This window comes from Diceros bicornis, chromosome 1, assembly GCF_020826845.1.
Source record: "Diceros bicornis minor isolate mBicDic1 chromosome 1, mDicBic1.mat.cur, whole genome shotgun sequence".
NCBI lineage: Eukaryota > Metazoa > Chordata > Mammalia > Perissodactyla > Rhinocerotidae > Diceros > Diceros bicornis.
This window is the reverse complement of record NC_080740.1, coordinates 45277612-45344276: the sequence shown is the minus strand read 5'-3', so window position 1 is coordinate 45344276 and position 66665 is coordinate 45277612. Positions and strand designations below refer to the sequence as shown.

The window sequence follows — 66665 nt, the reverse complement described above, 5'->3', positions numbered from 1 at the left end:
TCCAGGCCTGCTCATGTCAGCTTGTCCTGAACATATGCAAAAAGCCTGCAGTGCTGACACAGTGCAAATTAACTTCATGGAGAAATGAGAATGAAGAGTTGTTTACAGCTGTGGTCCCATCGAATGCAGAATATTAAAAACAAGGTAATAGGCTCCATATAGAACCATTTGTTCCTAGATTAGGGTCTCAGATGGCTTTTTCATGGAAACTTGCCATTGATGTTCAGCCCAGGTCATTAACACTTAGAGGAGTAAAAAGGCTGGCCTTATATCGTCACGCTGGCTGTGACCCTGATTTAGTGTGGTTTCAGCCCAAAGGTCTCAGAGTAACCAGAATGAATAGCTCTGATTGATACAGGATAAAACAGCAGTTTAAATGATAATTGCTGGCCATTTCATTCCTTCCCTGACTCTGAAAAAGAGACAAGACAGGCAAAGCCATTTATTATTGTTTTTGTCACTAACCACAGTCATCCATTCCCTGCTTCCTGCAGAAGGCTGAGTCATACATGTTGTTTACTTTCAGTTCACTTTGGGAGAGAAAACAAAGTGAAGCCCACTGTTAGCAGTGCTTCTGTTGTGGATTCTTTTCTATTTTTCTGAACAAAATCATTCTGTAAAGTAGGAGTTCCCAACCTATTGACATTTTGGACTGGAAAATTCTTTGTTAGGGGGCTGTCCTCTGCATTGTAGGATGTTAAGCTGGCCTCGACCCCCCAGATGCCAGTAGCAACTTCCAACCACACCCCCCACCCCAAGTTGTGACAACTAACTGGTCATAGGACATTCAGATCCCCTGCCTCGCCCCTGTCCCACAGATAGACTGAGTTCTCTTGTTCCTTGTTTGTTTAGAAGCTATAAAAGCCATCAGTGGCTCCTGGTGACACCGTGAAAATATGATGGAGATGTTCATTTGCTCAATATGGATAAAGGTGGACGAGATCTTCTAGCTTTTTAAAGAGAATTGGATGATGCAGATTTTAATGTAATAGTAGTTTTTATAGATTGAAAATGAATTCAATCTAAAAACCATATCTGAGGGCTGAATTCAGCTTACAGCACATCAATTAAGAACATGGGCTTTATATAGGTTGTTAAAAATCCTCACACTAGCTCTTTAGGTTGCATCTTATTTTCCCCTAGAATGAACACTTCCAAGATGTAAAAACGAGTAATTCAGTCTGCCAGAATTTCCTTCAGATTTCCTTCCCATGGGGATGCCATTCCTTTCACGTATAGGAATAAACTTTGGGAGCTTCTCAGATGCACTATATATTTCAGTGAAAAAAAGGTTTTTTTCACTGAGACATTTGAAAATAAAATGAAAGGATACATGACAAACTTGGAGACTCAGAGAATATAAAGCTCTCCAGGGCCATCATGAACACGAGACACTGACAATGTCCATGAGCGTGTGCAGGCTCAGAGTCCAGGTTTATGGCCTGATGAGACTGTGGCCGGGCCCTGACCTGCCTGTTGTCATCTTGCTCTACATGGATCGGCAAGTGGGTTCAGGTGGGACAGAACTCCTTCCCTGAGTCCGTAATGGAAATGGCTGATTACTGCAGCTCTCTCCAGCTAAGCGTGGGTGAGACCTTGTAACCTTCCCAGCCCCGCTGTCCAGGCAGCTTCTGAAAATAGATGGAAGTTGACGTGCAAAATGAAGCCTGTTTGACATCCCTGCAAGAAATTGAGTTCTTGAGGAATGGAGTCATGACCTTGGATCTTTCAAGGGCATCAGAACCCCTTCATTTTCAAACCAGGAGACTTAACATGTCACTACACTTCCCACTATTAGAAAGGTTGAAAGTTATTTTATTTACCCTCAGCATTTTAAAGCAACCGTTATTCCTTTAGTCAGAAAAGTTAGGGAACCAGAATTGTTATTTGTTGACTCATCTTTCTACTGATTTCTGGAGGTGTTTTCTTTTTTTTTTTTACTTTACTTGGTCATCAGCTGCTCTTACTCTCCTGCCTTCCTCTTATAAGGATCCTTCATGAAATTGGTCCACCCAGCTAATCCAGGATAATCTCTTCAATTCAAGGTCAGCTGACTATCGATCTTAATTCCGTCTGCAGTCTTAATTTCCCTTTACCATGTACCCTAACGTATTCACAGGTACTAGGGATTAGGAAGTGGACAGACATCTTTGGAGAGTCATTATTCTGCCTACCACACCACCCAACACAATTTCCTTTTTGCCTGGATAATAACACAATAATAGCAGCAGCTAGCATTTATATAGTATTTATTATGCACTAGACACTATTTCTAAACACTTCACATGTAACAACTCATTTAATTCTCATGACAACCCAATTACTATCCCCATTTTAGAGTTGAGAAAATTGAGGCACAGAGGTAAAGTAATTTGCCTGAGTTCACAGTGCTGTATAAGTGATGGGGCAGGCTTCGTAACCATGATGCTTCATACCGCTTCAGAAAAGGGATCATGAATTCCCTGGGCAATTAAAAAGACCCAGCCAGCTTTCCTTTGCTAAAGTATTTATTACTTTGAGAGGAGAAAATGAGGGAAATACAGTCTGTGTCTCTAGTTTTCTATGAGACCGAATCCCTGTGCAGTCTTTCCTGGAGCTGGGCATTAACCCAGACCCAGGATCTTGAGAGCCTGGAGGGTCTTCAGCACATGGCTGGCAGAAATTGCTGGACGTTTTACTTTTTTTCTGGTTGTCATGGTGGTCCTTGCCACCTTTAATACTCTACCGTATACATTGGATAACTAGAAGCTCAGAATACGAGCTGGGCTTGGTGGGAACTTGGTGGTGCTTGGGTGTCAGAGGCTGACGGGGAAAGTTGATGCTTTTGTGATTCTGGAAGAGACCATCATGGAGTCTGACAAAAGATCATTCCTAAAGTTCTGACAAAGGGTCTCAAATTTGGATTTTTAATTATCTCTAAATGATGTTATACTTATTGTCCCAGAGGACTTCTGAAAAGATTATAAAAGGAAGAGGTTCAAACCACAACTTTAAACTCATTTCCCATAAACAGATCCTTTTCTAGTGCATTTTGTGTGCACTGAAATGGGGAGGGGGGATTTGTGAAACGTATTCATTTACAAAATAGAAACATTTAGACTATACTCTAATTTCTTTAACCTTGTATTGGAATTGCTTCTTTATTTTAATATGGTGGAAGCCTTAAAAAAATGAATGGCCTAGATTTTTCTTGGCCTCTGACAGGACTTTGTTCCAGATGGTCTGTACTAGGGGCAGGATATGCTATTTGATTAATAAGCATGGCAGGGGCCACTGGCTCAAGGCATCCTGGGCCTCATGCAATCATTAAAGAATTGTCAGGGGCCAGCCTGGTGGCGTAGTGGTTAAGTTTGCGCGCTCCACGCTTCGGCAGCCTGGGGTTTGCAGGTTCGAATCCTGGGCACGGACCGACACACCGCTCATCGAGCCATGCTGTGGTGGTGTCCCACATACAAAATAGAGGAAGATGGGCACAGATATTAGCTCAGAGCCAATATTCCTCAGCAGAAAAAAAAAAAAGTTGTCAGTTGGAAAGAGAAGGTGGTCCCATCTCCCCATTGCTTTCCAGAGAAGGTGGTCCAGCCACCTATCCCATTCTCCTAGATCAGATCCTGAATTTTCCAGAGTCTATTTCTAGGGTAGTGATTGGCAAATAGGGAGAAGAGGGGTAAAATCCCCAGCCGAGCAGGGATGGTCTTACATGATGATCATGGAGAGGGAGGGCATCTCTAGCAGGGTTGTTGTGGAGTTGGATGTTTTCCATTGCGTGTAACAGAAACTATGACTCAAAATGCCTTAAACCACAAGGAAATGTATTCTCTTCCATTACACGAAACAGGGTGAGCTCCAGACACAGTCCTCTGTGCTGCTGATTCTGTTTCTCTGCAATACTCTTTGCTGTGTCCTCCTCTTTATCCCTCATGTTATGGCCATGTGAGTTCCAAGAGCCTGTCCAGGGACCTCAGTGTCCAGAGGACAGGACTGAGTCTTTCTGTGTCTCTGTCTTAGGAGGGAAGAAACTTTTCTAGGACACTTCTGGCAGACATCCTCTCAGTCTCCTTGGCTAGAACCAGGTCACATGCTTACTCCTAAACTATCAGTCATGGACAAGAGGGTGTGATTACCATGACTTCCTCAGGCTAAGAAGAGTGAGAATCTGCCACTGGATCATGCGTGGGAGGGATGGATCATGGCTTAGAACCAGGGTTCTGTTAGGGAGAAAGAAGAGGGAGATGGATGCTTTGTTGTCCGAGAATAAACCTCTCCTTGAGGCCAATGGGACTTGGTAAATTCTAACATCCTCTCCCATTCTGAGGTATAAAGCTGCATACAGGGTGAGGTGTGGGTGGGAGGGCGGGAAGTGGGAGGCAGGCAGTTGTTTGCACTTAGGCAAAACTCAGAGAAACTCACAACAGTAACTGATTCTCCTCTAGAGGATCTGGTGATTGGGCAGAATTAGGGTGCTGAGGCACTCATGTTACCGGGCTACACTGCACATCCAAAAGAATACAAAGGGATTCAGAAACCTGCTGAGTAAGACTCTACCAGTGTGAAGAAAGATGCTACTCTCCACTACCACCTCCAACACACACACACACACACACACACACACACACACACACACACACACACTCACAGTTACATGTTCCTTTCCCTCTGCAGAAGTTTCCTAGAATTTATAACCTATAAGAAATAAGAGGGACCTACCTTCTCTCCACGCAAGTAGCCTGCACTCTGGAGAGAAAAGAGGAGCTCAGGACCCTTCTTACTGGAATAGAGATACCATGAGGAGGGGTGGGGGGCTGGTAAGGGGACTGGAATGTTAGGAGGGGCACACATCAGTCAGTGGTACACTAAGAGAAAGGACAAATTAGCCCGCTGGCAGAGGGAGAATCTTACACATCAAAAACAAGGAAGACTCCTTGAGAAGAAAGAGAGGCTAGGCTTTAGCCTGGGGTCATTGACTCAGAGTTCGAAGGCTTTAGGTTGAGAGAGAGCCTTGACTGGTTCTCTGAAAACAGTCTTGCTGTTGCTGGGAGGGGAAGAAGAGTGGGTAACTCCTCGGTAGTTCCGGGTGGGTGGGGCATACTCCTCTTCGCCCTTGCCCACCCCCCGCCCAAGAGAGCAGAGCAGTTGGTAGGGCAGAAGATAAAGGAGTGGCCGCAATGTCCTGCCCCTCCATCAACTTTTCCTGGTTTCCAGTGTGCGCAGGACTAACATGCTTACCACCGGTGGATGGAAAACTCAGTGGTCCCGTGTAGAGGTCCTGACGAGGTGAGGGCGGGCTGGTGCTCCACCTAGCAGGTCTAGTGACTGGAAACACTTCTGATGGGATTAAATTCCTTCCAAAGAAGGAATTTTTGAAAGTGGGTGAACAGGACAGGAGGCAGAATTCACTCATGAGACATTTCCCAAGTGCCTACTAAGAGTAGGTTTCTTAGGGACACAGTGCCCAGACCCTGCGCTCACAGCCCTTCTCGACGGGGCGGGGTGGGGGGGCCTCCCCTCTGTGGATCAGCCAGATGTCTCTGTAGAGCTGAGCAAAGCCCATCCCTGCAGACCTGCTGTTGGCTGGGGAAATCTGATGTGCAGACAAGCACTCCCTGTTGGGACTCTGCGACCAAAGCTCAGAAACCTTCAAGCCTGATGTGCAGAGCCTCAGAAATCCCCAGATGCCTGTGTGTCTGCCGCCCAAACCCCCGCTATCGCCTTAGTGATAAGATACACAGAGACAGGCAATAAAAGGTGGAGTTCATGACAACCGTTTGGTGACCAGACTGTCCTCTGGTCAGGGCTGCCTCCAGGCTGGGCTGAAGCAGGATGAGTCACAGAGAGGCGACAGCGGGCAGCTCGCCCGTAACGGGCGGCTGGCGAGTGGCAGATGTGCCCAGGGGTAGAAACTCCGGTGACTCATTTCCGCTCCTTGCCTGGATTCTGCCAGCCGTGTAGTCAGTGAGCGGCAGAGTTAGAGACAAAAAGTGCCAGCTAGTCATGGGAAGCCCCCGGTGCCTATTAGTGGCCAGCCTGTAAATGGTTTCTATCTTGAGAGTCCTCACACTGTGGCAGTGCAGCTTCTGGAAACCTGTTGTGACAGTGCAGGGGGCCTGGAACGTTCCTGTGACTGACTCTGGTGGCTGAGGCATGCTGAGGCATGTAGGTGACCAAGCAGTGTCCCCAAGGTCAGCTAAAGGGACGTCCTTTTTATCGTCCGCTTGTGGAAACTGATGAACTGGTGCTGAATGTGAATGCGGTGTCCTCTCGAAGGCTGAGTATCTCTAACCTGGTCCCGCTCCACGTAAGCGGCTCCACAGGCCTCTGAGGCTTCCTCTGAATGCTTAGCAGGCTCACCTGTGTACTTCCCGCTTGCTAATGCCACCATGCCCTAGTCAAGGACTTTTAAGTTGTAAATAACAGAAACCTATTCAACCTAACTTCAGCAAAATAGGCACATTTAATGTAGGGCAGAGAGGTCTTATGGGAGCAAGGGTGGGAAGTATGCACAAGCTTCAAGGGGGCTGGCACCGGGACCTGTGAGGTCTTCCACCGCCTTGGCAGCCTCTCTCTCTCCTCTTTTCCCGCCCCCCCCCCCCCAGCTCCCTGTTTATCTCTCATCGGTCCTCTTCTCTCTCTCCTCCCTGCCTCATTCTCTCTGTGCACTGGCTCTGATTCTCCTAATGCATGGCCTGCTGTGACTGGCAGTACTGTCTGGCATCTCTGTTCTAATTCCAAATTCCCAGGAGAGAGGATTAAAGTGGCCCAACTTGGGTCCAGTGAGCCAGAAGGGCACTGCAGTTTAGAAAGAACTTGCCTTGCTGAGGGAGCAGAGGCGGTTGGGGGAGGGGGGTAGGGGGGCTGGGAACAGATTGCTAAGCTGGCTCCTAGGTTTGGCTTCTTTTGACCAGCCCTACACCACTGCCATCCAAGCCCTGTGTCCAAGGAACATTCATGGCCAAGAACAGAAGCTCATTCAAACTAGCTTAGTTACAAAGAGGGTTTATTGAAAGCTTATGAGTCAGTCTCATAATACCCAAGGATAGGAAGGGAATTGGCAGGTCATGGTGATGGTGACTAGAAAACCCCTAAATCTCTCTTGAGTGTCACATAATCTCCTCTTACCTCTGCTTCTTTTGGTGGAACTGTCCCATTCTCCTGCTTCTGTTGACAGACTGACTGTTTCTACCTCCTCATGGCTTCCCTGCTCCTGTTATTGAAGGTGGCTTGGGACTGCTACAGAGCTCACTCTGGCCCATTTTTCACCATCATTTAACCGACTCAGCCTTTCAGTTCCCACTCCAAATTCCTATGCCAGGTGGATTTCTGTCTCTGTAATAACTAAAGGTGGCTGGCCAGACTTGGGAGAGGAGGGACAGATTCATAAAGAACCCAGGATGGTCCCTCCTAGAGGTGTGGGTAAGGCAGATTCTCAAAAAAAGGATTGGGCAAGTTAATGGCATGTCTGCTGTATCCGGACATGACATTCATTCACTCATTTGACAAATATTTATTGAGGGCCTATTTTAGGCTATAAACTATTCTGGATGCTAGAGACAGAACAATAAAGAAAAGAGATCAGACCCTGCCCTCATGGAGTTTACATTCTAGTGGGAGGAGATGACCATATGCAAATACGCAAACAAATATATAACATGTCAGGTGGTGGTAAACGATATAGAGACAAATGAAGTGGGGCAAAGAGGGTAGGGAGTACCTAGGAAGAAGGGGAAACTTCTATTTTTGTGGTGTAATAAAAATATATTTATTTGGTCTTTGTCTGGTTCCTGGCACAGAGCTCCTAAAACCTTTGGAATTTCCTGAGTGTCTTTTGTTATTCATAATGAGCCCTTTTTGACCATACCTGAATTTATGCCAATGAGGTGACTTTCGGAAGGCCCCTCGATAGTTTCATGATGGGGGCTGGTCACCAGAGGAACCAACCATGTGATCAGAGGGTTGGAACTTTTAGAGGGAAGAAGGACTGGAGATTGAATTCAGTCACCAATGGCCAATGATTTGATAAATCATGACTATGCAATGAAATTTTGATAAAACTCTTCAACACAAGGTCTGGGGAGCTTCTGGGTTGGTGAACACATCGATGTGGTGGGAGGGTGGCATGCCTGGAGAGGGCACAGAAGCTCTGGACCGTCCCTCTCCCCCCATACCCTGTCCTATGCATCTCTTCCATTTGGCTGTTCCTGAATTGTACCCTTTATGATAAAACTGTAATCATAAGTATAATAATTTCCTGAGTTCTGTGAGTCATTCTAGCAAATTATCGAATCTATGGGGGGGAGGGTTTGTGGGAACCCCCAAATTTGTAATTGATTGGGTACGAGTGTAGGTAGCTTGGGGACCTATTTGTGTCTGGCATCTAAGTGGGGTCAGTCCTGTGGGACTGAACCCTTAACCTGTTGGGTCTATGTTAACTCTAGGTAGGGTCAGAATTGAATTGAATTGTAGGACCCAGTTGGTGTCAGAGAACTGGAGAATTGTTTTTGGAAAATGATGTAATTTTATATAGGAGTTTTAGGGAAGAGACACCTGAAGAAATGAGGGAGCAAGTCATGTAGATGTCTGGAGATAGTGTTTTACGCAGAGGAAAGAACAAGTGCAAAGGTCCTGAGGTGAGAATGTGCTTGGAGTATTTAAGGGAGAACAAGGAGAACAGTGTGGCTGGAGCACAAGTGAGGAGCAGAATGGTAGATAAGGTGTGTGTGGACACAGCCCTGCACAGGTAGCCTCCAAGTACACAGCCAGGCAAGCTATCCCGTAGTCATGGGACAGAAAGCTCACAGATTTAAGACAGACAAATCACACAGTTTATTGAAGCAATTTAAACTAAAGCATAGAGTTAGAAGCAAGTGGGAAGAAATAGAGTGGATTAACACACTTAGGCTGGGGTACAAGCTTTAATGGAAGGGCCACACCACCTGAAGTCTGTGTTACACAGTGTTCCTTTGTCCTGTTTCTCTCTGTGCTGCATCAGCCTCCCTCCCACCGCCCATGGTGTGGTTACGAGGGCCAGAGGTGAGGTGAGGAAGAGGGGAGGAGCGTGGGGTCAGCGCTGCTCTATTGGAGAGCCTGGCCAAGAGCTGCAGCCTTAGCCTGATAAGCACTATGGGTTTATTTGCATGTCTAAGACAGAGGGCCGGTGGGGCTTTGCCTGAGTGTTACCAACTAGCGGCTGAGGTATGACTTCATGGATACTGAGTGCTTCATGTCTTCATGTATATTTAGGATATGATGAATATTCAGTGCTTCATGTGTCTCATGTATATTTAGCGTATCATGAATATTTAGTATTGACTTGGTTCTTTCGTTCGTTTTCTATCTAGGTTCACACGTATATGCTCTACTTGCTTTATCTGTCTAACATATCTCCCAGGTAAATAATTTAATTATCTATGCTTAACACATCTAATGATTTGCATCGATCTCATTTGCTTTCTTTTCTTCTCTAGCAGAATTGAATATTCTCAATGCGACAAATGCACATTGTATGAGGTCCGAGAGATGGATGTGTGTGTTTGGGTGAGAAGGAGGCATATTATTAAGGTCTTCTAAGCTATTGTAAGGACTTTATTTTTACTCTGAAAAGGGTGAAGGAGCTGTCTGTTTAGATGAGCCTAAAACTCCATCATACGCATGGAAGATTTTAAGAAAGGCAGGAGGTAGGAAAATTATGGAAGCAGGTGCCAGCAGATTCTTTGTAGAGGGTGTAGTATCAAAGGTGCTGAGAATGTGGGTTATGGGGGGGATAATAGATATTAATTTCACTTGTTTACCTACCAGCTATTTCAGTCTTGTCATGGTGGCCAGGGGAGAAGAACAAGCAGGCTGAGGCAGCCACCCCAGGAGGGGAAGGGAGTGGTGGGGCACAGAGTAGACAGGAGTCAGTCTAGAGAACGATACAGCCAGCTCTGGAAAGAATTTTAATAGGAGAAGTTTGCAAGATTGGAGGAGATAAAGTAGTACCTTTAACATTGAGATCCACTGTGGCTATTGACTAATCATTCAATCTTTTTTTTTTCTTTGGTGAGGAAGATCAGCCCTGAGCTAACATCCTTTGCCAATCCTCCTCCTTTTGCTGAGGAAGACTGGCCCTGAGCTAACATCTGTGCCCATCTTCCTCTGTTTTGTATATGGGATGCTGCCACAGCATGGCTTGATGAGTGGTGCATAGGTCCGCACCCGGGATCCGAACCTGCGAACCCTGGGCTGCCAAAGTGGAGCTCGAGAACTTAACCACTACACCATTGGGCCAGCCTCTAATCATTCAATCTTTCCAATAAACTTGACTTTATGTCCTATGCCAGTTATTGCTTATATATTTCTTTATGCCCATTTGAATGGTTTTTGAAAGATACAATATTATATACTTTAATTACACCATTTCTGTGATTTAGGTTAGCTGGGGCAGAATACTAATATATTTACTGCTTTGACAAAAGTGTTGCAGTGTTTGTTCATAAAGAAAAAGGTTATAGCAATTTTAATTGATAGATAACCCTAAAAAGTCAATTTAAGCTCTACTGAAAAAGTCATTTAAATATGTTTTTGTGGAATATAATTGCTTTTACTTTTAAAATTTTTGTTAAAAAGAATTTGGAGGTTATTCCTATCTCATGTTCCTGTAACACAGGATTCACAGTTGCATGTTGTTTATTTTTAAATTGCAGAATATGTTTCTTAAAAAAAACATATATTATAAAACTTATGAGGGGCCAGCCCGGTTGCATAGTGGTTAAGTTTGGCACACTCCGCTTTGGTGGCCTGGGGTTCGTGGGTTCAGATCCCAGGCGTGGACCTATGCCACACATCAAGCCAAGCTGTGGCAGCAACCCACATACAAAATAGAGGAAGATGGGCACAGATGTTAGCTTAGGGCCACTCTTCCTCACCAAAAAAAAACAAAAAAAAACCAACCCATGAAATTACTGTAGAGTACCGTTGCTATTTGAGAAAAGTAAAATTAATACATGCAAACATAAAAGTAATTTCATTTTTATTTATAATGAAACATTGCTTGACCAGCAAACGTAGTATATTATTGCCTTAATATACCTTGACACATTGGCTAGCCATATACCTGGAGTCCAACATAACTCCTTAAAAACAAAATAAATTCCAGAAGAATCAAACGTTGAGTGAAAGTATCATGGTTCTAGAAAAAAACGTGGATGATTTATTTATATTCTTGGAGTGCTTCTGTGCATAGCATCAAATTCAGACACTATAAAGGAAAAGATGGATAATTTGATTATGTTAAAAATTTTAAAGTTGCTTTGGGGAATAACATCATAAATAAAGTCAAATAAAAAAAAGAAACTGGGGGAAATATTTGCAAAATATACCTCAGGCAAAGGGCCAATTTTTATACTTAAATTGTTTTTTAAAAGCATTGAGCCAACAACCTCATAGAAAAGATGGATGAAGGATATAAACAACTAGTTAACAGAAAAGGAACACACGACTGATGGAAATATGAAAACATGGTCATATAGTGAATTTGAAAGGACAACAGATTATTTTTCACCTATTAGTACAACAAAGGTTAAATGTTGATGAGGATGTGGGGCAAAGTTCTTACACTGTTAGTGAGAAATATGTTAGAGGCAGATTTGGCGCTGGTTGTCAAAAATATAAGCGCACATAGTAATTTCCTCTTTAGGTATTTAGCCCACAACCATTCTCACTCAACTGCACAAAGACACTGTACAAAAATGTTCGCCACATCATTTTTTTTTTTTTTGTGAGGAAGATCGGCCCTGAGTTAATATCCGTTGCCAATCTTCCTTTTTTTGCTGAGGAAGATTGGCCCTAGGCTAACGTCCGTGCCCATCTTCCTCTACGTTTTATGGGACGCTGCCACAGCATGGCTTGACTAGTGGTGCATCAGTGCGCGCAGAGATCCGAACCTGCAAACCCCGGGCCGCCGAAGTGGAGCGCGCGCACTTAACTGCTGCGCCACCAGGCTGGCCCCTCACCATATCATTTTAAACAGCTGAAAACTACTAAAACGTCCATCAGTGTGGGCTAGTAACAGTAGAGCCATAATATGCTGCCTCGAAAAGGATGAAACTCGTCTTTATGTATTCACTTGATGTGGTGGGCACAACATACTGTTAACAAATGAGTTTGATGGATGTCGTGTATAGGGTATAGGAGTAGACTCTCATCTCTGTAAATAAATAAGTACATATTTATGTACAAATGTGTGTGTGTATGTGTGTGTTGTATGTTTGTGTCTGTCTGTGTGTGTGGATTTGTGCAGTATATTTGTATTTGGATAGAAACCCTGGAAAGCAAGCCTGCCACATTGTTAGCAGTGGTTACCTCTGATGAATGGGGGAGTGGGGAGAAGTGGCCTAGAGGAGGAAGGGAGTTTTATTTTTAATTAATATAATTCTGAACTGTTTGATTTTTTTAAATGGTGGACATGAATCACTTTAAAAATAAACTATCATTTCTCTTACCAAGAATATGTGAATATGTTACATGATAGCTGTCTGTTTCTGTCTTATCTCTATTTCTCTTGCTATGTCTTCACTATCTCTACTTAATTCATCTCTATTTAATTAATTATATATATATATTAGATTAAGAGAGATTGTTTATTAGCTGGTTATAGAATCTTTCACAATGATAACTGTTTTGAAATTTACTGTACAAAGTTTGTCCCTGGCTGTTTGTGAATAATATTTTACTTTAGCACAGCATCATATGCATACTCTTACAAGCTCAATGAGGAAAGTGCTCAAATGGAGTAGTAAACAAATAAATGTCTTTATAGGTTAAGTATTCTCTTATGGTACTTAATATCTAAGAGTTAAAAATAGAACGTATCAATTGTGAAGAAGTCTCTATAAAGTTATTTTAATAAAGATTTTTATCTCATTTTGAAATAATAAAGAGTTTCATCATTTTAAGAAACCTGACTGTGACGGGCAGTTAGGACTAAGGAGTGGACTCACCTGTATGACAGCTGCCATTTTGAAAAGGGTGGTTTAGGATCCTTGGAGACAGAGGACATGTAGTAGCTGAAATGTTTGGCAAGAAATGAGTTTAGTGAGGAGGAGTTAAGGTTAGTTAATGCCCAGACTGACAGAAAGGCTTCCTTTTTCTTCTCCTTTGTTGCCCCTGCTTAGCATTTAGGGACAGGCAGTAACCGATGCGACCAGGATCTGTAAACATGCTGAGGATAGCTCTTAAAGAAAAACTATTTTGTTCTATTTCCATCTCATGTACTCATATATTTTTGTATGCTAATAGAGGCAAGCCTGCATTTTTAAAATTTTGCATTTGCCTGGAATATCTTTGTGCCTCCTTTCACTTCTAGCTTTCTGAATCATTCATTTTAGATGTGTCTCTTATGCAGAATAGAGATTAGTTTCCCTATGAAATCCAATCTGATAACCTATTTCTTTTAATTAATAAAGTTTCACCCATTTTTATTTATGGCTATGAAAGGTATAGTTGTTTCAGTTCTGTCATATTATTTTATGTTACCTTTTCTTTTTGCTTATTTTAACATTGTAATTCTTGTGATATTTGGAAAGGTTTGTATTTTTGGATAAATATTTTATATAACTCTTTTGTACTATAGAAAGGTATGATTATAATTACTTCATACAAAGGCTACCTTTATATAATAACCCCAGTTACTATCATCAGTGGTAATATTAGCTTATGTTCTCTTCTTTCTCCGTATACTCTCCTTTCTTCAGCTTTAGTATTATCTTTTTTATGTCTCCTTTGTCACTTCCACTACTTGTTTGTCAAAATTAAATAACATTCTTTTGTGCTCACCTATTTTCTACCTCCTACCTTCTCCTCTCAATTTTTATTTTATTATTTTTAAAAAACATATTATGAAAACATTTTGCATACTTAAAGAAAAAACATTGTAAATGACTTGATCTTTTTGCCTAGCTGTCCAGAGGATTATTTCTATATCTTAAAATTCCCATAGGCTTATTAGATTATGAATCAGTGTTGGTTGTTTTGATACATGATATTCTTTTAGAATACGCAGATACAAGTCGTCATTTATTTCAGGAAAGTTTATTACTGATCACTAAAAATACTTCCTCTGTTTTATTTTCCTTTCTTGAGGATTCCAATTATGTATATGTTGGATATACTTTGACTTTTATATCTGTTAGATAAACTTTATCTTTTATAATTATTATTGTCTTTCTAATTCTTTGAAATTTTTTTTCCCTATTTCTATCTCATTTTATTAGCTTATTTCATTTCTATCTTTAATATTTCTTTTTGGGTTTCTTGCAGTTTCTATTTGCGCCTTTGCTCCTTCCGTTAAAAAAAAAATTCATTTCTCTAATGTTTTTTTTCTGTACTTCTTTCCTAAGTTCTGGCGGCACATGGTGTTTGGTCTCCTCTGCTCTGTGTTTTTATATTTTTATTTTAGAGTCTCCCATTATGGAAATAATTGTTTTATTATTTTCTTAAAATATCAGAGTAAAATTTATGACTATAAATATCATCTACTCTATATTTTTCTGAGTGTTTTTCTCTTAATCTGTTGCTAAGTTTTGATGCTTTAAAAAATTTTTTTTACAATGTTGTGCTAATTATGTTTTGCATGATTTATTGGGTTAGATTTTCCTGGACCGCCTATTTATAGGATATTTTGTTGGGGTGGGAGCAGGGCAAGATGAAATTCTAGACTTTGTAACTCAAGATTCTTTCCTTTGCTGCCTTAGAGACATTTTGCTTCAATGTGGTATCTCTGTGTGGGCACTCATGCCTCCTTTTCCTCTCTGAATCTGGTCACGTGATCTTAGCTCTATTCAATCTCAACCATCTCAGAGCAACACTCTCTTGCATTTTTCACTTTTTAGAGGATCCCTTTCATTATAAGTATATTTGTACTTATGCTTTGTGGGATCTGCTGCCAGCGTGGGTCCCTTCAACCCTTCCTGGCTGCTCTCTGTGGCTTCCAGGACAGTTTCTTTTGGGTCTCTGCTAGATTTCAGCTGTTTGAGGCAGCATTAATAATAATGGTAAGTTCGTAGTGTTCTTGGTATCCAAGTTATCCAAAAAAAATTTTTTATAGTCCTAGTTGCTCTGTACAGTTTCCAGGAAAAGAAGAGAAATTCTGAACCAAACTGTCACTTTGTTTGTACCAGAAATCCATATTCTCATATTTTAAACATTTTTATTTATATTATGTAATTCTTTCATTGCATGGGTCATATATGACTAAATGATTATTTTAGGGATTAATGTAAGCAAAACAGAAGAATAAAGGGAATACAAGTATTCCTTATTCTTCCTCCCAATCTTAAAAAATAAACCATTTTTCATTGGTTGGTATATATCCTTCTAGATATTTCTCTACGTAGGTATATAAAATTGATAGTATATATTTTGAAATTCATACCTTTAATCTTGTCCTTTGTTAATACTCAAGTTTTTTTCTGTTTTTAGTTCCTTTATCTCATCCTACCATTAACATTGTCCTTATTCTATAGCGGCAGAACTTGGTGATAAATTGTTATAAGAATTATTGGTCTTGAAATACAGCAATTCTTTCTATCTTCAAGGACAAAATATTCAGCAAAAGTTGAACGTTATAATAGTGGTGATTTTTCCATTTCTTCTACCTGAGCTTTCGTTTGAACTCTTCTCTTTTCCAAAATCTGAAAGCAAGATCTGAAGTTATGCTCCCTCTCTGATCTCCATTTCTTTTTTTCCATTTTCTTTTTTTTTGGTGAGGAAGATTTGCCCTGAGCTAACATCTGCTGGCATTCTTGCTCTTTTTTTTTTTTCCTTGAGGAAGATTAGCCCTGAGTTAAGCTAACATCCATGCCAATCTTCCTCTACTTTGTATGTGGGATGGCTCCACAGCATGGCTAATGAGTGGAGTAGGTCCATGCCCGGGATCCGAACCTGTGAACCAGGACAGCCAAAGCGGAGTGTGCAGAACCTTAACCACTTGGGCACAGGGCTGGTCCCTTTCCATTTTCTATTTTAATCCTAGCAGATTCTAAGATCCTGTCTTGCAAACACAGGACAAGACCTCTTTCTGGGAAGATTGTTCTGGAGCAGCACTCATTTTTTTTTCTGAGTGTCTTTTTATTTCTGATGTTCAGTTACTTTTTTTTTTTAATTGTGAGAATGATTTTAATTTAGATATTCATATTCACATTTCTGAGGTAAACTTTATGAAATGTTTTGAGTAGTCACTTAATATTTAAACAACTTCTCCTTCTGATTGTAACCATGAAAAAGGTTGCCTTATGATGTGTCATTTTTCCTCCTTGGTAGTCACATATAGTCCTATACGAAATAAGAAGATCAAAGAAAATTTTTATTTTTGGCAGTCTATGTCTTCATGCTGAGTCCCTAAATTAGACTCACTACACATTCATTTCCTTGTGCCAAATAAAGAAGGACAGACATCACTCTGTGGCCACTATGTTAGTCAGCCGACTGAAAGGTTGGTCCTTGACAATCTATCATTTGGACAGAATAGTCATTTGGCACAGTTTGGATTTTCAGAGTTTATTCATCCACAAGGACAACAAATAGCTGCATAAAGGGAACTCTTCACAAATGAAATTGCTTAGAAAAAAAAAGAATGGAAGGAAAAGAAAACCTAAAAATTGTTGCAATTAGATGTGAGATGCAGACACTTCTAAAAGTGTTGTTTACTTCAGAAAGATTTTCTAGTTTCCGTGTTATTGGCTGGACTCTAGGGATGCATGAACCCTCCTGAAATAGCAGGTAACATTTTGCATGACATGTCGCATATGCATTTTTCTGGAGAAAAATATCTTTCATTTTAATAAGATCCCAAAGATATAAATGAATGAAAAAGTTTAAGTTATTACTAAGGATACTAATAGTTCACTACAACTCGATTGTTTCTTCATGTTGTGGTCATTTGTTGTTCCTGCCTGGAGTCCATTTCCCCTACTTTGGTAACTGTGCCTCTGTGTTTCTTTGAGGAGCTCTCCGCTTCACTCTCAGTTCAGGTGGAGCACAGGGCTTGGTTGTGGTTGATCAGCATAGTCTCTGCTCTCCTGGCCACGTGATTGGTTCAGGAGTGGGCAAATGACTCACTACGGGCCTATGAAATTTAGGTCTGAGAATTTGCTGGAACTACTGGGAAAGAAGCACCTTCTTTTCAGTGGAGTTGCTGAACAGATAGAATCTAAATCTGGGTCTGGCAGGAGCCTCCATGTGGTGAGGGCTTTCCTGAAAGTGAAGTTTAGTGAAATCCAGTTGAGCCAAGAGACAGAGGGAAACAGTCGTGGTACTTTTTTGAGCCCTGGAGTCTAGTAGTGTCCAAAGCAGTCTCCTTCTGAACTTTTCCAGTTATCTGAACCAATAAACACCCCTCCCCCACTCTTTCATTTGTTTGTTTACTTAAATGAGTTTGAGGTGGGATTTTGTCACTTGAGTGACAGAGAGTCCTGGCTGACATCTCTACTCTGCCTATATATATGGTTTTTGAATGTATGGGAATAGCCACTGTACAATTTGGTGTGCACAGCAATATGCCAAGAGTCGTTTAAGGAATGTAATTGACCATTTTGCATATTCAAGGCTGTTGACATGAAATACTTCTTAAGAGCTAAGAAGACAAACAACTCTTTGATTTTCTAACATGTATTATAGCTTATGCTTTGTTCTTGGCCTATGAGGTTTTGCTCCTGAAAAATTGCCTTTCTGCCAAAAATAGCTCTGATGTTCATTGAGCTTCATTTAATATGTTAACGAGGCAGTGTGTATGTCCCCATTATACCTCAGAACCCAAAGAAGAGAGTAAAAGAAACAAGACAAACCGGAGGACACCCATCTGTGACCTCAGGATTTTTCTTATTTCTTTCATTTGGCAATAAGTAAGAAAGAGTGCTTGTTCTATTTAACTCAGTGAAGTTAGGAGAGAGAATAAAGAATCATTTTGAAAAATCTGCTCATAGTGCTAATGAAGTGGGTTCTCTTATCTAAGGTTAAGTCACAACAAAGATGGGAAAATTCTTATACGTGCTGAAGTACTTTTTCAGTTTTTGAAAAAAATCAATACCATATTCACCCTAATGTTTGCTTATATAAAATATTGACTGTAGATACATTCCTTTTAGTCCTTATGTAAAAATGCCCATCTTAATGGTCAGATGGGTTCTAATTGTTTCCCCTCCCCTCTCACAGAAAGAGTAATGAAAGGACAGCTAAAAGCAGAACTATATAGTTATTTTATAACTGGCACTAACAAATTTCGCCAATTACAGAGTCCATTCTGTAAGCAATGAATGTGTGGCTCCCAATTAATCTAGTGCACCTCCAGGCAAGGTCTAAATCAGCTGGATACAGCTAAAGCAATTTGCACACAGCTAACAGCAAATTGGAAAATAAGTGTTCCACACTGCTGCCTATCTTTCCAAGCCAAAGACACAATCAGTATTCTGGCAGCAGCCCTCTGTCATGTTATTTGCAGCTATCAATTTTAATTATAACAATTATTGATTAGTTAGGAAAGTGAATAATCTGAAGCTCAAATAAATGACTCTGCTGCCTTGGGTCTCCCTCATGCCTCTCAAGAGGAGGTGTTGCTTTGAGTCCTACTTAAATATTCCACCTGGGTGTCTAGACGGTTCCCTCCTTATTTCTCCCTCCCCCCCACACATGGTCTTAGTTGTGCAATTTGGCTTCAACACTGCTCTGACCTGAAATAAAGCTTGGTCAGCATCTTGCTTCTAATCAGAGAGTTTAGAGACAATTATAGGAAAAGTCCTTCGATTTTGAAGGTTTGGAATGCATTAAACTGTTTTTCTTCAGTTGGGTGAAGTGAGAAAAGAAATTCAATAAGAAGAAAGGAAGATGGAAGTATAAGAAAGAAAAGAAGATGGTCACTACATTGTCAGACTGAGCAAGCAAGACAGTGTGGTTTAGTGAAAAAAAAAAAAGTGGAATTTGGAGATAAAGGCATGAGAGAATCTTTGCCTTAAGATGATTGCCACACTTACTAACTTTGTGTCTTGGGGAAATCAAATAACCTTGCTGAACCTTTATCTCCTAATCTGTAACGGGGTGAGGATAACGCAATGAGAATAATACTTTCTTCCTTAGGTAGTTTTATTTTTCAGGTGGAGATGATGGGGAGTAGGGAGGCAATTAAATGATGCTTTCTGTTAGAAAGTGTTCTGCATGATGGTTATAAATGTTAGGTTGAGCTCTCCCCAACAAGTTCTATCATATTTGTCGAATTAACCACGTTCTCCTCTGACTCAATTTTCTCCCCTCAGATTCTGTGCCAAGGAAGCCCCAGAGAGGGAAGCAGATGTAGAGATGATAGATACGACCATAAATAAATTAATCTCTTAGTTTATGAAATAGATGCACGCTAGCAAATTTGGCTATGAAGTGAATTTCTGCAAAGCAAATCCTATTTCCCTATTGATGTCTATTATAAAATCAGATACATGTCCATGGAAAAGAATTTCCCAAGATACTAAGTCAAAAATTGTTACAGGACAGCAGCAATTACTTTGAAGTGTGTTCAGAATTTTAAAGTATTTGGCATGATTTTCCCAACTCTGGGATTCGTCTGGAACCTATCTTTGCAGAAAAGGTTGGTTAATAACTAAGCAGGATCAACAATTCTTGGACCTAAGCTCCCCTTCTCCTTTGGTCTAGATGTTTGCAAAGTCCATGGACTTGGAGTTATAGTGGAGTTAACCATGGACTTATAGTGAAGTGTGTTGCTAATAGGTGGTATAGTCTAGCATGCAAAGTGGTCCAGTTCCTTAAATTTCAGAGAAGATATTGGAAAGTCGATGAATTGTGTGCTTTATCCCTTTCTTAATCTAAAAATTTCGATTAAGATTATTAAGGTTAAGGTTAAATATTGAGGTTATTAATAAAAGGCTAGATAGAGCTGGACACTCCCAGTGTGGCACATTATGTGGTCCAGTCTGAATGCCACAACCGCAGTCCAAGGGGCTAGTGGTCTGTGAGGTTCCAGAGCAGGACATAATCCAAGAACTAAAGCAAGATCAGAGCCTTGTTATCTTAGCAGTTCCTACAGAGGAGCAGTTAAAACCTCAAACAACTCACAGTTAATCTCCACTTGTTTCTTCTTTGCAAGAAGCATCATCCATTTGGAGAAGCATGGATGGTAGGACTCACCTCATGGAGAAAATAGCCAAATAGTTTCATGGAGATCAATTTTTTTTCTATAGATTTCTTAGAAATGATTTCAAATTGTGTGTGGGTACAGTCTCCTTTATTTTTCTCTCCAATTTAAGGAAAGTCATGGCTTGCTTAGTTAGCTTGCTCTGTATCAGAGAATATGATTTAAAAAAAATATGATTATATAATTGCTAGCAAGTCTGTCACCATATTTCAAGGGAATCTATTACTTTAGTAAACATTTAAATTAAACACCAGAGTGAAAAAAGATCTGCACAGTGACATGAACAGGAATTTCTAACTATTCCAGAATTATTATTTTTTTCAAGCATCCTGTTCAGATATGCAAGATTAGTCATCTTAGACACTTTTGGACTATCAGATTCTTTTCTAAAGGACCCCATTGTATTTTTGCTTTTGAATCTTTGCTTTAACATGTATTATAAAACTCACAGTACTATATTTCAATATTTGTACGTAAAATGCTTTAATGATTTACCACATTTTAATCAATTGAAATTCTTTCTATGAATAGAATGAGCATAAAAATTTCCTTATTTGATAAAAGATTACTTAGCAAGGGCTGTACTTGGATGAGGAATGTCCTTGGGTTATAGCTACATTTGAAACTCACATGACTTTCGGACTGGCCCCGTGGCTTAGCAGTTAAGTGCGCGCGCTCCGCTGCTGGTGGCCGGGGTTTGGAACCCCGGGCGCGCACCGATGCACCGCTTGTCTGGCCACGCTGAGGCCGCGTCTCACATACAGCAACTAGAAGGATATGCAGCTATGACATACAACTATCTACTGGGGCTTTGGGGAAAAAAATAAATAAAATTAAAACTCACGTGACTTTCACCATTGAACATGGAGTGATTTGATGGAATCCATTGAAAAGTATTTATATTATAACTCAAAGTATGAGACAGGCCATACTGCATAGCAGAAGAAGCGTGAGATTTGGTATCAGAAACACTCTGGTTAGACCCTGGGAAAGTTATTTAACCTTAATAGGCATCAATTCTCTCATCTATAAGATGGGGGTAACAAAACAAAATGGGTATCAAAGAGAATTAAATAAGTTAATGAATTGCCAAGTGTATAATAGTTGCTCCATAAATATTATTTTCTCTTTTCTATTCCTTTTCCTATCTCAAAGTAACATTAAGAGGTGCATGAGGGAGCCAGGATGCCTCAATTGCTAAATGGAATATATTTACAAACTTCTGACTTCTCTGTACTCAAAATCAGTCAAGAAATAAACAGAAAATTGAGCTGGGATAATTTCATTATTTAAAAAGTAAAAATCTCTATTGCAAGAGAATCTTTATCTAGCCAAACACCTTTGAAATCCTAAGCTTTGGTCTACATACTTTCAGCAATGTTTTACAGAATCGCAGAATCTTGAATGTTAGAAGAGATTTTAAGTATCTCTGGTCTAATTGCCCACCTAGTGTTCTAATCCTCTTTATCTTACAACTTAGTCCTCTCTGAACCAAAGCAGAGAACAGATTGCTGATGGTGTGTGGAGGGCGGGTCACTGAACTGAAATTTCTTCTGTGCAGCAGAATGGTGGGCTACAACCAAGGTGACCTTATTAAATGTGTTTCTTCTGGAATGGGCCCAGCCTACAAGCCTTTGGGGTCCCTTGGTAAGTTAAGGAAGTGTTCCCCAATGTGTCATGTGTAATTACTTCTATACCTGCTCTAGGCTATACCAGGCTGGCTGATGGGGCTCCTCTGCCCAAGGTGGCTTCCCACCCAGGCCTGCTCTCCTCCTTGGCCTACCTAAAGTCTAGACGATTTGCTGTCTTTGCCTCCCTGTCCTTCATTGTTCTGGACAGGCCGACAAATTTGATATACGAACTTATAAAGTTCACGATTATCTCCTCTCTTGGGGTTATTTTCATCCTAAAGGTGACTTATAAAACTACTGTGGCCTCATCAGCAGGAATGAAATAGGACTACCTGGGCCTTGGACAACCTCATGGTGGAGATATCTTGGGACAGTGAGGTATTGGGGGCCGCCCCCTTGGAATCATACAATGTATTTACCTTCTGCCTGTTAGTAAGATCAGTGTGGACAAGTGTTCTCGTATACCAGAAACAGAGAATGTCTCTTTCAACTTACATGATTACTCAATGCAATTGAATTGCATTGCATATGCTTCAGCATATGATTGAAACAACCCAGTAAAGGCTGAGTCCTATCACATTGACTTCTAAATGCGACAGCTGTTCAAGGTTTCTAAAAAGAAAAAGCCAGTTAAACTGTTCATGTTTAAATCTGGCACCTTTTTAAGTGGCTGTGAACAGGTAGGGAAGGCCTGCCGAGTGAACCTCTCTGACAGGAGGAGCTGGAAATCGTCATCCCTATCAACACAAGGCTTTGCTTTTTGAGAAGCAAATACCCAAGTAGCATGAAGGGGTTTCATTTAGAAATACCAACCACAGCTATAGAAAATCTTTGTGCAAAAGAGTTCAAGCTGATGTTGTGAGAATTAGAAGGACAGATTATTCAGTAAAGTAGATTCCTCAAAAGACTGTGCTATTCCCTGTGCCAGTAACCCAACACTGGCCTTTAGGGGTCTTTTCTACCTAGCATTGACCAGAGAACATGAAGAGAAATCCAGAAATTGCTAATTTTCTTGGTTGTACCAGATGCTATAATTGTCTATGTAATGCTTATCCAGGTTGAAAAAAATCAATAAAAAAAATATACGTATTTGTTGTATTTTCTTTATGTGGCGTCAAGTACTTATTTCACTGAATGTACTGACCAGCTGTCTCATTTGGTAAGTATGGCTTACATGTCGTGCATCAATTCCAATCCCCAACTCCATCCTTAATAATTACATTTAGATGACTTTAGACAGTCTTAATTACTAATCATTGATTTGGCCATTGTGTGGGGTAGACTCTAGTAAGACAATGAAGGTTAGTGGAGGTGAACACTTTCAGTTTCCCTCCTCTCTTTACCCTCCTCATTACTCACTCTTGTCTTTAAGGAAGAGGATCCTTTCCTTTTTGCCACATTTGCCCTTTCTTCTTCTCTTGCTCCTCTCTCTCCGACCTCCTTGGGGCCCTAACCCCATGATCCATATTGCCAACTCCATCTTCTTTAATGCTGCCTTCCCTTCTCACGTGAATATGATCAGCTCAAGCTTTTATTATCCAAAAAAATCTCAATTGCTTGACCATTCTATCCCTTATGGCATAATGTTGTCTTCCTCCTCTTCACCATCAAACTTCTTGAGCTTTCTATGGCCCTTGCTCCTTCTTCTGCACCGGATACTCAATCCTTAACATTTTGAAACCTGGTATATTCCCTCACCTTTCTACTGAGAGTGCTTCCTTGACTGAAGCCTGGTGATTGACAGATTAAGTGACACTTCCCTGAAGAGTATGTCCTTGACCATCTGCCACATCCCCGACTTTCTCCTCCCTTGGCTTCTGAGACCTGGTCCAATTATAATTCTCATCTCTGTTTTTTGAACTCTTCTATCTCCTTTGTGGCTCTTCTTACTCCTTTTGCCCTCAAACATAGATTTTTCCTTAGGCTGCTTCTCTTTTTTGGCTTTCCTCCAGGTTTCTTCCAACTTCAGGGCTTCAACTGCTATTGTGTATATTACCACTTCCAAACCTGCATTTCTGTTAGTGAACCCTCTCCTGTATTTCTGACTACTTCCCAATGATATCCAGGTATCTCCATCTAGATGTCTTTGTTAGTCTTAAACTTAAAAAACGAGAAACCCAAACCCTCTTTCCTCCCACTAAATGAGCTTCTTTTCCCAGACCCCCTGTGTATTTCCAAGGTGCTACATACAACTCGTCCTCAAACCTTGGAGTCTTGTTAACTCCTCTTAAATGTTCAGGAATTTGTTACTTCTTCTCTGCAATTTCTCTTACATACATCTCTTACTTTCTTGTCATCACCATAGTTCAGGTTCTCATTCCTTCTTGTTTTTTACAAAAATAGCTTCCTGAAACACGTCTCTGCTTCCTTGTTCTCTCACTCCAGGGCACTCTATATACTACGGTAAAAATATACTACAATATATTCCTCTATATACTACGGTGAAATCCTCCTATTTGAAATCATTAGGGGTTGGTAGCTTGTGGGTTAATAAAAAGAATGTCAGTTAAAACAGGGAATCATGAGTGATGATAGACACATACCTTGAACATTTTCTTTCAACTTAAAGCATATAAATGTGCATTAATTTAACACTTTCTGGTCCATTGACTCATGTTCTGCATCATCTTTTTTGCATGAGCATCTCAACTGGTTACTTTGGTTTTGATTTTTTTAAAGTGAAACGGGAACTAAAAGAAATTTTTGAAGCAATCTGAAAACAAAATTCTCCTAAATTTTTGTGTATCCTATCATTCATTTACAATTTTTTCATCCACACCTAATCTGATGACTTAAAAAAACTCAGAGAAAGTACAAATCTGTTTTTTCTGCCACTTTTATCAGTTTATTTTAAATAGTAAGTTACATAATCATAATGACAAAGACAATTTGTGTGAACAGGTTTAGGAGCAAACATCACTTACTGTTGGTAAGTATACAATACAACTAATGGGAGTGGGGTGCTCAGATATTCTGTCTAGAGAAGAGCCCATTAGTGATGAGGTGAGCCATCTGTGTGTTGTGGCCAAGAATCAGGGCTGGGAAAGATCAGCTAGTCTGGGGATTTGGCTATTTGGAGGTCAGTTAACAGAGTATTTACTATATTGTCAAATTACCCAGAGTGAGATATCTTTGTTTCTGAAATCCTGAAGAATACCACTAACAGTCTGTAGAGCTACCTGCTTATGGGAAGCTTCCTTTGACATGGGGGGAGTGTTGATGGAGTAATACCCTACCCCTCTACCAATAACTTCTGCCTTGGCAGAGATGGCTACTAGTCTGACATCCAGCTGTAGGATCTTTTCAAAAAAAATTTTTTTTTTTGAGGAAGATCAGCCCTGTGCTAACATCTGCCAATCCTCCTCTTTTTTTGCTGAGGAAGACTGGTCCTGGGCTAACGTCCATGCCCATCTTCCTCCACTTTATATGGGACGCTGCCTCAGCATGGTTTGCCAAACAGTGCATCGGTGCGTGCCCGGGATCAGAACCGGCGAACCCTGGGCTGCCACAGCGGATCAAGCACACTTAACCACTTGTGCCACCGGGCCAGCCCCTCAAATTTTTAAGAGAGACTTTACAAAAAAATTCACATATGCAACAACAACCAAAAAAAAAAAAAAAAATCAAAATGAAGACGTTTGTACACATCTGATTTTAATATAGAATTTCCATAGCCACATATTACTTATTGCTTAAGGTTCGGTAACTTAGAGGCCAATTTGCCAGTAAAATAATTGGGTCATGTTCAGATTTAGATTATAGGAACCTCATTCGTATATAGAACATTATGATCTTGAGCCTTTCTGTCTACCATGATTTAATGCCCACTCTGGGAATTGATGTCATATTCCCTAACTAGAATCACTCTTGGAGAGCAAAAATAATTTAGTGAGAAAAAAATCATAAAAGAAATCGAGTGTACTAATCCATGGATTAAAATATAATTTAGAAAAGTCTTTCTGACTTAGAGTTCATCTGTGAAATAATTTTACTGAGTCTTGTCCTCTGTAGTACTGGCACTGCCAAAAACCAGAATCCCTTTCCTTTAAGATTTAAAAATTTATCACCAAGCCTAAAGCTACCCCGCATACCATTTTGAGATTCTTGAAAAAGTGCTCTCCTTCCAAAATCAAGCCCACTCATTTAGCACACATTTCCAAAGGTTCATTGACTAATGAGAGATTCAGATTTTATTGATATGCAGAAAGTGGTCTCTGTGAATTTTTGTACGGCCCTTAGACCAGGCCTGGAAAAGCTGGCTTGGGCCTGTCCCTTGGAACTGTGTCAGTGTGCTGTCACTGGGACTTCGGAAACATTTCACAATGCAGCCCTGAACTCTGGTGCACGGATGACTTGTTTTTCCGAAAGGAAAGAAGGCTGGCATTACTATGTAAGCAGAGGAAGTTGACATGATCTCATTCATGGGCCTTTCTTCTATTTGTGTCAGGGGTGTCCGCGTCTGCAGAATAGCAAGCCTTTCTTTCGGCCACACATGGTTGTCTGCTTAATTTTCCTCATTCTTAACCTTTGCCTCCTCCTTGGAATGAAGTGTGAAATACTGCCGAGACTCTGCATTCTTTCTGTATATATTCCTCACAATAGTTAGGAGGAGTAGGGTTAAAGATGTTTGTACACTCAGAAAATAACTACAGCACGTAGGACCAGATCTCAACAGCCACCTACCAACAGGAAGAGGTTACACATAAAAATGGGTTCAGAGAAAAATGTTGATTTCTGTCTTATACAACCTATGTGGTAGCAACCTAGTTAAATCTTGTCTAATTTAAATTAATGATAAAATTATCTTCTAAATAATGAAAATCCCCGAAGCAAAACTTTCATTTAATAGTACTAATTGCCTTTGAATCAGTCCTTCTCCTTAAAACTGTTTTAATCCAAGCAGCACATTAATTATTGAATAATATTTAAATCCTTGTGAAGTAGTAATTTGCTACATTTTCTATGGTGATGCTTTATTTTCCTATTCTTTTAGTTGCTGTACAAATTGTAGAATCATGAATAATTCTATAGATAAGATTATTTTGAGAAATGTAGAGATAAGACTTTGACCATATGTAGCCAACAATTAAATACACATTCCATTATGCTACTCACAAGATATTTAAGAAGGCCTTTATCGTGGTGTCAGTTGTGATGAGAAAACGTTTTATTTTTACTGGTTTACCTCAAAAGAGAGTGAAATAGCTCTATTTCTAAATGTATGGTGCTAATATCAGCTGGTAAACAGTGATTTTATTCATAGTATTCTGTTACTGAACATCCTATTTCTCATTCCCAAGGGAGGAAAAAGAAGAAGGAATCCATACTCTATACATATAAGCATTTGAGAATATGGAGCATGTTGTTTGATGACCTGTATATTAGAACTACAACTCAATGAAATGTCATATATATGTCCTTCTTCCATTTCTCTATTCTCTTCTTATTGCACCATCATATAGGAACCAAAGAGGACAAAATCATCATGGAACTCATTTATCAGTCTATGCTGCATGGCTTTGGCAGCTTATAGTCTTCTGGAAACTTCCACAACACTCTGAGCCCCCATGAGATCTTTCAGGAAAGAAACGACTCAAGGCCACTTGCTTCTTTCTTCACGTGCTATCTTAAAGGGACTGCTAGTTTCCTTTTAGAGATCTGTTTTTAATCTTTTTTTCCTTTATTATTAATTAATTATGACAACACAGTAGCATTTTGGAAGACAAAATAGAGGAAAAACTCATCTCCTTTAATAAAATCCTGATACAATTGGTATTACTTTTTATCTATTATCATCCAGTCTCTTTTATATGGATTTTTTTAAAATATAGTTTGTAGTCATGGTATATGTTTTGGGTCTAATTTTTTTTACGATTAACACAGAAGCATTGTTGCATGTTCCTACACAGTCTTCGTAATTATGATTTAAAATAGCTGTATAATAGTTCATGATGTAGATGATCCATCATTAATTTAAGAATTCCTCCTATGTTTTTAAAAATGTGTTTCTGTTTATTTTCTTTCACAAATATGAGGAACACTACAATAATCATATTAATTCACACCACTTTCTTTTTATTTTTAAAAATGTCCTTAGACTAAAGACCCAGAGGTGGGTATACTGGGTCAATTGATATGAACATTCCATAGCTCTTGTTACACACGCCAAATTGCTCTCCAAAAGGGTGGTGCCAATTTATGCAGCAGCAATTATGAATGAAAATTCCAGTTTCAGTGCAGTCTAGCTCATATTTTTTATGTCTGCTTTATGCTGCAGCCTCGGGAAGGAACCAGAAAGAAAGTACCAGTCTGTTCTATGCTCTGTGAAGAAAAGAATATTGGTTGCAGGAAACAGCCTTTGATTATTAGAAGAGAAAATTGACATCTTTCTCCGATAGGGCAAATTGGAGACCACATTATGCCTAGATGTTATACTATTTAAATTCTTAGTCTTTATTGTGTTTCTATTGCTTATTCACATTTTATAGGTATGCATTATTTTATTCCTAAAGATATTTTGATAAAGTCATATTTTATAGAGAAGTTATTCAAGTGTGGAAGCATATGTCAGACTCCGACTCAGCTGATTATATCATTCCCTGCTCAAAAACCTCTCTAGACTTCATTATTCACAAAATAAATTCTGAATTCTTTATCTTGACATTTCAAGGCCTTCATTCTCTGGCCCCAAACTTCATTCCATCCTTGTATCTTACTACAGTTTCTCTACATACCAGTCAGTCTGTGATACTTGCTGTTCCCCAAATGGTCTTCACCATCCTTGCTCACGCTCTGTCCTGCTCCCATCATGGCTTCGTCTTCCCGTGGAAGTAATACTTGGATTTCAAGGTGTTTACAGTCATGCCCTCCCACAGTCTTCCCTGATTCCTGGCATGCTTCTCCTCCCAAGTGCCTGTAATGTCTTCCAACTGTGGACCATGGTCCAACTTTTGTTGTTGTTGTTGCTTTTAAAAACTTATTTTCAGCCAATGATTTACTTTACCTATTTAGTTTCCTTTTTGCAATTTTTTCCCAGCTATATTGAGGTATAATTGACATAAAAATTGTATATATTTAAGGTGTACAATGTGATGATTTGATATTCATATACGTGGTGAAATGATTGCCACAATCAAGGTAATTAACACATCCAGCACCTCGCATAGTTACCTGGACCTGGACCATTTGCTTCTCTCTTAAAGCGTTTGTCATATTCTGTCTCATAGTTAACTTGTCAAATCCCATTAAGTTCTGATGTTTTGGAGGACATGAAAAGTTGTTATTCATTTGTTAATTGTTCACAATATTTAGCGATGTGTCATATATAGTAGATATATAGTATTACATATAATAGTAATAAATATTTGTTTGATTAAAGTATATAAGTTGAGCTTAAAAGACACTAATTAGTGTCATAATCTACCATTAAGCAGCAGCTATCAGAATATAGACATAAAATCTGAAGAGGAAGTAACTAGACATCTATGCTCAGATGGTAACTGATGTGAATAATGGTAACTGATGTGAATAATTCTGACCCTCAAGTGTTTTGATATCTTTGAGTGCCTTCTGAAACATCAAAGATAAAATGATGCTGTTAGACATTTCTAGGTTGAAAAGTAACCAATATATATTCAGGTTACTTCAATTAGGGTATCGATTATAAGTATTCATAAGGAAATAAAGAATGATTAGAAATAACCTCATTTACCACACAGCCAGGGCTCCTGAAGAACCAGAATTTTCGGCTCTGTTGGCCTGGTTTTCTTGTCTCCTCAGCACAGTCCTCTGTTGCTCCAGAGTTTTGCCGTTGTGGGAACTCAGCTTCTGTTGGTCTTTCCTGCCACTGCTCTCATCAAACCTGACTTTGTTATTCAAGGTTTGACTAGTCAGCCAATTCCAACCCACTAGTGTCCTCCAGTCACCTATGGGTTGGACCACAGTCTACAAGGTGACCACATGCCAGAGCTTACAGACTGGGGTCCCACCTGTCTGTCCCCAGGGAATGTGGCCCAGCCAGCTGTGTTGGCATGTTTGTGACAACTGTGCAAATTATGACCACCTTTTCCATAAGAAAGTGTACGTGTGACTAACACTCAGAGCATTATATCTCTTAAATAGGTTTAGTATTTCAATGTTGTTTTCTAATTTTTTAAAATTGGTAGTCCATATCTTATATGTAAACCCTATTAACTTGAATTTTATGTCAGTCAGAACATTATCTGATTATGATAGGTGTCAGTTGATACTTTACTTAATAATTGCTAACTTTGCTAAGCACTTACCATTGCAAATATATCTCCTTTAATCTTCACAAGTATTCTATCAGTAACATATTTTTATTGGCATTTCACAGTTAAAGAAACTAAGGCTCAGAGAGCTTTATTAACTTGTCTAAAGTCACATGATTAAGTCATTGCACCAGAATGTGAACCCACGCTGGTCAGATCTCAAAGCCTGTGACTGAACCACACTCAAACACGGACAGTGTAGAGTTTGGATTATTTAACCATCATTTTTCTCTAAATAGGAAACATATCAGAGTTTTATGTAAGTTTTCTTCACATTTCAGGGTGAGTTTGGATATTTTGCAAGTGAAATCAAAAGTAGCGAGGCTGAAGGAGCTCATCCTGAACTTGAGCATTGTCAGTATTCCTGCTCATTCCACCGTGAAAGCTTTTCCCCCTGCCCTTCATATTTCTATTCTCAAATATTAGGAAATGACCCAGAACACCTCATCAATGAAAAAGAATGTGCACCGTGCTGTGACAGAGCTTCATGCTAAAGGGCTTTCAAGAGGGAGTTAATTCAGTGGTGAAGCAATCTTGCTCCTATTTGAATAGCTTTCCTGACGACAGCATGCTGCTCAAGCGTTACTGTTGCCTTTATAAATATATACAAAACAATCGGAATAATGAACTTCAATTTGCTAAACTTAAAGCTTTTTTGCAGAAGAAAAAGTAAAACGTGATCTGATTTCTTTCTTTTATTTTTTTTTCATTAGAAGCTGAACTGGGTTCATAATTGCATTTCTAATTCAATTATAGTTTTAAAAGTCTCTATAGTTTCTCCTGCATTGCTATATTTCTTTTATCTGGAATTTCAAGTTTCTCTCTTCTGTTTCCTGGGATTTGCAAAGCAGCAAAATCAGCCAGTTTACATTTAAGATGTTTTGATTCTTTTCTCAGACTCTTGCCAGTGTACTTAGCACAGAATGATTAAAAGCTGTGTGTTCTGTTAGAACTGTTATAGTGTTTAAACAAGGAAGTCTGTGTTTGTTTAAGAGAATGGGGAAATGGTTATCTTGACAGATTAGACTGAAAAAACAGGACAGCCACAGTCTAGCACAGATGTCCACGTTTGCCACTTGGCTGGCTTTTTGAGGTATTCTAAACAAAACTGGCTTGTGTGCTGGTGGCTGTGCTCTGCTTGACACCTGACTGAGGAATGTGATTAAGAGCCACTGCCAGAGCCTGCGTGTCTCTGTGGGCAAATGTTCCCAGGTTTGAAATTTCTCAGAGTCTGTTTAACTGTGTCATAATTAAACTAATGGAACACAAGAGGAATTTCTCTAACTGGCTTAAAGACCCCGTTCAAATGCGATTTCATCTCACATCACACATAGTTCCTGTGGCTTCACTGCAAAGTCGAAATGCAGCTGAGCAGAAGCTGCAGGGATTACCACATTAATCAGTCTCTTACACAAGTGATCTTAAAAACTGGGTGAAACATCAGGGCCAGCTGTGGTTAAGTGGAAATAGCACTGGATGAAAATTCAGGAAACCTGATTCAAGCCCTAACTTGCTCACTTACTCACTGTTTGATCTTGGTCACGTCATCATTTAACCCTTCCAGGGGAATGCAGCTGTTGTTGATGAGATTGTTCACAGTGGCAGCTCACGTTTGTTGAGTGCATTCTCCGTGCCAGGCACTGCTACAGGCTTGACCCACAGTACCTCGTCTTCTCCTCAAAAGAGCCCTATAAGGTCGGTACCATTGGGTGTGCTATTTCCTACGGTAGCTCAGAAAAGCTAAGCACTTTGCTCAAAGTCATATAGCTAGTAGGTAGCACACTAGCTGTGATGTTCGAACCCCCATCTGACTATTAAACTTGATTGGATCTCGGCTTTCTCAGGCAACAGGGTCTTCAAGGTAATTTTCAGTTATGAAATCAACAATTGTGAAATCTGAACATATCAACATTGTTTTAAATATGTCTACAAATACATTAAAAAAGACAAAGGCTTACCCTTGGTTGGTTATAATCTTGGGTATGCATGGATGTCTATGTCTGTTACCTGGTTGTATAGTTTGCCATAAATAGTCATGTAAACTTATCATAAACTTTATGAAATCATAGAACAGCTTCATTAAAGTAGTATTTTCTAAATCAGATCTTGGGAGCTTAAAACTCTGGCATGTGTGATTTTGGCTTTTTACTGAGGAGAAACTTCAACATACAGTGCATAACTTAGGACTTTGGGATATGCTTGTTACAGCATGTAGGCAACTGCCAATTTAACTCTTTTTAATGTATTTATTACTGTTAATATGTACTTTATTTTGTTATATGGGTGATATTTGAGTGCAATCAATCTGAATTTAGAATTTATTGTAATGCAGCTTTATTGGTAACAAAAAAAGGTTTCCATTGCCTTATTTTAGATAAATGAGGTTTTGATTTATTCCCAACATATTCACATGTGGTATGTGAATATATTTTCCAAAAGTCATGAGTGCACAGTTTTTATTGAAAATATAAAGTGCAAAATGTCAAAGTATCTGATGATAGTTCACTTCTGCCCTGGGTGTTTTGTCAATGTCAGTGGGGTTACCCAGGTCTTTGGGAGACCAGACAGGATTATGACCATGGATTCTACTGGCCTAATCCTTAGAGACCACCTAAAGTCTTCCACTAACGCAAAGTCTAAGAGGTTGGTTTAAAGAATTAAGTTTGTACCAATTTTGATACATCTGTACATATTTATTAGATAATCAAAAAACGTGTATTAATAATCAATTTCTTGTGCAATTGCTTAAATGATTTATGGTATTGTGTCTTAGCTCTTATAATCTTGACCTGAAGACAATCAGCCTGGATGGCTTCATTCCTAGCCTTCTTGCCATAATCCTCTTTATTTACTTCTGGATCTAACCCTGCTCCCTTGTGGATGTCATTCCTAACATTTGGAACAATCTTTCAATCTACATCTGTTACTTTTTTCTCCTGTTTAGAATAAATCTCTTGGTATTCTGACCTCAACCACCAATCTCTCCTGGAGCCTTATTGAATGATAACAGGACTTACGAAATGCACTATTTTGTTTACCACAAAAGTAAGGGCCTGCCTCCCCCTAAATAGGAATCTATTGTTTTATCTTATCTCTTTTAGAATATAAGAACTGAAAGATCAGGGCCACTCGCTTATCCCTGTGCTGATAGAGTGCCTGGCAATTGAGAGTAATAGATAACAAGGGAATTTCTGTGTAATTATTTCTTGGGTACATTCCTGTCAGTGTGTCCTGTAATTTCCCTGGTCTGATTTCTCCAGGAATTCCTAAGACCAGGAATTTAGATTAGTTTCTGCTGACATCTAAGAGCACCCAATTGTGGCTGTCATCTCCATTTTATCCAAAGCTCAAAGATAAATAGAAGTAATGAGCTTCGATATGTTGAGTCATGTTTAGGAAAAATGAGGTCCAAGTTTTTGGATGCTGTTGGATCTAGAACGAGTCATATGGCCTGCCCCTTCTACTACTCAGTATCTGTACTTGGGAGAAGTTAGGGTAATGATCTGAGGCAAGCTGCGGAAGGGCAGTCTGTGAGGCAAGGCTGTGGGAGGCTTGCCTTGGTATTGGAGGTAATTTATAGGGGACTTGTGTGTTTATGAAGCTCAGGGATTTTTTTCAGGCTCGCTGTCCAGGCCATCTTCTTCCTGCTCCCCACCTCCCTCCAGAACTAGTGCTAACTTGCCTACCTTTGATCCATTGATTGTGTTTAAAGCTCTAGGCCAAAGATGATTGATTCCCTGGATTTTATAAAGATTTTAACAACAGTGTCTTTTGGAGCAGCGTCTCCCACACTTGAGTCATTTGTGGGCCCACCTTTCCAAAATTTGCTAAATCTTAAAAAAAAGGAGTTGATTTACTTTTTTATTCAAATAAATGTATTATAAAAGGAAACAGGATATCACATGCCATAAAAAGGAGACTCAACACAAAAACTGTGAAGACAAAACAATGGTTTTTAGACTCTCATGGCTAAAAAGGATCTGAGCTTGAGGACTGTTCTCTTTTTCTCAAAAAGGAAGTGTTATTTTAGAGAGGTGGGCAGGGTATTCTGGTACCAAATTAAAAATTTCTCCTTGATTTACTTGGAAGGTTTGAGAGAGAATTAAAAATAGAGCAACTTTCTCACCATGAGAGTTACTATGATTTAATGCTGTGTTTGTGAACTATTTCATCTCATACATCTTTCACAGGATGAGTCTCACACGTTGAGAAACATTCTTTTTAGCCATTGTCTGGACCAGATAGTAGCTGGCAGTGGATTCAAAGTGTCAACATGGGTTTACTGAATGTCTATCACGTGTGTCATTTGTACAAGACACTATGGGGAATAGAAATAATAACAGAATAATCTGAATTGGGGTTAGAAGATATATATAATATGTATATGTGTGCGTGTTTATATTTAATAATTTGAGATTTGAGACTAGGACTAAATTGACATATGAACAAGTGTGATGTGGGACATAGTTGGTGAGCATCAAGGAATTGAGAGAAAAGGAAACCATTCTGAGATGTGGTTGCCTTGGAAAAGCTTCATGAGAATTTGTCTGGTGCTTGAAGTACATGTGTGTTTCAGATTGACAGGCCAGTGGAAAGAAGGCGCTCCCAGAGAGACAGAGTGTAAGCCCAAGCTTTGTTGTGGGGTTAAGCATTAGACCCGTAGAGCCGGGTCAGATTTAGGGACATGGGAGATTGCACAGGATGGATTAGGAGAGACCAGATGTAAGAGCTGGATTGGGATCTGATGTTATTGGCAGAAGGGAGACATTTCTGGCACTTGAGCCGCTGTCAGCCTCACTAAGGGTGTGAGGAGGATGTACCTGGCAGCCGCTATAGGAAACAGGTAGCCCTCAAAAGCATATGGTGGTCATAGGGAGGGGAAGAGACCTAAGTTAACATTAGGGAGATGCAAAGATTAGTCTGCATTGTGCCAAAACATAATTGTCAGGGCTTGGGGAGGCACGAAGGAGAGAGAAAAATGAAACAAGCTTCACCTTTTGAGGCCTGGGGCAGAGGGACCTGCAAGTGAGAAGGTTTGTAGGGGGAGATTTTTGTGTTCTTGTTTAAGTGCGGGTTTGAAGGGTTATGTTCAAATTTTGCTGAAGGCAGCTAAAATTCGTTTAGGCTTTCATATGGAAAGCCAAACCAGAAATGGAAGTGTCCATTCTGTATAAGGGTGAATGCTGGAGAAAGGAACCTCTCACTCCTCAGTATATGGGGAGGAAAAGGAACGGGAAAGGGAGGGAGCAGCATTGATCAGACTGCCATTCTGTGTCTTGCACTGTGTGGGAGATCCACGTACATTTTGGCATTTATTTCTGGTTGCAACCCTGAGAAAAAGGTAGTATAGAGCCCATTTTACAGATAAGGAATCCAAGATTCAGAAGACTTAAGGATGTTTATAGTTAGGATGAAGGAGACCAGAGGACAGAAGAGCCCAGAAAGAGAGAGGAGGAGAATCAGGAGAGGGAAGCTTTAGGGAAGCTATTAAGGAGAGTATTTCAAGGAGGCACTTTCCTACATGTCTTACCATTTATTTATTTTTTATACATAGTTTTATTTTTTCTGCTGCAAATCTTTTAGTGAATTGGATATTATATTGATTAAACCAATGACAGATTGCCAAGTTATTTTGGACTTGATGATCTTTGACAGTAAAATGATACTAGATTTCATGACATGGCTGGTGTTTTTGCCTCCCCCCCGCAATAAGAAACAAAAAATGTTGCATTTCTTTTGGAAATTTTAAGCGCTCTGAATGAAAATCCATGTGAGTGAAGGAGTGCCAAGTGGCTCACAAGAGTGGTCCATTGACTGGTTTCAGGTCATTTCAGGGAAGTTGCAGTCTAAGCCTGATCACAGTGTTAGCCACCTGAATGGAACATAGCCACCCAAATTGGAAGTCAGAATAGGTGGACTTTCTATGCTCAAAATGCCACTCACTGCCTTAGTGGGAAGGACTTCAATCATGGAATCTGGCAGTTTTCACCCATTTTAATGAGAGTGCTCCCCTTTCAGCTTCCAGAAGCAGGACACATATATAGGCATTTCAGAGGTATGGCTGCTTTGGGCTCTGCCGGACACTCAGGACTTAAAGCAAATGAAGAGGATATGGAGCTCTTGTGCCAACTCCGGGAAGGTGGGCAGCGGACAGCTCCTTGTGCAGCTTGTCTCTCACCCTTCCCTAAGGGAAGTAGAAAGGTCACTTGGATAATCGAAAAGCTGGGCTTCCTGTTTGTGTCCAGATCTGCTTTACTCCATGTAGTTTAGCACCCCTAGACTTCAATATTATACTGAGAATTTAAAACTCACCTTAATCTGTCCTTTGGGACAGGTGTGCGAGCATGTGTGTGTTCCAGCAAGATCTGCCCTGGGTCCTGGCTATGGCTCTGAGTGGAACAGTGGTTCCATGCACAATAATAAGCAATTCTTTTGCTTTGTTTCCCCTCACTTGCTCCTCTGACTTCTTCCCTGATTCTCTCTCTGCTGTCTGTGTGGTCTTCTGAGGCACCATCTCTCAGCACCATTTCTCCTTCCCAAGCAACTGCGCAACAGAATATTGTATCTTAGCAAACATTTCTTATCCAGAATCCTTTGGGTTATTCCTCAGGGGACCTCATTTGGCAGAACCATTTCTCTTTTCAGAGTTGAGGAATCATAACCTTAAAAGTTCATTCATTTATTCAACAAAGTTTACTGCCTCGCATGTGCCAGGCATTGTACCAGGTAGGCACCTGAACAAACAATACATGTTCAGTGCTCTTAAGAATTGGAATCTGGGGGGAGGAGACAGGCAAGTAAATTGCCAGTTACTTTATGCTATAATGAGGACTATGATAGATCTACTCCTAGGGAGCTATGGAAACAAGAAGAGGCATGTAAATCAGATGTTCCGAGTTCTTACAGCTCCCTTATTGTCTTCTGGTCACAGTGACCACCTGTGTAGTTGTTACCTCACTGTAAGAGCAGAACATGGGAGCAGCGATGAAATGCTGCTAACGCACACTGGAACGACTGTTCCACTTGTTAAAATACCGAAATACTCCTGTTCCATTTGGTGAGTGACCTCAGAGTGTCCCTTCTGCCCCAGATACGCCAGCATTTTCCCACAGACCCAGCAACTAACGGCAGAGTGGGGGCCTCTAGACACGCTCCAGCACTCGGGCCTAGGTCCACTCTGTTCCGTTGTTACCTGGGCCATAAAGACTGCTAGATGTTTTGAATAGTCTCTCTGAGTATTGACTTGTTGGGCATTGTATCCACACACCCAGCACAGAGACTGCCATATAGCTAATGCTCAATAGATATTCACTGAATGTTTAATAAACTAATGACTAGGGGCTCGGGTGAGGGAGGTTACTGGAGCAGGTTTCTTGGAGAGAGTAAGACTTCAGTCAAGTTTTAAAAATTTTAACTTTGATTTTTTTCCTTATTATGGAAGAAATAAGTGCACATCATTGGATTTTAGGAAAATTGCAAAAAGTATAAAGAAGAAAATAATCAGCTATAATCCTACCATGATGGCCACAATTGACATTTTGATGTATTTTCCTTAGGAAGTTTCTATATATGTATTTTCTCCTGTGTGTGTGTGTGTGTGTCTGTGTGTATGTCTGTGCATGTGTGCATAACTGGGCAAAGATTTTAACATGTAACATGTGAGCTCTCTGTCCTTCCTCAACTGTCCAAAGAAGACTCTATGTTTGGCTCCTGGCCCTTCAAAGTGCTAACTGAGTTAGTGCCAGTAGAAGAGATTGGGGGGAGCCACGGATGGCTGTGTGGACTTACATGAGAAAAGGCACTCTAAATTACACTCTGAGCAATTTGAAACCCAGACTCTGGGAGGTCTGAGAGTGAGAAGAGGGAGGGGAGTAAAAGTGAGAAGAGAGCCCTGAAACAACATAGCATTGGCCAAAAATTGAGGAAGAAGGGAGATATGGGGAAGTAGGTCTTATGCCAACACTTGGGAGATAGGAGGATGAAGAAAAAAGTGAGGATGTTTTCTTACATGTCATGGAATATAATCCTCCCTTTGCCTCCTCTTCAAGACACTTTCAATAGAGATATAACATTTCAAGGCCTCTGTGGGAGTGGAGTTGTGGTTTTGGATGGAAGTCTGTGCTGAAATGGGCTTTAAATTGTGACTAAAAAGGGCTGGTTTGTTCAGACTGTGTGTGTGCATGAGTGTGTGTGTGTGGAGGCTGTAAGTGGAATGTGGTGGTGATAATAGTTTAAAATTATTTGATGTGGTTTCTTTTATTTTCCTAAGCACTTGACCTTAGCCTTACTCTGCCTGAGGCATCCATCTATCCATCTGCCATGAATGCAGACAGAAAAGTGAGGTTAATATTCAACTTTTGAAATTCAAAAACAGGATTTTGCAGCAAGTCAATAGTCTTGAAAACCAGGATATTGCTTTGAGAAAGAAGTTTCCAAATTCCTTTGTCTCTTTACTTTAGTATATCAAAGTGCACAGTTAATGAGCTAGATCATAAGGAGTTTCTTAATGGAGGGCCAGATGAGAAGACTATGACTCCCTTGCAGCCCCAGGTCATTTAGGGGAAAGAAGAAGGAAAGAGAAGTAGGAGAGAGCAGTGATTGGATGTGTGCACTGAGGTGAGTTAGAAAAGTGAGGTCGACAGCAACAGGGCTCTTGTCCACCTCCCTTTTCTGACGTCTGTTTGGGGCTATGGGAGGAGGTTGCCAGGCCAGCTACCTCAGATCAATTAGAAATGAAGCCACAGCAAAATAAACATGGTGGTACATCACGCTCAGGCAGAGAGAGGTCCTCATGTTTATCTCTTTGGAGCTGTCCTTGGGTCCTATACAGCAAAGCAGGACCCCAAAGTAGCTTAGCACCATTGTGGAGATTGCCAAACGCAGTTACCACAGTGGGGGCATGGTAGCTCTGTCACAAAATATGTAGAGCTGACAGCTCAGGCTGGGGCTCAGTGGGAATCGTAAGACCTGAGAGAGGTCCAAGCTGAGAGAGACCAGGTCACTGGCTCCACCAGCTCCGGGTAAATGCTATGAATGGCACTGAGGCTAGTAGCATCCGGGTGGTGGGGTCATTGCTCCAGAAGCATGGAAGGCCAAGGAGCTGGAAAAATCTGACTCTTTTGCCCTGAAGTCAGTGAGCCTCATCCTTCTCCTCATATCTTTACAACTAGTTCCACTTTCTGCAGAGGAGCTGAGAGATTAGCATTTTATCCAATACTACTTAAGGAAGGAGTTTAATTTATAAGATCAGACTAAATGTTAAATCTAACAGGATATTTATTTATTCATTTATTTATTTTTTAAAGATTTTATTTATTTTATTTTTTCCCCCCCAAAGCCCCAGTAGATAGTTGTATGTCATAGCTGCACATCCTTCTAGTTTCTGTATGTGGGACTCGGCCTCAGCATGGCCGGAGAAGCGGTGCCTCGGTGCACGCCCGGGATCCGAACCTGGGCCGCCAGCAGCGGAGTGCGCGCACTTAACTGCTAAGCCACGGGGCCGGCCCTAACAGGATATTTAATGTTTTCTCAGCCAACGACATCTGGGTGCTAGAGAGGAGGAACAGCATCCATAGACAAAAGAAAGAAATTATATTTTTTCTCCACATATCTGAGTTATATTATTTAAAATTACTTACACACACACTCAGTTAAAATCATCATATGAGGTATAGAGTTGTTCCCACCAAAGTTTTTTGTTGGCAAACATCAGGAACCCACTGAAGCTAACTCAGGCACAGGGTAAAGGATAATTTAAGGATCTCAAAAAGCAATCTCATGGATATCCACAGATAAGACAAAAGGAAAAGATAGTCCTCAGGTGAAGTAGAATGAGAAATTCAGGATCCTAGATTACACTCACCACCTCTCAGAGGTCACGTGATATCTCTGATTTCTGCTTCTCTTTGCTTATTAAGCTTGTACTTGGTACAACATGGCAGCCATTCCCAAATCTACGTCAGAACCATTCATTTAGAAGTCCTCCATCAACTGACAACTTCCTTCTGGATGTCTTAGTTCAAATTCCAATGAGAAGCCATTTACACAGATTAACTAGAAATGGATCATAGATCTAAAGGTAAAATATAAAACTATAAAATGGTTAGAAGAAACCATAGGAGAAAATCTTTGTGACCTTGGGTTAGGCAAAGAGTTCTTAGGTATGACACCCAAAATACAATCCATAGAAGAAAATAAAATGATAAATTGGGACTTCATCAATATTAAAAATGTTTGTTCTGCAAAAGACATTGTTCAGAGAATGAAGACAAGCCACACACAGGGAGAAAATATCTGCAAAAACATATACCTACAAAGAATTGTATCCAGAATATATAAAAAAATTCTCAAAACTCAGTAATAAAAAACCAAACAACCGAATTAAAATACCGGCAAAAGTTTTGAAGACAATTTACCAAACAGTATATACGGATGACAAACACTTGATAAAGATGCTCAGCGTTATTAGTTATTAGGAAATGTAAATCAAAACCACAGTGAGATACCATTACACACCTATTAAAATGGTTAATTAAAAAACAACTGGCAAAGATGTAGAACAGCTGGATCTCTCGTACGTCATTGGTGGGAAGGCAAAATGGCGCAGCCACCTGGGAAAATGGTTTGTCAGTTTCTTATAAAGTTAAATGTATACTTCCCATATGATGCAGAAATCCTACTTCTACATTTTTACCTAAGTGAAATGGAAAAAACCTCCACAAAAATCTTAATAGCAACTTTATTCACAATTTCCCCAAATCAGAAACAACCCAAATGTCCCTCAACTGAGAATGCATAAACAAATTGTGGTTCATCCACACAGTGGAATACCACTGAGTAATAAAAAGGAATGAACTATGGATACATGCAACAAGATGCATCTCAAATGTGTTATGCTAAGTAAAATAAGCCAGATTCAAAAGGTGACATACTATGTGATTCTATTTACGTCATATTCTCAGAAAGGCAAATCTATAAGAAAAGAGAATAGGAGCTGGCCTGGTGGCATAGTGGTTAAGTTTATGCACTCCACTTCAGTGGCCTGGGGTTCGCGGGTTCAGATATTGGTCACAGACCTGCACGCTGCCCATCAAGCCATGCTGTGGCAGTGTCCCACATACAAAATAGAGGAAGATTGACACAGATGTTAGCTTAGGGACAATCTTCCTCAAACAAAAAGTGAAGGATTGGCAACAGATGTTAGCTCAGGGCCACTCAACAAAAAATAAAAAAAAAAAATTAAAAAAAGAGAAAAAAGAATAGAGATTAGATCTATGGTTGTCAGGAATTAGGGGGGAGGACATTATTTGGCTACAAAATGGTATCATAAGGGAATTTTTTTAGGGCAGTGGGGATAATGAAAATGTTCTGTATCCTGATTGTGGTGATAGTGACATGGCTCTAAGCATTAGTCAAAATTTATACACTTGTACACTAAAAAGAACAACTTTACTGTATGTAAATTTAAAAATAAAAAATTTTTCAATGTAAATAGAAAAAAAGATTTGAGAAAGAAAACATAACTGACACACCCCTCAGGTCACATCCCAACCTTGGGCCAATCATTGACGATCCCACTGCCAGCAGAGCACTGAGCTGTTTCTCCCGGTTTTGATGGGGCAGTAACAGTGGAGTGGGAAATTGGACTGGTTTGCAAATGAGCAGACGTGTCAGGAAATAGTTTCACATCATGATATCATTGATCAACATTATTTAATAAGCATTTTCCCAAGCCGTTAAAATTGTTTTGGAGGCATCAGTTGAAAATGTAGCTAGTGACCCATCCTACGTATGGCTGTAACTGCTGAGTTTCAAAGAAGAATTTGAAAATAACTAGATGAAGAAGGTAAAGAAGAGAGGCAAAGAAACAAAAAAAGGTCTGAATGCCGTCTAGTCTCAGACGCGTCAGAACCAGCGTCCACTCGAGCATGAACTTCTTATGGAGAACTCATTTTGAATATAATATTGGGATAAACAGTCGTGTGATATAAAAATATGCATCAAGATTCAAACTTCAAGATGCCAAGGAGCTTTCTAGCTAGGTAGTAAAACTAACACACTGGAAAAAGATAGAAGTATTCCTATTTTCTGCTTAATATATATTTCTTTCAGTCCCCTTCTAAGTCTTGTAAAGTTATATTACATCAACTATAAAAATAGCCCTGTTGAACGAATAAACTTTTGAAGTGTCAAGATCTATAAATCTTTGAAATGTGCAAACTAGCCTCAGGTAATTTCTACCTTGCTGGTACAAGGCAGAGATGTTACATTTTGCAATTATTTATAGTTTTGGAATAACTTCCTTGATTTTTATAATCAAGTATCTTTGTGCAATTGCTGAGCATCTTCAAAACACTTCAAAATCAACATAACTATGTATTCAGTACAAGCATCAAAGCAGCAGCAATTAAGCCCAGAGCTGCTAGCTGATATTTAGATAACAAGTCACATTTTCCATACTATGAAAAACTGTCCAAGCTTTGGTTTACAACATAAGGACGGGTGAATTAGTGTTATATCAGGAAACAGAATTAACATGCTCCCTGGCTACTCTTCCCAGGCAAAGAGGCGCATAACTAATGTTGCTAGGCTTAAGTCTCTTCCTTCTAAGAATGATTTTTCAAGGTTAAGACTGAGGACAGTGGCAAGATTTTGTGTGTGTGTGTGTATGTGTGTGTGATGTGTGGTGGTTGGCAGGCAGATAGGGAGTTGGGGAGTAACTCTATCTCTTTTTATGAGTCCCTTATAGTGGCAAATATTAGAATGTTCTCCTACTTCATTTTCTGATGAGCAAATACAGTAATCATCCAGGAGCCTCTTTAAAAGAAAAATAAGGAGATTTTCAGTAATCTCCTCTTGTCAGACCTCGCATAACATAAATGTATCAGTGGGAGATGAAGGGCCAACTCAGGAAATAAAATAGAATGACTTGAGGTGATTCAGGGAGAAGAGAATACAGTCATTGTTTATAAATGAAGGTTAATGATATCTTTGCACCAGTCGCAATTTTGTCGCATGCATATTTTGATGAATTATAGCAAGGCTGTATCATAATTTATAACCTATATACAAAAGAGTCAAAGTGAAGTAGTTATCTGCATTTTATTGTCAGCAAGAGATTTTTTCTTCCTGATTAGAGCCCTGTCCTCCCCCACTCCCCCCAAGAAATCACTGTACTTAAAAAAATATTCAGAGTAATGGTTCCCCCAGAGACTCTGATAACATTGACTGGCCACAAAGTGATTAAACAGAAAGAGATGTGTCAGCCATCTACGCATGCCAATAGTAGCTGAGGGGGAGGACTTTAAAACTTTTAAATTGAGATTTATTTACTTTAAAAATTATTGATAAGGGTTTTCACATCTCACCTCAAAAGACCTGTACAATATCACTGCTGACAGTACATTTACCCAGAGACTGACTTTATGCTAACAAATATGGTGTTCAGGTTGTCAGCAAAACTAAAATGAATGGGCTTAGCACAATTCAAATGGATCTTTGGCATATCATCAATCAATTAAGTTCTTCCTGGCACTCTTAGGTTAATATCAAAGTATACAATATGACATCATCCATTTTATTTAGTGTTCTTTGTGTACAGTCCCATAAAACATTCCACACAGTTTTTCTTATATCTCCCCTCTGGACCAGAGTGACTATAAACAGTGATAAAGCAAAATCCGAGGAGATGTGCCCAGGGATTGTTCCTAGAGATTTTTCTGGTCTCTGGGTGAAAGGTGAGTGTCTCCAAAATAACTAAATTCAAGGATGAAAGCCTGAAAGCCAGTGAGAAATGGAAAGGTGGGGAAATGTCGGAGAGATGGAGTAAACAGCCCAGAAAACTCAACTTCAACTCCAGCAATTCAGCGGGAGTCTACCTCAATAGAAGAATGAGCAGAGAGAAATGTGGTGTGGTGACTCCAAGAGCATTGCTGAAAGCTGGAAGGTCACTCTGAAAAAATTCTAACACGGATTCTTATTTATTCCCTGGTAAGATAAGAATCCCTTATTTTTATCCCTGGTTTGGTTTACTTCAGCTCAAATACATTAAATTCAAATTTCATTCAAAATGAAACTCAATCTCATTATCGAAATTACAGAAATAGCCATTTTTGCCACGTACAATTCTTTTTGGCAGAGAACAGCCTGGGCTTATGTGTCCCACTGGGATAAAAACTTGTGCTTCAGTGGAAAGCAAGTAAGCGTAACAGGAGAATGGTGATTACAAACTCTGCTTTCTGCTGTGATCGTTATAGCTTGTGACTCTGGAGCAATGAAGAGGGACATCCAAATTTGAGCACATTTCTTATTTAACAGGTCCCACGGGTGATTCCCCTATAGCAGTTATTTCTGATCTGAGAGCCACATACCCCTGGGGGTAGGGTGGGGAGCACAGGTATTGCAAAGGGGTCTGTGAATCTATGTGATTCCTCAGTGTTATCAGTAGGAAGAATAATGTCACATACATATGTCCTATTTTAAATGCACAGATATGCTGTTAAAACAAAATAGAAATTCCTTTAAAAGTGTGGCTGGGTTTATAAAGTTACCTTTTAGAATTATGTACTTTTAAAATCAATAGCTACTAGAACATGGAGGGGGTTCATTAACATTTTTTGTTATTAAAAGTGGGTCTTCAGACGTACAGGGATAACAGCTTTATTTATAACTGCCCCAAACTGGAAACAATTCAAATGCCCACCAACAAGAGAATGCATAAATAAATTGTGGTGTAGTAATGGAATACTGTGCAGGAATAAAATGAACAGACTACTGATACATACAACAACATGGATGAATTTCACCGACATGATGCTTAGACAAACAAAAAAAGCCAGAGAAGAGTTTAACTGAAGTTAAGAACAGGCAAAACTAATTGCTGGGCATAAAAGTCAGAACAATGATTGCCCCTTGAGGGGACTGTGGGAAGGGACATGAGGCAAACTTCTAGGGTGCTGAGGAACATTCTGGTAATAGTGTGTGAGTGGGTACATATGTAAAACCTTATCCAGCTGTACACTTAACGATTAATGGACTTTATATAATTTACTGTATATATTTATGGCTGTTTTAAAACAAATTCTTTGATTGTGACCCATCAAGAGGTGAGATCTATATCCGATCCTCTTGACTCTGGACTAGACTTATGGCTCATTTATAATCAATAGAGTGCATCAAAATTGAGGTTTTGTGATTTCTGAGACCAAGTCATAAAAAGCAATCAGCTTCTATTTTTTTTTTTTTTTTTTTTGCCTGAGATACTTGCTGTAGAGTCCTAAGCCATCGTGTAAGAAGTTTGACTACTGTGAGGAAGCCCTGGCCACATGGAAAGGCCACATATAGGTGCTCAGGTTGATAGTCCCCCTGCATTAAGCCTCTGAATCATCCAACTTCAGGCACCTGACACATAAGAGAAGATCCAGAATTCATAAAACACGTTCTGTTTTTATCCTTTATGTGTTAGCTCTGTTAGTATAGTTGACTTGGCCAATTATTTAGCAGAGCTCCTAGGAAAATGGCAATAAGGACAGAATGTTTTGATGGGGTCAAAAAATTAAGACTAGTCCAATCACAGTGTTTCTAACTTATTTTAGTCACAGAATCCTTTCTTCAAACAAAAACTTCAGAGGAAGCCCAATATATAAAACCAAGTGGAAAGGGTTTAAAGAAACCGTCAGGGCTGAGTTGGAAAATCACTGTTCTATTTGTGGTGGTGTTGGCTGGTCTAAAGAGGTGCAGGATCTTTAGCTATTTCTCAGTTTGATCTTGGCCTGGTCTGGCGCTAGTTCCATATGGCACATTTATTTTGAGGAAACAGACCAACCATATGATTTCACCGGGAAACTAGAGCCCCCATATTGCATTTCAAGATCTGCAGACTACTGCTGAGAAAACATACGTTATGAAAGAAAACAGGATTTGGCTCCATTGTTTATATAAATTATGCTTGAAAAAATCCATGTTAGAGGAATACCAATGTCATGGGCCGTGTACAAATTTTTGGATGTTTTCCCTTCTGTGTATTTCATGGTCTTGCTTTTTATTCCAGTAAAAGACCATGGCATATGAAAATGCTTAAGTAACTGCACAGTGCAGCCTGTGATGGCTTGGTTTTGATGGATGAGGTGGGATTGCGCAGCTCATTGCAAAGTAATGCTTTTAAGTTAAATCAAATCAGTTTTAAGTGAATATGTTTTACACATCTATGCTCCAGAGTTTGAAAAAGCTTTTTCCTCGAAAACAGGACTTCTTGAGACACTCGCACTGGTCAGGGGGGCTGCCTCCCTGGCTCAGACAAGGAGAGTGTTTACTTGCATGGTCTTCAAACTGCTACAAGTTTAGGGCCCACAGGGCTGCTGTCTTAATGAAGCGATTAATGATGTGTGAATTATAGATCCTGACAACCCCTTTAATAAAAACAACAGGACTGCATCCACAGTATACTGTGGCTGCTAAGTAATGACAGACTGCCTAACACAATGCAGTATCTTTAAGGAAAGTGCTATTCTTGCATGGCGGCATAGAAAATTCTAGTCAATACAGAAAGGAATGGGAGTCATGAAGAACAAGGTTGAGGCACAGGACACTTCATTTCCATCCAGCTGGGGCTTGAAGTGCGGGAGCCAAAGAGGTTTTAGAGATGCTGCAGGATCCTGAACAAGCAGGAGTTGTTCATACTCTTTGCTTTGGCTGCTTCGCTTTCCTGGGAGGTGCCCACTCCAGCAAAGGACTGTATGATGGATGTTTTCATAGCCTAAAAGTTGCCCTCTGCTCCACCCCCCGTCCCTTCTTCCCACTGGAGGCACAGGAATGCTAGCTTTCCAGTGGATTTTCAAAGACCCAGTTGTCTGTTCTGAATGCTGACTGATGTGTGGAAGGGGATAATGCGTGGGCTCGTGTTAAGCCAGAAAAGCAATGCCGAAGCCCGGCTGTGGAGCGAGGCGCTTTCTGGTTGCTGACCTGGACAGTCAGAACGTGTGAAAGCAAGGCTTGTGAGGAGCTGGAAAACAAACCCGACCCTAAACAAAGCCTTTTCTCCATTTAATTTGGTGGCCACCCTTAAGGAAAAGTGAATTCATTTTCAATCTCTCAATAGCACTGGATTTAGATTCACGGGCCAAGGTCCCATCTCTTTATCATTATCCCTGGGATGAGAAAATCCAAATCTGCCTTGTTTGGGCAGGCGTAGTTTTCCTTTAAACAGTTCAAGGAACTGTTTTTCTAACCCTCACCATTCGAGGTGACAGATAGCAAAGCAAAGCAAAGAGAATGGCATGCATTCACAAGCCAGCACAAACCCTTCCGTTTGTTCCCGGAGCTCCGAGACCCACCAAGCAGTGAAACCACTGCAAACTGAACAGGTATTGACATGCAAATAAGGCCTTGGGCACCCTGCTTGGCTTCAGGAAAGCCTGCCTGCCCTGCTGGGAGAGGCTGCGGACTGGGTGGGGTCTCATTGGGCCAGGCCTGCCTGCTCCTGGGAAAAGTGCCTCCAGAAGGGCCCGAATTAGCCCAGGTGAAACTGGGTTTGGGGGAGAGGAGCGTAGTATTAGGCAAGTCAGCAAAGTTATAGAGTGACCAACCTTCCCAGTTTGCCTGGGACTTGAGGGGTTTCCCGGGATGTGGGACTTCCAGTGCTCAAACCGGGACGAGTTGGTCACCCTAATTTAGGACGGTTTGCTACCTTTAACTTTCTCAGCTAGAAAGCAAACAGGAACCACTCTACATTGTGGAAACAATGAAATCCACTGTGAACCCCAGAATCAATCTCTTTATATCAAATCTCTTTTCTTAGCCTGCCTTTGTTGATTTCCACATCTTTTCTGTAGTCCACTATAAGTAGCAAAATTAACTACTTAGGTGTTCTTTCTCTTTTTCAGTCTCCAAGTTCCACCAGTGGGGAGAAGGGTAATAAATGGTGAAGTGGCAATCTCTGGGACAAAAAGAGGATGGGGGATCTATTATAATTATCAGGCGCCTACTATGTACCAGGTGCTAAGTTACATGTTTCATGCTTATTAGTTCATTGACCTCCTCAGTATTCCTATAAGGTAAGTGATATTTTGCTTGTTTTGTAGATAATGAAACAAGGAGCTAATAGGTTAGGAATAATTTTCATAAGTTTATATAGGTAGTGGATCTAACAACAAAACTCTGGATTTCTCTGACCCCAAGTCCCATGGTGTTCCTTCTGGAAACCACAGTGCCTCATAAAAAGTTATAGGTGATTGGGGTAAGGAATAGACATTTACTGAGCCAGACACTTTACAGATTTAAAAAAAATAATGTCATTCATTGAATTCCACATAGTTTTGCATAATTATTATCAAAATATACATGATTGTTGTAAAATCAGTCACATATTGATGAATATAAATGAAAAGAAAGTTTCCCTACTCAACATCCCTTGCCTTCCCACTCCCCAGAGGCAACCACCACTATCAATTTCTTGTACAACTTCCCCCCACCCCCCCAAAGCCCCAGTAGATAGTTGTATGTCATAGCTGCACAACCTTCTAGTTGCTGTATGTGGGACGTGGCCTCAGCATGGCGGGAGCAGAGGTGCGTCCATGCACGCCCGGGATCCGAACCCTGGCCGCCAGCAGCGGAGCGTGCGCACTTAACCGCTAAGCCACGGGGCCGGCCCCTCTTGTATAACTTTTGAGAGATTTCCATGCATATGATATCTTTTCATTTTAGTACACAAAGATGGTTCTGTTAAATAACAAAAATTCAACTGAGTAAATTTTAAAGATCTAATTGGCTTTGCTGAATGGTTCATGAATCGGGTAGCATCCTATCTGCAAGTGGAAAGGAGCTCCGAGGAGCTGTACAAATGGAAGGCTTTTATGGGCAGAAGAAGGAAGGGATAAGGAAAAAGCTAGATTACCTCACCTTCCTTTGGGGGATGAAAAGGACCCGTGTGGCAGATTACCTCATTGGTGCTGACCAGAAATTCCAGACTGACCTGTTAGGATTTGCTGGGGGAGGATGAAACTGCGATTAGGTTAGATATTATGCCTTGGTTTGGTGATGTGGGCTTAAGTGTAAGTGACTCCATTTTGGACCTGTTGTTTCTTCTTAACAGTTCTTTTTTTTTTTTAAGCAGTTGGGCTGCACCTTATTCAGATGTATGGTATTCTGACACATGCATGTATCACACAATTTAAAGTTTTCTATTAAGGACTTAGCAAGTTTACATTGTTTTTTCCCCATTACAAGCAATACCATGATACACATTCTTGTACACTTATATTTCTACCTTTTCGCAGGTATATCTGAAGGACAAATGTCTGGAAGAAGAGTGTACACTTAAAATTTTGGTAGATGTTGCCAAAAGCTGTTCAAAATTGTACTAATTTTTACACCAAACAACAAAGTATGAGAGTCTTGTTTTTCCCCCATCCTAGAAAACACTCAGTGTTAGAAAATGTTCTGATATAGACCCATCTGGTAGCTAAAAGAAATCAAATTTCCTTGTTACTTTAATTTGCATTTCTTTATGCAAGCACTTGAGTGTCTTTATATATGTTTATTGTGCCTTAGTATTATCTTTCAACAAATGTGCACCTTGAGAGCTATTGTGGTAGGTGCCAGGAATACAAAGATGAATGGGGCAAGAGACCTGTCTTCAGGTACCTCACAGTCTATCAGACACACAAAGGAAAACTGCAGTGAAGTATTAGAGGGACCATGGAAGCCGCTTATACAGCATACTGTGGGAGTCCAAAGAACCATGTGGGCAATTCTCCTAAGATGGGTCAAGGCTGTAGGTCAAAAGGGCATGGAGGAGCTGATCTTGAGTGTAGCGTAGTAGAATAAAAGGTGTTTTGGAGATAGGCAGATTGGGATCTTGACTCTGTTACTTATTGTGTAATCTCGAGTAATTTCTTTGACCTCCCTGAGCTTCAGTTTCTTCACCTGTAAAATGGGGATTATGCTGCTGCTGCTTCTCTTCCTCCTCCTCCTCCTTGTTCTTTTCAACAAAAGGGAAACTTTCCTGAGGCCCCGGGCCATGGGGTTCAGGTGGAGGCCACCCTGTAGGGGAAGGAGGAGGCGGTGGAGGGGCCTTCTTGGGGCTCAAGTTGGTGGTGTGGTGGCACTTCTCGCAGCAGTTAACAGTGTAGGGGTGCAGGTGAGCATAATACTCGATCATCTTGTTGCAGTTGTATTTCTGGGCCAGAAGGTGGTGGGAAGTGTGGATGATGCCGTCTCTCAGCACCATCACGCAGCAAGTGCAGGGTTGACTCTTTCTGGATGTTGTTGTCTGAGAGAGTTTGGCTGTCCTTCCTCTGTTTGCCTACAAAAGTCAGATGCTGCAGGGCAGGCGAGGTACCCTCCTTGTCTTGGATTTTGGCTTTGACATTCTTGGTGGTGTCACTGGGCTTGACCTTGAGGGTAATGGTCTTGCCTGTCAGGGTCTTCACAAAGCTCTGCATCTCTGTGTCCTCCTTGAAGAGAAGGAGTGGGATTATGCTTCTTAAATCACATTGTTAGGAGGATTACATGAGGAGATGCTGATATGCAAGTAACCGCTCCATGTGCATTTTGTTGTTGAGAAAAAAATCTTCCTGTTTAATAACCAGCTTTCCTTATTTCTGAGTTAAGATACTTCCAAACTCATCCATTTTTGAGTTTTCAATTATAAGTCGATAAGGATAGTGACTTTGGAGCCTGGGCTTGCTCTCCGTGGCAGTATCCTTAAATGACATAATGTTCTCATTGTTACGTAGTACAACTGATGTACATTTACACAATCAAGGGCAATAATTCCTGAAATTAAAAGTTTACAAAACTCTTGGAAGGAGTGCTTTAACGTCAATATAATTGGAAGATGAAAGAGGACTGAATCGCAAGTTGTGATCTGGAGATAAGTGTGGTTGAAGCTATGTCTGTGCCTTGGCAATTGTGAGGAGCTGGAACATCTTCAATACCAGCAGTGTGGCTTGATAGCCTTCATCCAAGATAGACAACTATTTGGGATTCTCAAAATCAAGTTAAGTGTTCAGCTACTCTGAAAGCAGACTTAGAATACTGCAAATACCACTACTGATTTAGTTTCCATTTAATTTAACACGTATTTACTGAGCTGCCTACCGAGGTTAATAGTCACTCCTTGGGAAGGCTCCTGGGAGACATCAGGCTGTGACAACTTTGCTTTTATAACTTTGAAAGGCAGTAGGTTTAATTCTCACTTGCACAAAAGTTTGTTTATTCTGTTTCCCTGGAGAGAGACCATTTGAATGACTCCCAGTGGCTTTTGGTACTTGGGGAAGGTCCGCTTAGTCATTTGCTGATACGTGAGCATGTTTGCAAACAGACAGTTTTCACACTGGGCTGCCAAAACTACCTGTGGACAACAAAGAGCCCATGTCAAGAAAAGTTAGTTCAGTTCACACTCTGGAAGGTCAGCTCTGAGGTTGCATGTGGGAGGGCCAGTGTTACACTCACCACTAGTGTGCCCAAATAAAGAGAGTATTCTAGCCACTGCGTGGTTTGCCCTAAATATAGCCAAATTCCTTTTCATAATGTTCCAGAAGAGTTTATAAACTGCAGGGCATGCAGGAGCTTTCTTAGAAGTCAGCCATCCGAAGCCTCTAACCTAGAGTTCAAGGTGGGCTGAAAGGGCCAGAGTAGCTTTCTCAGTGCTCACTGCCTTCCTGTCAAGACCAAGGCCTCTAGAGTGACTTTTCTGGGGGGGAGGGGAGGCCGTTTATAAGTCATTTTTTATTGAATTATAGCATCTATACAGTAACCTGCACAAATCTCGAGTATAGGTTGATAAATTGTTACTAATCTCCCAAGTATCTTGAAATAAAAATTGAATGCAAACCTTGTATGTAAAACACAAACCTTGTATGTATTTTGAAATTAAAAGAGCTTCTTTTTAGATTTTCTGATTGTTAATTCTAGGTAAATTAACCAAAGCTAAACTTTTCCCTCTCTTGCTCTCTGTCTTTGCTTTAGCGCTCTTGCTTTGCTGGTGTTTTGGGCACCTGGTTGGTCTGCACTTAGCGGTGCCAGAGAGCGTGCTATTGTATCCAAGGGAGCTCAAAGGAGAGAAACAGCCTGAAAAATCCCTGAAAATCGCTGTGATGTGTTTGAGGTGTTCTTAGGTAGTGCTTATTGGAAGCTACAGAAAATGTGACTGTGGGTTTGAAGCAATCAATAAATCAAATGTAACATCTAAGGTAATTTCAGAGCATTCCCTGGGAAACTTGGCTCATTCGGTTGCTCCTCTATCACTTAAAACAGCGTTCTTTGTCTTTGGGGTTGATGAGTAGGTATAAAAGCAATTCCAGAGCCAACTGTCAGATAAAGCAAACTCAATTCATGTCCTATAATGACAAGGTCGTGCACCTCATAGAGCCGCTTTTAGATTGGCTTTGAGTAAACTCAGTTGAAGAAAAGCTTATATCAAAAAAAAAAAAAAAGAGAGAGAGAGAGAAGAAAACTCCATCTCACCTGAGAATACACAGGGATCAAAAGGAGTCCAGTTCTGGCAGGGACACCAGCAAATCACTCTGTTTCCATAATGACTTCGTTACATTATTGAATACAGTGGGAACTTTAAAGGTGACTGCAATAACAATTTCTCATGAAAAATTAACAAAGAATTTATGGAAATGTAGGAAAAGTCCCAAAGCAATTAGCTTAGATTTCTCTAGAGTCTGAGAAAAGCCTGGATAATTGCATGCAGACACTGCATAAAGTGGCTATTTTCATTATAGCTGGATACAGAAAGTCCATTTTCATCACAATGGGATATAATGATGTTAAAGCTAACAAGGAGATATGTTTAAAAAGGTTACAACACAGTTTACCAAATGGTTTGATTTATGTAACTTTGGAGACATACACTTAAGATTGCTGTTAAGGGGACTGGAGAGGATATCCTTGAAATTTCCAAAGGCTCCTATATGATAGGAAAATATATTATAGTTTCTGAAAGCTAATTGTACATTACCACTAGGATGCACAAGAATGAATTTAATTTGTCTCAGAATTGAGAGCTGAATTGTACTACAAGCTGGCACATGAATATCCATTCTGACTTGACTCTGTTGTAAATTGGCTATTATGTATGTTTATAGGTGCACTTAAGGCTAGGGTCCTCTCCCTGAATGTCTTAGAGATTCTGAGGTCCTGACACCCTATAGAAGGAGAGGCAACATTCGGAAAACTCTCAGAGTCCTTACTAGGCCTACAAAAGGTTATACATCATTATTTAAATGTCACTATTTTCACTAAAATAAAATGAAATGAAGAGCATCATCTTTTCTGCTGATATTCATTCACAAGCACTGGCAGTTTAATGACTGTTCCCTGGCCCAAAAAAGCCAGCTTCTCCTTGGCTGGCTGTAAAGAAATAGGGAAAGAGACATCATACAGTGAGCTTTTATCAACCTCCAGTGTCCTCTGCAATGTCACACACAGATCTGGATATCGTTTTCTATCTATAAAAAGCTGTAGTTAAGGCTGTGCCTGGGATTCGAATGATTCTTGAAACCATTAAATTAGATTCTTGCTCTGAAGCCCACAGAATATTAATAACTTGCGTTAGCTCCAGTGTCAAAAGGATCATACAGTCTCAATCTTATTGGGTAAACAGTCTCTGTTTAAAAAAAAAGAAAGAAGAAAGAGATTATTTAAGTGTTTCCAACAAAAGCTTCAGCAGAGGTCCTGCTCTGAATGGACACTGCTGCCTGGGGACAAATGTCAACACAGTTCAAGCTTTGTTAAAAGGACTGAAAAGATCCTCGAGCCTGCACATTGGCACGCTTACGGCAGCATTAAGAAAATCAATCTAAAATAACGAAACCTCATTCACATCACAACCTGGCCAATACACTTCCAGCGGATGTGACAATCATATTTCGACAGTTCAGAGAGCTGATAACGGATGGCAAGAGAAATTTCTATTTGACATGGGACCTGAGTTTACGCAATTACAGTCCCTCTGTTTGTCTGGGCCACATTAAGGATGCAAAAAGCGGAGAGAATAAACAGAAGCCAGTATCCTGGTATAATCAATGCAAAAGAATGCAAGCCCCATCAGTATCATTCTAGTCTACTTTTAATTTTTATTCGCTGCTGCGTTTAATAATAGCCCCAAGAATAAATTAAAATCCCTGCAGTCCTCCTTGCTTCCCAGCTTGCCATCTTTTGCCAGCCTCTTTGTCATCCCAAACACATTTTTTTTTTTTTTTTTTTAGCACATTATTCACCTGGTTAATGAGAGAAAGGCAGGAAGGATGAACAGAAAGCTTTGCTGTAAATGGAACCGGCATTTCCCTCAAGCATCCTGAGCAGCTCTGACATTCAACACCCTTGTACCTGAAACTTCTGGACATATCCTGTTCTGGCAGGTCAAATAAAGCTGTTCCTTGGGGGATAGTTTAAAACTACTTGTAACGACGTTGTGATTTACAGATTATCAATTCTGCTGAGCAACAGAGAGACATATTTGGGAGATGCATAAACAAATACATTCAACTGTGCTGTGGATTAACCTAAAGTGACACATTTATTTAAAAATCTGCCTGCTACTTGTCCTCATTGATTAAATGCCCTTAAGAAAGTAAGTCTGATGAAATGGAAGCCATTAGGATGCAGCACACCTCCTCCGCTCCTTTTGATGGTTGACACATTCCCTCGAGTGGGAGATTGGACGGCTGATAAGCTAACACTGAATTGTAAGCACTTTGTGGAATGTCACCAGCAAGTGAAAGATCTACTGTTTTGCTTGCAAAGCAACCGTATGCCTTAACAGCACAAAAATGGACACGGTACAGAATTATTTCATCCTCTGTGCTCAGCATATAAACGAATATGTACACTGCGTGCACATTTTCATGGCAGAGATCAGCTCCGAGCCAGCAGGGCTTGTTCCTGGCTACAGTACCACCGATCACGAGAATAGAAGGGCCTGCCAAGGACTTTGTCAACGTTGTCAGAACTCCAACAAGCGTCTGGTGATTTTGCTGTGGCTTGTTGCTACCTGAGCTTTAGCGGTCTCAGGGGGGAGAGGGTATGGAAGAATGGCAGTGGTGGTGCTGAGGGGTGGAGAGGTTAGGTGGAAAACTCTTTTCTGTTTGGAATTGGAGGCGTAAACAAGGTTTGAGGTGTAGTGGAAAGGGTGCCAAATCTGGAGTCCTAGCTATGTCTTTTACTAGCCTTATGGCCTCGGGAAATCACTTCAATTTGCTGAGCCTCCGGTTTCTTTGGCTGAAAAATGGGGCTAATGATGTTTGGTTTTTATTGGATTGTTGAGAGGATGGTGTGGAATAATGTTCAAGAATGCACTTTGTAAACTGTATAGCGCCATACAAAGATCAGGGGTCGCCACTGGCTGCCATGAATGAGAGCATCAGGCAGTGTTTGCTCCAGAGCAGTGGAACCCCCCTCCCCCATCCGTGGGCAGTGGGTCTCCCCACTGGCCTTGCTGCTGACCCCTGGTTCTCCTGACTGCTTTCAAGCAAGGTTAGCATGATCACTCCACAGACTGTCCCAGGCCAGAACAGAAAAACCTAGAAAATCTGGAATATAGTTTAGACCTCAATCGAAATGGTGAAACGAATATTTAAAAAGATTAAAGATCAATCATACTGCCTCAAATAAAAGTAATAGAGGAAACCCTAAAGTGCAGTGAAATACTAGTAAATTTTTAATTGCTTTGACACCAAATCAGAGACCAGGCTTGAGGACTATTCAAACTACTTTTGTTGTTGTTTCTCCTTAAGAGCAATCAAAAATTCTTTTAAAAATCTTCAATGGGAAGTCAGTTTTAGGTCTATGCACATAAACATTACATTTCCTTCAAAACTTTTTCCCCGGCCATGCCCACCAGGCGCAGATATTATTTCTTCCAAGCATTATTTTGATAGCATCATTTGTTCCAAAAGGTCTAAGGGTTGGATTGGGAAGCATTTGGGGATAGGCAGACCATGTCCACCTCTATACAGATCTCAGAGTTTTCTCTCTGAGGCTGATTGCAGAGAGGGCTCTGGATGCCCTGTTCCAGTCGAAACTCTGGAGCGTGGGCAATATGGATGGCCTCGTTTAACCTCTTGCAATGTGGTGGCCCCAAAATGGACTTGGTTCTGGTTTTGGCTTAGCCAGCTGCCAGCCGTGTTTCTGTATTATCTCTTAACTTTTATTTAAGGATTTATCTCTTAACTTTAATAATAATAATAATAATGATGATGTTGATGATGATACTAGTAATAATAATGATGATAACTTCTAATTACTGAATGCTTATCATATACCAAGCATTTTTATAGTGGTTAATAGGTTGTATCTGCTATAATTCTCCTAGGAACCTGACATATTGGATTTTATGATCACGTCTGTGGTACAGGTCAAACCACTTGCTCAGATTCCACATCTGGTAGATGTGAGAAGAGGGATTGTAACCCAAGTCTAGGTGACCCTGAATCCTGAGCCACACCCACCCTGCTCTCCTCCCTGGGCTGTTGAGATTAAATGTGAGCCGGCCTGTGAAAGTATCTTTCTTTTTTAAAAAGCATATTTACTTATTTAAAAATTATGTAAGCAAGTCATTTCTTATGGAAAATTTGGAAAGCACAAAAAAAAGTAAAAACTATTTGTTACCCTACCACTTTTTATAAAAAGATATAAAATAAAAAGTCCAAAGTCCCTCCCTCCATCTCTCACCCCATCCTTCAGTGATAAAGTCCTATTAACAGTTTCGTGTGTGTAGTTCCAGACCCGTTCCTTGGTGGAAGTTATTTGAAAGGCAGAAAACTCCAAGACAGAAGTGTGAGTCTGATTTTCCTGCTGCCGTGGCATGAAGGACACAGACTGACCTTGAGCATCCAGGGTCCATTTCAGGAGGCTTTTGGCTGCCTTTGGCTGTGTGACACTTCTGCAGACCATCTGTGTGTGTGTCAGGAGCGTTGTGGGATGAGAGCGGTCCCCAGCTGGCCCAAGTGATGGGAAGCGTGTGTTTTGACCTGTGTAGGATTTTTGTCCCGGATTGTGTCTCTTTGTCTTCTTCCTTCTCTGCTCTCACTCTTGCCTGCTTTAATTCCTGACCTTCCTCTTCTCCTCGACCATCCTTCATCTTGATTTCAGTGGAAAACATTCTGAAGTGAAAGTGACTGGTGGGCTGGGAGGCGAGTGTGGAGAAGGAGGGAGGGAAAGAAAAATCAATGCTCCATTGCTATTTTTAGGCAGCTGAGATTCCTTTCCTTTGATGCAGCTGAGTGCTTTGGGGCAGAACTGACCAGCACACTCAGTAGCCTCAGCAGATGTCCTATTACCCCCAAGAGAATAAACCAGATACGTGGGAGAAGGAGGGGACGTGGGAGCCATATTCCAACCCAGTGAATATGTGGAAGCGTGAGCTCAGGTTTATGCCCCAGGCCCCTGGAGACGCCCCTGCCCAAGTCAGAGCCCAGGCTGGAGCTGAAAGCCCTCACGACGGTGCAGCAAGCAGCAGCAAGGCTGCTTTTGAAAGAGAATTTGAGTGAATCCCCTTGATCAGGTGGGGAAAACCGTTAACGGATATTTCTGCTGTCAGGGCCTTTTTACGCTGAAGATTAGGAAGCCGTTCAGTGGAGTTCAGAGCAGCCCGCAGTGCTCGCCCCAATACCTGAACATCACCGCTGAAACTCTGGTCCAGTCATCCTCTGGCCGCCTGGAGGATGCAGTTTCTCTCTCAGGAGTGTTACTCCACGTCAGCACTGAACGGAGAAAGCTGCAGCTCCGCAACCTGAACACTGGGCATCTAACAACTTGAGCTCTTCACTTCTCTTTTACATTTGACTGAATTTATCAATGTAACCAGAACCCAGAAACTTTACTTGCTCCAACTACCCCTTTGTGCCTCATCTACAAGTACCTTTTTATCTTGTCATAACTGGCTACACATAGTTTCAAGCAGAGTCTGGGGTTGCCTAATTCATTCCATGTGGCTCTCATCACCTGTTTTTCGCAATTGCAGAAGAATGTAGAACTGATGGTACATAATAATAATAATAATAAGGTAAAAATCCCACTGAGAGAGGTTAGTCACTCGTGGCATCAGAAACCAGGAGAGGGAGGCTTTGAGTGGTTTATCAATGTCAGAAGAAGCCAGAGATCGAATTACAACTTAATATGCACAGTTGGGTGTGTGTTATTATTTATAACACATGCTTCTTCATTTTTAACACTCCTCTGAATGCTATATCATTCTTCTGATGGGTCTCGCATCCTGCTCACCTCCCTTGCCCAGCCTCCATCGTTTAAAATATTGTGAACTGCTGCTGTCGGGCTGACGGGTGCACTTCAAGCAAGGCGAACACTTTTACTTCAGCTTCCTTTTCAGATGGCTAATCCAGGTTTCTCAACCAGGTATTCCAGAGCTTAACAAATTGAAAACAAAAAGAAAAAACAAGCTATTTTGGGGTTAATATGTCAAAAATGGAGCTTGTACCTACTGAGAGGATTCAAAAAACCAAAAATAGAGAATAGTGGACTCTTTCAACAACTATCTATTCCTCTATGGCAGGCATTGTGCTAGGTATGGGGGTACAGAGAGGATCCCCTGCCCTCATGGAGCTTACGTTAGAGAAGATGGACAATAAACAAGATCATTACAGGTTGCAACTTATGCTATGAAGAACATGAATGGTAACATGGTGTAATAGAGAATAAGGGCTGGGGGTGCTGTCCAGCGATGCTGTCCATGAGGAGAGGGCAATTAAGCTGATTTGGGCAGGCATGTCAATTTCCAGGCCACTGGTATACCATTTTTAAACCCTCTTGGCAAGTCTCCACGAGCTCATCATTATAATATTGATAATGAGGCAGGATGCACGAAGTTCAAATGGGGAGTTTCCATGGGAGATGTATTAGTTTGCTAGGGCTACCATAACACAGTACCACAGGCTGGGTGGCTTAAACAACAGAAATTTATTTTCTCACAGTTCTGGAGGCTAGATGTCTGAGTGAAAGTGTTGGCAGGGTTGGTTCCCTCTGAGCCTCTCTCCTTGGATTGTAGATGGCTGTCTTTTTCCTCTGTCTTCACATGGTCTCCCCGTGTATGAATGTGTCTGTGTCCTAATGTCTTCTTCCTATAAGGACACCAGTCATATTGGATTAGGATCCACTCCAATGACCTCATTTTAACTTAATTACTTTGTTAAAGATTCTATCTCCGGATACAGTCACATTCTGAGATATTGGGGGTTGGGACGTCAACATGAATTTTGAGAAGACATCATTCAGCCCATAAGGTGAGGAAGAGAAGAATGTCTGCAGACCTTCGTCTGGATGCATTTTGGGGGACATTATTTTGTCCTCTGGGTACCTTGAAATGTACAGGTCAGCACCTGTGCCTACGGAAAATAACCATCAGATGACACACCGAGGAATCTTTTTGCATTCTTAGATAGACTTGGCTCCAGTGGTGTGGGAGCCTGAGTGAGCTTTCTGAGAACCTTGAACTGGACAAGAGATTCTTTTAAAAAGTTTTATCTCTATTATCGCAAAATTGGGAGGTCGATTTCACTACCAATTCTGAAACGGTGCTGCCAAGCATTCCATGTCTAATTGAATATATATTATGTAAAAATCACCAAGCTAAATCATTAGAAAAAGGACACCTAGTTTTAAAAAAATGTGTTGGTACATTCATAATTTTGCACCACAGAAGGAAATCAATTGACGATTTATTGAAAACTATGTGCTCAGCACTCTGCTAAGGGGAATCTGGAAGCACAATAATCGATTTATGCTTTCTTTCACTCAACAAATATTTATTGAGTCTTCACCGTAGGCTTCATTTACAATGTCCATTAAAAAAAATCTGGCTAAAGATAACTCAGCATGATCTGAGTTTATGCAGTCTGTTCTATGTACCTCTTATTATAGAATCCCTCTTCAAGCCGCTGCGGTGGGTGCTGGGGACATGGTAGTGATAAGACTGAGAAGATCTGGGCTGCCACATGGCTCAGAGAAGGCTTCCTGGAAGATGAGCTCCCAAGAATGGGGCTGTGAGGGACATGTAGTTAGACTCAGTACAGAGCAAAGGTGATGATGAGGATGGAATATCAGTTATGAACATCTAGAAAAGGAGCAACAAGGAGAAAGGAGGCTCTGGAAAGGGGTACTGGCTCCCATGGAATTATGGGGCAGAGCTTGTGAGTCTGTGTGTTTCTCTTAGTGGATCTGATTAATAATATATGTATCAGAGAAAGGGGCCAGGTTTTGTTTTACACACACACACACACACACACACTCTCAAATTGATACTCCCTTAGCACCTTGCACTTAGCTTACTTGGTATTACATCATCTTAATTGTTTAGTTACGTATCTACCTCCCACATTCAGTCTGAGCATTTCTGGAACACTAGAAATGGAGCACGTTGGGTACTCAACAAATATTTGTTGAATGAGTGAATAATCAATTTGGGAGCACTTGGAAAGTTTTTCTTTGAATAGGTTCTTTCAGGATTTGTAGTAATGATGTCTGTTTGAACTAGGTTGAAAATGCATCACTAAATTCTGGTTCATGGTGATAGTACCTGGATAGGGTTCTGAAGTCCATTTGGAAGCATATAGTCCTTTAGAGAGGCTCCAGAAGGTATCTTTTATGCATTGTCTAAATGGAAGGTTACTAAAAATGTGTGAGAGAGCTAGGCAGAGTGATAAAGAGAATCACTCTTCTCATAGATGGAATTGAATTTAGCATTAAAAAAACGAGGACCTTGACCACACTCACCAAGTGTACCAAAATATTGCTTTCGAAGCTCCTCTCATCTGCGGTGGTGGTGTCGTGGGATTAGGTTGGTCCAACATGGAAGCTCAGGCCTTGCAGAGTTGGGAACACAGAGCACTGCGGGCTCTTACTATTCCCAGCGACCAGAGGTCCCTGATGTAGCTCTTTCTGATGTTTGTGGACTCCTATCGAACTGTGAGACTCACATGAAATCAATGGAAGTTCTTTGAGAGACAGGCAAGTATGCAGGAAGAACTTCCAGGTCTTAGGGGATTTCAACTGATTCTCAGAAATTCGGTCTAAAGACTTTGTCTAGAACAGATACTACCTGAATGGGAACAATAGGAAACAAGAATCTCTTAGGAAAACAAAAATCACTTCTGCAATGAATTATAACTATAAATGAATGAGAACACCAATAATTATTTTTACCTTGAAATGAACAATATCTGGAGGCAAAGTAACTGAAGTTAAAATACATACATTCAAAATCCAGAAATATAAAATTCATTTAAAATTTCTTATGTTCAACAATAGGGGATTAATTAAATTATGATACACCCTCATAATAGATTACCTGGCAGTCAGTAATTAAATTTATTATTTATTATTAAATATTAAAATTAAATATATTTAAAAAGAATTCTAAAAGACATGGGAAATGCTTATGACACAATAAATTGAAAAATAGATTACAAAATATGTTGGTATTAAAGACACAATTGTGTAAAACTATGTATAGGAGAAAGACTGAAGACCCGACCACCAAATGTCAATGTTAGTATTTCAAGGTGTATAAGATATACATGTGTGTGTGGAACTATGGACGATGGTTTTTCTTCTTTGCTGTTTTCTTGTATTTTCCATAAAACATTTTAAATCATGAAAATTTCAAAGAAACAGAAAAGTTAAGAAAATCCTGACACTTATGTACCCATCACAAAGATTAAGCAGATGCTAATGTCATATTTGCTTCAAATCTCCTTTTAAAAGATACAAAAAATTCAACATTACAGATAATAGCTTCAGTCCCACCCTTATCTCTTCCCTCTCCCTCCTTTGCGGAAGTAACTCCTGATTTTTAGTTTGGCATGTGTTTGCCTGGAATAAACACTGCATTTCCTGGGTCTTGCCATGTGACTGAATTCTCACCAGTGTGGAATTAAAGCAGAAGTTATAGGCACAACTCCTTGGAAGATTCCTTAAAGGAAACAGGAGTCTTGTCTTGCCCCTCTTCTTTCACTTATGCTAGCTGGAATGTGGCTATCACAGCAGGAGCCATCTTGGGCCACCATATAGAAGCTGTGTGTTAAGGATGGTGGAACTAGAAGATAGAGGATCCCTGGTTTCTTCATATTCACAGAGTTACCATTACAACCCTAAGCAGCTTACTTGGACTTTAATTTGACACACAAATGAAAATGTAATTTATTTAAGCCACTATTATTTTAGCTTTCCTGTCACTGGCAGCCTAAGTTAATCCGTTTAATATACTGTTATCATTCTCATCTGTGTCTTGTATTTTTACCACATATGTATCTATCTTAAACAAAATATATAGTGTGTTAATATTATAACTAGATGGTATCATATCCTTTTGTAAGTTGCCTTTTAAAAAATTTGACAAGATATTTTTGATATTTATCCATGTTGATATTTGTAGATATAGTTCATTAATTTTGACTGCTATATACTCTTCCACAGTTTATCTCTGTCGCTACTGAGGAACAGACAGATTGTTTTCATCATTGTGCTACTGCGAAAAGGACTACAACAAACATCTTGGTACATGTTTTGTGGTGTAAAAGCATGGGAGTTTCTCTAGGGTGGATATCTAGTGGTAGAGCTTCTGGATTACAAGGTAGATACGTCTTCAGCTTTACTAGGTCATGCCAAAGTGGTTGTTACAAAATATACTCTTTCCAGCAGTGTATTAAAGTTTCTATTTCTCTGCATCCTGATTGGCTTTTGTTATTATTGGACTTTTCAGTTTTTTTTCTATCTGATGAATAAGAAACAATATTTTGTTATCATTTTCAATTTCTCCATTTTTCACAATGAAAATGTATCACCTTTAAAATTAGGAAAGATAAATACTAAAACATCTCTCAGCTTGAATCTCAAGATATACATTGAGTTTCTTCAGGGAGTCCAGACATTGATCGAGTATCAGAGGAGAATCTTTCTTATCCATATGGTTCCCTCTCCCAGCTCATAGAAGTATTTAATTTATTCTAGAAATACTGTGTACAGTAATACAGGACAATAAAAATTTTGTTCTGGTTAACATGTTTTTTATGACAACTTCAAAATCATGGTGCTGAAACCAGCTGAATTGGTGACCTGTGACTCTGTTCCTGGGTGACTTGCCACAAAATTGTCTTGTTCTGCTGCCACTATAAGCAAACATAATTCTTTGTATCACCTACCCCTCCAAAATATTGTAAGATGGGAGAAGTATGGTTTTGCTTGATCTCACTCCTCCCCCACAATGTCTTCAGTGACTCTCTTCTAAGTGAATATGTGCCTCCCTTCTTCTATTTCCAGGGACGTCCCCAGCCACCTGCCTCCTCTCCCCTTCCCCTACTGAGGCCCTATCTTTAGTCAGATTCCTACAGACCATGGTCTTGAGCCCAGCTGAGAGTTCATCATGCTAAATTGCTGTCTTCAGGTGGTTGTTTTCTGAAGGGTGTTTGCACTTTAAGGAGGGACTCGGGAAGACAAACTACCTTCGAGAAAGGACTGAATCATTTTGGGTGGAACTTAAGACACCTTGACAAGTAAAAGAGGTAAAGGTTTGGGGCTTACAGACTCTGCTGGAGGTGCTCAGATGACACCATAGAATTTACTAATATGACTCAACTTAAAAATATTTGGCCTGGCATATAAAAAATATGTAGATGTGAAAAGAATGTGGTAGTCAAGTCTTTCTAAGACAATATTTTACAAAGTCTGTTTATCTCCAGGTCTTTAAGGTAAAATTCTAACAATGACAGGGAAAGCCTAATGTTTTTAGGATATTCACGGTAGTACAACCGTTACCACAATCAATTTTAGAACATTTTCAGCACTCCCAAAAAAAACACAGTACCACTTCTTCCCCAACTCCCAATCCTTCCTTGTTTTTTAAATATAACTTTTTACCACAGAGGTACTACACATATTCTTTTACCACAATATATATTTAGCTTTGATTTTATTTGAACTTAATAAAATTTATTTTCATATGTTACGTACTCTTCACTTAGCATAATCTTTCTAAAATTCATCTATGCTCTTGTATGTAGTTATAGTTAATTCATTTTCATAGCAGTATAATTCCACTGTTTAAGTAAACCACAATTTATCCATATCCTTCATATAAATTTGGTCTATTTCTCATTTTTGCTTCAATCATTCTGTTCTGAATGATCCTGTCCATGTCTCCTGATGTACATACACAAGAGATTCTCTAGCATCTACCCAGCACTGTAAATTTTGGTTGCAAGTTTAACTTTACAAAATAATGCAAAATTTTATTGCAAAGTCGTCATAATTCATACTCTCATTAGTTGAGTGCTGGGTTCTTTTTTCCATACTCTTGCCAACATTTAGTATTATCAGGTCTCTTAACATTTGCTAATCTAATAGATGCAAAGTGGTATCTCGTTGTGTTTCAACGACTGAGAATGAGGTTGGATCTCTTTCCATAGGTTTATTTGCCAGTCTTATTTCCTCTTCTTTAAAACACCTGTTCATGTCTTTGCCCAGTTTTCCCACTTGGGTGCTGGTCTTGTGAATTAGCAGCACTTTATACCTTCTGAACACCAACCCATTTTTGGTTAAGTATGTGGCAAATACTCCTCCAAGTTTCTAGTCTATGTTTTTGTTTTTCTTCTGGTGCTTGCCTCCCATTGTTATCATTTACTTGTATTTAAAAATATCTATTAGAATTTTTTTTGACCTATGAGTTATTTAGAAGTCTGTTTTATGTTTGTATGAGTTAAAAAAAAAATAACATTTCTAACTTATTCATTTTCTAACTTGATGGTATTATGGTTAAAATTGGAAATTTGTTGGTGCTTACTTTATAGTTTCTGTGTAGACAATTTTTGTAAATGTTCCATTTGTGCTTGAGAGGACTATGTATTCTCTAATTGTTGGGTACACATCCTATTTATGTCCTTTAAGTCAAGTATGTTGATTGTGATTTTAAGTTTCATATATTTACCAAGTATTTGTCAGCTTGAGCTATCAATGACTGAGACATATGCATTGAAATGTTCCATTATAATGATAGGTTTGTTAATTTTTAACTGTACTTTTATCATTTTGTTGTTTTATGTATTTTGAGTCTCTATTTGGTGTAGATAATATTTGAATTTTTATGTATTTCTGTTGAGATGAACATTTTACCGTAGTGACATGCTTATTTCTTAAGCCCATTTTTTTTTCAAATATATCTAATATATCTAATACAGCTTTCTATGGTTCATGTTGACCTTGTATATTTTTCTCCTTTTACTTCCAACCTTACCATGTCCCAATTTTAAAACTCTCTTTTGTGAAAAGCATGTAGCTGGATATTTTTTTTTCCAGTCTGATTATCTCTTTTTCTTAGCTGGAAAATTTAATTCATTTACATTTATTATTAATAAACTTGGATTTATTTCTAACATATTACTTTGTGGATTTTCTATATTCTGACTTTTCTGTTTCTCTTTCTCTCTCCAAATTGTTTGAGTTTTTTTTGTTTTGTGTTTTTATTCTATTTTTCCTTCCACTTGTTTGGAGGATATAGAGTATGTCTGTTTTTTTAGTGGTTACATTTGAAATTTTGCTACATATATTTATCTTAGAGCCTGAATTCAGTCTTATCTAAATGCTTTTCCAAGCAATATAAGAACTTAAAAATACTTGTTATCCTGATAACCCACCTCCAAATTACCTTCTATTTTTGTTCATTACTATAGACATGAGCATCATTATTATTTTATACAATGTTTTTTAGATTTATGTATATGTTTTCCAATTTCTTTTTTTTTTTAATTTTCTTCTTGCAAGTTAGATCTTCTGTATTGAGCAGTTTCCTTATTTCCTGAAATATATCTTCCATTAGTGAAGGTCTGCTGAGTAAACTCTCTTAGAATTTGTTTATTTAAATTAAATACTTAATATTAGTGTTTATTTATTTAGTAGTATTTGTTTATTTAAATTTGTTTTAGGTTGATGTTTGTACCTCTTAGCGTTATGATGGCATTCTTCCACTACCTTGTAGCTTTCATCCCTGCTGTTGAGAATCTTGCTGTCTAATTATTTCTCTGCAGGTGATTTACCTTTTTCTCTACATACTTTATAATCTTTTATTTTGTCATTGGTATTTTGCTGTTTTACTACAATATGCCTAAGTGTGAATTTGTTTTTAGCTATGCTATTTGATATAAGTTCTGCATCCTATATCTGAAGATTTTTGCCTTTCATCAGTTATGGAAAGTCATCAGCCATTCTCTTCTTGCATATTGCCTCTCCTCCATTCTTTTTCTCTTCTTCTGAGGATTCAGTTAGAAGATTTCTTAACCTTCTTATTTTATCCTCCATACTTCATCTTCTCTGTGCTGCATTGTAACTTTTAAATATCTATCACTCAGTTCTCTAATTTTTTCTTCAGCTATATATAATCTGCTGTCCAATATTTCAATTGGGTTTTAAATTTATTTATTTATTTTTATATTTATTTTTTTTTTATTGTGGTAACATTGGTTTATAACATTGTATAAATTTCAGGTGTACATCATTATACTTCTATTTCTGCATAGATTACATGTTCACCACCCAAATACTAATTACAATCCATCACCACACACA

The 66665-nt window shown here is 39.8% G+C and overlaps 1 pseudogene; it reads right to left on the bottom strand.

Moving 5' to 3' along the window:
• Window positions 1-6184: 6184 nt before the first annotated feature.
• On the bottom strand, window positions 6185-50527 carry LOC131410119 (ubiquitin-ribosomal protein eL40 fusion protein-like; annotated as a pseudogene).
• Between the last annotated feature and the right edge of the window lie 16138 nt (window positions 50528-66665).